This window comes from Furipterus horrens, unplaced genomic scaffold (assembly GCF_987537825.1).
Source record: "Furipterus horrens unplaced genomic scaffold, mFurHor1.1.pri manual_scaffold_8, whole genome shotgun sequence".
NCBI lineage: Eukaryota > Metazoa > Chordata > Mammalia > Chiroptera > Furipteridae > Furipterus > Furipterus horrens.
The window spans coordinates 84,369,820-84,441,908 of NW_028327178.1; the positions used below are offsets into that span (position 1 = coordinate 84,369,820).

Genomic DNA, 72,089 nt, shown 5'->3' on the forward strand with positions numbered 1-72,089 from the left:
TGCCTTTTGAACCAGCGACTCCACTACTAGGATTATACCTGAAGAATCTTGAAACACCAATTCAAAAGAACTTATGCACCCCTATGTTCATTGCAGCACTGTTTACAATAGCCAAGTGCTGGAAACAACCTAAGTGCCCATCTGTAGATGAGTGGATCAAAAAACTGTGGTACATCTACACAATGGAATACTATGTAGCAGAAAGAAAGAAGGAACTCCTTCCATTTGCAACAACATGGATGGAACTAGAAAGAATTTTGCTTAGTGAAATAAGCCAGGCAAAGAAAGAAAAATACCATATGATATCACCTAATACAGGAAACTAAAGAACAACACAAACAAAAGAACTAAATAGAACAAAGAGCAGAATAGCAGTCAATAGGGGGGAGGGGGGAGGGAGAGAAGGGGGATAAGTAAGGGAAGGGTTTAGTCAAAGAACCCGTATAAATGACTCATGGACATGGACAACGGGGAGGGATATGATTGCGGGAGAGTGGGTGGGTTGGGTGGGGGAGAGAAATTGGGAGAAAAGGGGACAACTGTAATTGAAAAACCAAAAATAAATAAAAATAATAAATAAATAAATAAATAAATAAATAAATAAAACCTTAAACCTTGATAGTAATTATGAATAGTGTCAGCATTGTAGTTTTTTAAATTTGTAACAAAAAATATACATGTATACATTATAAAAAATAATGTATTTTCACACTGAAAGTTTTTTGTATATCTGTTTCAAGTAGCTTAAATATCTATTTGGTGAAGAAATTCATTAACATAAAGCCCCTCCTTTCCCAATACTTTGTTTCCAGGTGAAGAAACTGGAATCAAGGCATTTTCACCTATTAGCACAAAAAGGCGCAGGTGAAGGCAGCTGCCATGACCATCCTTTTCCCAGTTCCCAATACTTATTCCGTTACACTTTGGCTACTCAGTGTACAGTCTGCAGAGCAACAGCAGCAGCCTGCCTTGGGAACTTGGAGATGCAGACTTTGAGAGCCCACCTCAGGACTAATAAGTCACAGGTCCCCCAGGGAATTCACAGGCTCACTCACTGAAGGCTGAGAAGCACTGCTGTAGGCTACACCCGCGATTTTCAACCTTTTCATCTCAGGACATACATAAAAGTTATAAAAATTCTGTGGCACACCAGAAAAAAAGGTATTTCTTGCCCATCTGACCAAAAAATAGGTATAGTTTTTATTCATTCACACCAGATGGCTTTTTTTGTTTTGTTTTGGTTTGGTTTTTTTTTTTTTTGACAATCTAAGGAAAAAGTGGTTGTTGCCCCTGACTAAATCTTAGGTATTGCATATTTTAAAAATTCTTGCAACACACTGGTTGAAAATCACTGGGCTACACCACTGCCTAATTGAATCATCACTTTTCCCCTAGAAATTGGAAGATAATGCAATCAGAATGTCTTATCTCTCTGAGTATGAATGTTACCAAAAAATCAAATTAATGCCAGAAGTCTAAGTTTGTACCACAATTCAATGTATCTCAGGTGCTGACTTTCAAACCTCACTCTCTGGAAGGTGAGACTATTATTTCTCTTAATCCTCATGAGCAAGAAATCATTGAACATAAGTTAATATCAGAGATGTTTTGTATTTAAACAGAAAGAAATAGACTAACAGACAAGCACACATAAACCTTCTCCATTCATTTCCCTTTTACCACTAGGCATATGTTAAGAGTACAGATGGTTTGGCTGTCCAGTTGTCTTTAATTTCTTCTTAGGTCTGGCTTAGTTGTTCTTTAATTTTTGCTTCAGTAAAGATTATTGCTATTTAAACACACATGTACATATTCTTGAGGAATAATGTAAGCAATTTTCAATGGCCATTTTTACCATTCTCTGTTTTTACTTTAAGTACAAACTTGAGGACCTTTCCCCCTGTAAGCTGTTATCACTTACATTTTTGGAAAATTATGTAAATACCTATTAGGTTCACCAGTGCTTTCCTAGTACATGTCTTGTCTTAGATGGATTTGTGTCACTGAGCAATAGTTTGGAGACATTTAAGCAATAATTAAACCTGGAGAGATGGTACTGATGCCGTATAACCTAGTCATATAATAGATGTGGTCAGAAAAATGAATATGAATGTTTAAATAGCTATTATCTGGGTTAGAGAGGAGGTAGAGATGTTGAAGAAGAAAGAAAAAAAGAAGAATGAGTGTGAGAAAGGAAATATCATTGGAATGTTGAAATTGCAAATGAAACCCACAGAAGTCAGGAAATGCAAGAGTTAAAGCTCCCACTGCTCCCTTAATTCTGCCCCTGGTGTTGGGCAAAAGCATTGTGTATATATCTTTCATTACCAGATCCCATAACACTTAGTAACAGAGGCCACTTAGGATGGTGATGAAGAAGCATATGGCTCCATATGAAATGAGCTTTAAATACATCGAAAGGTTAACAACTAATATAACAAGGTACTTTCTCCTATAAAAGTTTAATGTTAATTATAAAATCGGATAACATTGTTATGGCGTGAAATATGAAATACACAAGGCAGCACTCCCCTGGGGCATAGTTGATGTGCGCTGTGGTCAAAATGGAATTTTCCCACCTTCAGTGCATTACAGTGGAAGTAATTCTTTCTCCCTGAAAAATATATGGAAATTGCTAATGTAGTAAAATTTCAGCATCTCTACTTTGCTTTTCATAAGGAGAATAAATGTCAGAGACTTCAAGCTATAGTTAGGGTAACAATATATTAACAAACCAAACTGGAGTATGACATGGGGAATAACTAATGATTCTTCCCTTCCCTCTCCGGCCAACCCCCACCCCCCAGATCATTTCTGGATGATTTTGGAAAGCTGTGTATGGTATTAACTCCCTTCAGATTCATCTTCCTAATAATGTTCATTCTTGACAAAAGAATGCTTCTGAACATATTAAAGGTAAGAAAAAATTATCCCAGGAGTGTGTCCACTTGGAGATTTAAAACAAAGCAGATATAGAATAAAATTTTGCACAAATCATTGGAAAATGTGACCCCCCCCCCGAGGGTACAGTAAATAGTTAATGAATAGTTTAAAGTGAACTTTGTAGATAAGTCAATTTAGTGGTTATTAAGGCAACGCTGAAGCTTTTGAAGAGTAAATTAACCTTTCAAGCAGTGGCCATATAATTTGTGGGGCCCAATATAAAATGAAAATATGGGACACTTGTTAAAATACTATTAAGAATTTCAAGATGATGACACTAGAGCTTTAAGCCAAAGGCAAGGTCTTCTAAGCATGGGGCCCTATGTAAAGGCAGGAATTGCACACCCTGACTCCTTCTTCGATGAAACCAACTTCTCTACTCTACATTTCCCGTAGCACTTAACACTTCCTGTTATTCTTAGTCCTTGAAGTGTCATCCTTTATTCTCACTATCCTTTAAACTCCTCGTAGGCAGGAATTCTGAAAAGAACATGGGCTCTCAAATCAGACAAATCGGCCTTTAATTTCCAGCCTCCGCCACTTACTAGTTGTTAGGAACCTCAGTGCATTATTTAATTACTGAGGCTCAGTTTTCTCATATTTAAAATGGGGACAATAGTAATACCTTGTGAGGTATAAAGTATGATAATTCACAGTGTTTGGCCCATAGTAAATATTTTTAAATGGTGGCTATTCATATTACTGCATCATAAGGTTGTTGTAAGGATGACAATGAGAGGACAGAAAGAACTTCACAGTGTCTAATGATGGGGCCAGTTAAAAACAGTATGATAAATTCATACAATGGCATGCTGTGTTGCTGAGGTGGATCACACATTTGCCCAGAGATCACAGCACTAGCAGTACCGAAAGGATGCTGCACAAATTGCCAGCAACAGCAGCCCCTGAGAGCTGCTTAGAAATGTAAATTCTTAAGACTCGAACCCAGACCTGCTAAATCAGAAACTCTGAGGGTGGCACCTGGTCATCTGGAAGGAAGGGGACGGGGGTGGTACCAAGCCCTCCAGATGATTCTGCTATGTTTTTAAATTCAAGAACCACTGATCTACAATATGAGTTGGGTCTGTAAGCTGATAAAAGTGTTTTTAGCTATATTTTAATTAACTTACAAAGCAAGGTGTAGAAGAATTCCCAAACTGATTTCAAGCCCAGAGATTTCCAAAAGTGAGGTACATTTCTCCACCTTGGCAGACATTAATGAGGATGTCCCACTGGCCAATGCTAGAGGCATCGTGCTCACTTCTGAGACTGGTACTATTTTGTTTGGGGGAAGAGGAACTCACAGAGATTTTCCTTTTACCGCACATAAACATGCATATATACGATTTTATATATATTATTTTATATATATATGATTTTATGTACTCATATATATATATATAAATCTTGTCATGTTATTTTTTAAAAATACCCCACTTTATTTTTTCTTTTTCTTTTTTTTTACTTTTGTTTTGTATATTTTATTATGTTGTTACAATAGTTCCAATATTTTTCCTCCTTTGCTCCCCTCCATCCAGTACCCCCCTCACCCAGCAATCCCATCCCCCTTAGTTCTTATCCATGGGTTGTGTATATAAGTTCTTTGGCTTCACCTTTTCCTATATTCTTATTCTTTTTAAAAAATTAATTAATTTTTTATAACAATCCCCCCCCCTCAGACTTAAGACCCTTTATAATCTTATAAAGGACAATGGTCGAAGGTCTTGTGCTCCTCTAGTTGCTTCAAGCTGGACATGGTCATCATCTCACCTACCCTTGGATCCAGAAATCTCTAATAAGAGTGGGGGTGTGAATGACCCCAATTTACTTTTAATAAATACTTTAAAGTAAACACACACAACCTAAAAGTTAAAAAAAAAAAAAAAAGCAAAGCATGGCTCTGGTTTACCAGAATGAGGCCAATATAAAACATATTTGAAAGTCAGGCCAAGTAGTGAGGGCTGTTCTTCTAGGATCAGAGAACCCAGCCCTAATTTGTGGACTTCTAATCAATGATGCTGAGCGACCCTTCTTGTTTGGGGAAATCCTAGCAGCAGGGCCTCTCATTTGAAGAAATTATCAAGGGTGACCTCAAAAATTGATGGCAAGGAAATTACACAGAAGCCAGGGCACTTCACACAATTCTCTCTTTGGGTTTTCATCCTTTTAGTGTTGGTTTTCATGGAAATCTGCACCTGCCAGTTCCTGGGGTCTTAAGCCTGAGGACTTGGAGGAAACAGGGAGAAAGGTCTGGACAATGCCGATTGTATAGGCTTCTTTTATTTACTGTTTTTGCTTATGGTGGTCTCAGAAGCCTACTTGTGAGGCTACAGAGAAGTTGCTTTTGTAATACCCCCTTTATTTACCACATTCTAGCTTTCTGTAACCCTGAAACGTAAGATAGTAAGACATTAGTGCACAGTTATTTTGTGTATAGATATGAAATTGGGTCAAATGGCAGGAACAGCGTTGTCTTCAGAATGTTTTAGTGATGATAAGAATCCTTTATATTTACGGTGAGAAATCTGTAACTGAAGAACCCAGAACCCTTTAAATCTTTAAAATTTGCCTTGAGCCAGATAAATACAATAAGAGCACATATTTTTACTATTTTGAATCCAGAGTGTTAGAGTCACTAAGACAGGTGGTCACCAGCTGGGAAGCAGTGAGCTCAGCCAGGTGACCTCTGGAATAAGAATGTGTGACAATTGTAGCTACAGACTAGAATCATCTCTGTTGGCCCATATATGAAGTTCAGTCCAGATTAGCTACACAGCTCTGTGCCCTTCCTCTCCTCTCATAAGAATTGAGAAAGGATCGCATGAAGTCTTGTCCCCACTGGGAGGGGACAACAGTCTCTTGCAGGGATGTTAGTCAACACTGACTGAGCTCTGACTGTTTGTGGGTTCCTGGGAAGAACATAGGAAGGTGATAGAAAATAAATAGGAGAAACAGGTACCTAAAGAAGTTTTCAGCTGTTTAGGAATACATAGTGCATGATGCACCTAGCATTTTCAATGGGCAAGAAAAGTAAGTTAACTTTTACTCAACAAAATTAACCTTGTTTCTGGGACACTATCTGAACATTAACCCAGAGGTTCAAAGCAAAGCTGGCATCAAAAAAAATTTTTTTGGTATATTTTGATTTTTTGTTTTTTTATTTTGTTGTTGTTTTTGTTGTTTTTTTGTATTTGGTGTGCTTGCTTATTGTTTAGTCAATTTTATCTAGAGAATATTTTTAAATTTTTTAAGTTTTATTGTGGTGTAACCTATCATAAACTGCCTAAGTAACTCAACAAATTTTAGTGAATTTATAGAGGTATGCAACCATTACCACAATCCAGTGTTAGAACAGTTAATTACCCCAGAAAGATCCCTCAGATACATTTCAGTTTTTCTCTAATCTAGACAACCACTAATCTGCTCTCTGTCCCTACTGATTTCTCTTACTGAGCATTTCACATAAAAAGAATCATGCTATATATTGTCTTTGCCTCTGGCTTCTTGCATTTAGCAAACTATCTTAAAAATTCATCCACAATGTAGCATGTATCAATAGTTTATTTTATTGCTGAATAGTATTCCATTGCATGATTATACCATTTCATTAATCCATTTGATAGTTGATGAAAAATTTGTGTGGTTTCCACTTTTGGGCGATTATGCATAAATCTACATAAACATTCACATAAAAGTCTTATGAGAACATATATTTTAATTTCTCATGGGCAACTATTTCAGAGTGGAATTACTGCGCTGTAAAGTAAATTTATGTTTAACTTCCTAAGAAACTGTCAAATTGTTTTCCAAAATGTCTGCATCAGTTTACTTTCTCATCAGTATATATGAAGGTTCCAGTTTTTCCATTTCCTTGACAACATTTTCTGTAGTCCATTTTTATTATTATGCCCTTTCCACTGACATCTCATTATGGTTTTAATTTGAATTTTCCAAATAATTAATGACGATGAGTACCTCTTCATGTGTTTATTAGTTATTTATGTATCTTCTTGGTAAAATACTCAAATAATTGTTCATCTTTTAATTAGGCTGTTGCTCTTAGTATTGAATTGTAGAAGTCATACACACACACACACACACACACACACACACACACACACAGATCCTTTACCAGATATATGATTTGCAAATATTTCCAACCAGCTTGTGGCTTGTCTTTTAATTTTCTTAATGACATTTTGAAGTGCAAAAGTTTTTAATTTAAATGAAGTCCATTTTATGAAGTTTTTACTTCATGGATCATGATTTTGGTGTTATACCTAAGAACTCTTTACCAATCCCAAAGTAATGAAGATTAGATTTCTGTTATGTTTTCTTCTAGAAGTTGTAGTGTTTAAAATTTAGATGCCGTGTAATATTAATTGATTTTCACATATTAAACCAACTTTGCTTTCCTGAGACAAGTGACACTTGTTCATGGTGTATAATCCCCTATACCATTGCCAGATTTGGTTTGCTAATATTTTGAAGCTTTTCATCTATATTCTCAAGGGTTAGTCATTTATAGATTTCTGTGATTACTTTGCTTGGCTTTAGTATCAGGGTAATATTGACCTCATGGAATAAATTGAAAAGACTTCCCTTGTCTATTTTCTGGAAGAGTTTGTGAAGGATTGGTAATATTTGTTCTTTAAATATCTCATAGAATTCGCCAGTGAAGTCATCTGGGCCGGGATTTTTTATGCAGGAAGAATTTTAATTACTAATTATATTTCTCTGTTAGAGTGCTAATTTTTTATTGCTTTTTTTACTTTAAAATTTTTTATTGCTTCTTTTTTAAAATTTCATTTTTATTGTGTTTATTCCATTACCATTTAGTCCCCTTACACTACCTCCCCCCAGCAGTCACCACACTGCTGTCCCTGTCCGCGAGTCCTTTTTCCTTTTTGCTCAGTCCCTCCGCCCCTTAATCTCCCCACCCACCCGTCATCCTGCTCTCCATCTATGAGTCTGTCTCTATTTTCCTTGTTAGTTCAGGTTGTTCATTAGATTCCACACACGAGTGAGATCTTATGGTTCCTGTCTTTCTCTAACTGGCATGCTTCACTTAGTATAATATTCTCCAGGTCCATCCATACTGTTGCAAAGAGTAAAATTTTCTTCTTTTTTATTGCTTCCTGAGTTGGTTTTGGTAATTTTTGTCTTTCCAGGATTTATTTAATCTAAGTTGTCTGATTTATTGACCTAAAATTCTGCATAGTACTCCCTTATAAACCTTTTGTTTTCTTCATGGTTAATACTAATATCCCCTCTTTTGTTTCTGGTTTTGGTAAATAGTGTCCCTTCTCTCTTTTTTCTTAGTCACGCTAACAAAATAATTGTCAGTTTTGTTGATTTTCTTGACTTTTGGTTTCATTAAGATTCTCTATTGCTTTTTTGCTTTCTTTTCATTGATTTCTACATAAATGTATTGCTTGTATTATTCTGCTTACTTTGCATTTCGTTTGCTCTTCTTTATCTAGTCTCTTAAAATAGGATCCTAAGTTATTGAGATCAGCTCTTTCTCCATTTAAGCTATTCGCTTCTAATGTAGTTGGCTAAAGCTTCAGATTGCCCCTTAAGCTCTGCTGTGGTTGTATCCCACACATTTTGATATGTTGTGTTTTCTTTTCATTCAGTTTAAAATATTTTCTAATTTCCATGTGATTTCATTTTTTGACCCATGGATTATTTGCAAATGTGTTAATCCCTAACTTGGGGATTGGCTAATTTTTTTCCCATTGTTGATATCTAATTTAATTGTAATGTAGTCAAAGAACAATTTGTATGATTTCGGTCACTTTAAATTTAATGAGTCTTGTTTTATTGCCTAACATATACTCTACCCTAGAAAACATTCCATGTGTGCTATTGTCAGAGTATTCTACAGGTTGTTACTGCACATTGGTTGATAATGTTACTTAAGTAGGTGTTTGTTGATCTTCTGTCATCATAGAACACCATTTCATATATTGAGAGCAGAGTATTAGTTTCCAACTATTATTGTTCAGTAGTCCATTTCTCATTTCAATTCTTTCAATTTTTGCTTCATGTATTTTGGAGTTCTGTTATTTATTAAGTGTTTATATATTGATGAGCATTATATTTTCTTGAGGAATTGGTCCTTTTATGGTATAAAATGGCCTTCTTTGTCTCTAGCAACATATTTTGTCTTAAAGTCTATTTTTTTCTGATATAAATAGAGCAATTCCAACTTTCTTAAGGTTATTATTTATACTGACATGCTTGCAATTTTAACCTATTGGAATCAAAAGTGTGTCTCTTACAGAGAGCAGTTATTTGGAGCTCAAAGTTTTATCTAGTCTGATGATTTCTGCATTTGATTAGTTTTTAATCCATTCACATTTAATGTAGTTATTGATATTGGCTGATTTACATATGCCATTTTGCTTTTTGTTTTCTCTATTTTGAATCTCTTTTGTTTCTGTGTTCTTCCAGTACTACTTTATTTTGTGGTAAACAGATATTTTCTGGTAAAATATTTTAATTCTTTTGTTATTACTTCTTTTTAAATTGATTTTAGAGGGAGAGAAAGAGGGAGGGAGGGAGGGAGGGAGAGGAGACACTGATTTGTTGTTCTATTTATTCATGCATTTATTAGTTCATCCTTGTATGTGCCCTGACTGGAGATCAAACCTGCAACCGTGGTGAATCCAGACGCTGCTCTAACCAACTTAGCTACTTGGTCAGGGCCATTTGTTACTTACATATTTTAGGTGTTTTTTTTTTTTTGTGTGTGTGTGTGTGTGTGTGTGTGTTTGATTTAGGACTTGCATTACAGACCTTAGCTTAACACAACTTACTTCACACAAATATTAAATTCTTATAAAATATAGAAACATTCTAATATAGCTCTATTTCTTTGTCTCTCTTTTTTGCATATATACATGTGTGTGTGTGTATATATATGTACATATATATATATAACATCTTGACATGTCATGAGCTCAGTAATGCAGTTTGATATGTATTATTTTGAAATGTATTTAATTGTATACATTTTAAACTTATAAAGAGGAGACAAGAGAAAATATATATTTATACAGTTTATACACTTGTCTTTATATTTACCTTTTGTAATATTTCTTAGTTCTTCACATGAATTCTTGGTACCATCTAGTATAATTTCCTTTCAGTCTGAAGGAAATCCTTTAGTATTTGTTGTAAGACAGGTCGGCTAGCAACAAATTCACTCATTCTTTGTTTATCTGGCAATGTCTTTATTTTTGGAATGTCAATTTTAGAGTATAATTTTAATGGATTTAGAATTTTTTGTTAACACTTACATTCTTTCAGCATTTTGTCATCCCTCTGCCTTCTAGTCTTTGTTTTGAGTGCGAAGTTAGCTGTTAGTCATATTGTTGTTCCTCTGTATGTGATGAGTAGTCTTTCTCTTGTTCTTTTGAAGACTTCCTTTTTTGGCCCTGGCCAAGTAGCTCAGTTGGTTAGAGCATCATCCCAATACACCAACATTTCAGGTTCAATCCCCCGTCAATGCATATACAAGAATCAACCAATGAGTGGAACAACAAATCAATGTTTTTCTCTCTCTTTCTTCCTATCTCTCTTTCTCTCTAAAATCAATAAATAAAAATAAGGAACTCTCCTTTAAAAAAAAAAAAAACTTTCTTTGTCATTGGTTTTTCAAGAATTTGACTAAGATGTGTGTAGGTACAGCTCTCTTGTATTTATCCCATCTGGAAATTACTGAGTGTGTTGGATCTGTAGTTTGTTTTTAATCAAATTTGGAAAGTGTTTGGTCATTATTTCTTGAAATGTTTTTTTTTTCTGACCCTTTCCCTCCCTCTTTTCCTTCTAAGACTCTCAATATGTACATACTGGTATAATTGATAGTAACCCATGCAAGATCTCTGAGTCTCTTCTCATTTTTTTTTCTTTCAGTTCTCCATCTTGAATAATTTCTATTTTTCTATCTTCAGATTTTATGATTCTTTCTTCTTCGATCTCAAATCTTCTGTGAACCTTATAAGATTCTTCATTTCAGTTATTTTACTTTTCAATCACAGAATTCACCTCACTTAGTTATTTTGTATAATATACCTTCATTAATATTCTCCATTTGATTAATCATTGTTATCATACTGTTCTTAAATTCCTTGCAAGTGACATTTATTTGTTTGAATGTATTTATAATAGCTTCTTTGAAGAATTTGTCTGCTGAGTCCAACAACTGGACTCCTCAGAGATAACAGGTATTGACTTTCTTTTTTCCTTGAGGCTGGGTCACATTTTCCTACTTCTTTGTATGTCTTACAGTTTTGTTGTTAAAAAATGGACATTTTAGGTAATGTATTGTAGCAACCCAGGATTTCTCTTTTTCATTTCTGGGGGTTGTTGTGGTTGCTACTCAACGTTTGTTTCTTTATTTGTTTAGTAATTTACCTGAACTAATTCTGTGGAGTCTGCCTTCCTCATGTGGTGTGATCACTAAGGTCTTTGTTCAGATTTTTCTTATTCTTGCCTTTATTTGTTGATCCTGGCTTCATAGGGGTTGCCTTTGTGTTAGCATAGCTTAGTGGTCAGTCAGTGATTGGTCAGAGGTTGTACTCAAGCACCTTGAGTCATTCTACTATTTGAAAATAGAGCTGTGTAGGCTGGGAAATGAATTTAAAGTTCAGGTAGTTTACAAGACTGCCCTGACTTTTAACTTATATGTGTGCAAAGCCTCATGATCAGCCAAGATGAATATATGGCTAGGGACCTCCCCAGTCTCTCCTGAGTATATGTATAGCCTAACCATGCACACAGACTTCCAGATGACCAGAGATATCCTAGAGTTTATCAAGGTCAACTATGCCGAACTCATTCCTTGGCTCTTCCTGTTAAATTTCTTTCTCCGACCAGGATCACAACTTCAGGCTAATTACAATGTTGGCCTTCCTTGTTTGTTTGCCACCAAGTTCATACTATTTTCAGTAACACTTAGGGATGTGATATTTATTCACACTATGTTCCAAATCAAGTCATCCCCTCTAGCAATGAAGCTTCTGGTTTTCTTAGCTTGCCCCACCCTAACGGAACTTCTGCATTGACCAAAATGGGTCTTCTGGATGGCAGGAGTGGTAAGAGTCCCAGGCTACAATGCCATAGATTTTCACAGTTCTAATCCAAGACTCAGTAGATTGTTTAAAAGGTTAATACTTCTAAATTTATTGTTATATATTTGGTGGATTTATTTCAAAAGTTATAAAATGATTGTTTTTCAATATTTTGTTCAGGTTTGCCACTGCCTTTTGTGGAGCACATTTCCTGTCCTCCTCACTTCTTCCATCCTGAAGGCTTGCCGTCTAGAATAAAATTGTGTGTGTTTAGAACCACAGCAAGGGATTATTGAGGGGAAACAATCTAGAAAATATCACTGTAATACAAAAAAAGAAAAAAGAAAACCTTACAATTATCCTGCAGTTTGGAAAATATTCTTGAATAGCATGAAAAATAAATAATAATTTAAAAAAGGGTCATCTGGGAATTGAGATACTTGGGATCTGTTTCCGACTCTGCGGCTAATGAGCGGCTAACCCTAGTGCATTGCTTCATTCAGCTGAGCCTCAGATTTCTCGGCTGTCAAAAAAAAAACTACTGGAGTTAAATTCCCTATAAGGGCCTTCCTAAGACTCATATCTGCAGGAAAACATGCCTGAGAGATCCTTAAAGGATCATGGTAACAAAGTATAAGCGATTATACTGCACTGAAACACCTAGAGGCACTTTCTTGGTAAAAACTGGATGGTGTACATGGACTTGGCTAAGCACGCTCTCAGAGAATGTGAATGTGTCACTAGACCCAAGCACCCATAACTCGTTGGCATGTTCAATCATCAAAATGCACAAACAACGACCTGATTGAGAATATAAATAATAACTGGATAATCAAGGCCTAAGCACCACAGATAAGTAATATAACATGGCATTTGTCCATCTAAAGATGAGGTTTCCAGTCTCTGCTCCCCACTTGGTAATTGTTGGTAAGAATCCTTAACCATTCTAAGCCTCAAGTTCCTCAGTTGAAAAATTAGTATAAAATCAGTTCTTTCTTTGACATCTAAAGGGATTAAAACAGACATGGTGTTTCAAATTCACAGCACAGAACCTGGCACACAAATACTCCGTAGCTGGTGGTAGATATAATTATTTTGTATCTTCAGGGGTGGTTCTATATGTTGACAATGGCTGTATATGCATGAAGGTGAGAATCCACAGCCGATCTCTCTCCCCTTTACTAGATGAATGCTAGGGTAAGTCATATATATAAGAAAGACCTCCTTAAAACAAATATCAAAACCCATTAGAGCTGCACAACCCTATTATGTGGGATGGGATGAGGTAAGAGGGAAAGTAGGAAAGAGGAGAAAGAAGAAGGCACTGAACAGAAGAAGGCCACAGAGGGGCAGTGATTTGTTCTGGGAGGTGAAAAAACTAAGAGCAAGTAAGGGTGGCAAGAGGCAGGCAGGAAGCACTGAAGACAGATTCTGCCCCAGGCCACCTTGTAGAGCCCATTTCAGGAATCCAAGGGCTTCTCTCTTTCACAACAACCCCAAGCATCTTTATATCTCTATGACTCACCACTCTCTTCTCTATCAGCAAAATATGCAGTTTCACTCCTCCACCTTGCCTCCCAAGTTGGTCCCAAGCCCAGAGATTTCCCAAAACTGTGTCTCATTTATCCCCCTTGGCAGGCGGCACTAAGCGTGCTCCCCAGGCTGACATGTTGCTGGCCAGCTTTACCCACTCTGGTGTATGCTGTTTTTGACACATGGGTCTTTCCACCAAGGCTCTAAAATATAGTCTCTCCAAGTGGATCAGTTAGGGGCTATATTGGCTGCTGTAACTGACGAAGTCCAGGGGTAGGGTGTGGATCAGGTATGGCTCAATCAGCCTTTGCTGAATGTTCCTTTGATGCTCTTGCCTCTGCCTTTCCTCACCTCTAGTCTGACAATGAGCATCAGACTAGAATCATATCTGGACAGGATAGCAGACAGAAAGAGAAAGGGATTATTACTTCCTCTGGCTCTCTCTATAGAAAACAAACAAACAAACAAACAAAAACAACTTCCTTTACCAGCATCTCCTTGAATACATACCCATTTCTGGGCCAATTCCTGAAGTCAGAGAAATACCATATACTGATTGGCTATAGTCTGGGTTCTTAAACTGACTGCTGGCAAACTTCTCAGGATTTCATGTCCACATAAATACTCTCAGAATCTTGGTAAAATGCAGAATCTGGTTCAGGAGGTTTCGGGTGGAGTCTAAGACACTGCATTTCTAACATCCCAGATAACATTAATGGCCAGTATTCAAGTACAAAGGAACAGTGGCTATGCAGACTAGATGCAGAAGGGCTTGTAAGCTTGTATTCACCATTAAATCTCCAGGGTCTATAATACCACTCACTATGTAAAAGTTATCCTATAAATATTTGTTAATTTTGAAGAATATCTTCCCCCAAATTGGGAAATTGATGCATAGTCAGGTTAAAGATCTGTCTAACCCATCATCCCTCTCCAGGTTCAACTGTCAACTTTCAAACCTTTCCAATATTATTTAAAACACTTAATAGATTCTGAAAGTTACAAATGAGTAAGTGATATAGCACTTGTACTTTGCAACTGAAAAGTTACAGAAGTATTCTTTCTTTGATAAAAGTAATAAGAGATAAGCTTATTATTGAGACATTAATACTTAGACATAGGGACCTCCTTTCCAGGTGTACAAAGGTTTGAAATTAGAAGTATTACATGCAAAGCTTATTGAATGCTTGAGCCTAGAAGTAAACATTATTCTTTGCAAACTTTTAGCATGCCTCTCCTGTATGAAACAAGGTTAAGTGGCATGTTAAAAATGACACAAAGTATCCAAATTCAAACTGATATACAGAAATGAATGTTGAAATAAGATACTCTTGTTAACACACTGCCCTCTGATTCATTAGAAAATTTAAGAGCATGTGATTTAGGTTTAAAAGGACTTCTTATTTTTCTTCAAAGAAGTCTTTCTGAAATATTTTTACATTTTTTTAAAGTACTTCTTACTGTGTGAAGCCATCAGAAATAGCTCTGCGTTGTAGAGAGGAAGCAAAGACACTTGAACGGATACCTTCCTGAATTCCATACATTCACCCAGAATGATGGCTCTTGACAGAAACGGTGATCTCTAAATGAAAAACTTCGAATGGAAGATTGTTAAATATTAAAAAAGAACCCCTCAAATTTGTGACCCCTGGTGTTTGCCAATTCTGATATGCCAATAAAGCAACTTTTCTGGAGTTACAGAGAACAGCAGCCATCCTCACAGCAGTCAACACCAATGCAAACTCTTCAACTCTTCAAGGATCCTCATCTTATTTATCTGTTGGGAAGCAGGTCTCATATGACCGTCAGAGGCCTAGTCAGTTCCTGTGAGAGGCCTAATCCTCAGTTCGCATTTCCTCCATCCTTCCCTTATCAGGAGGAAATGCATTTATTCCTTTAAGCCTAATTTCTTGGGGTGACAATCAGCCTCATGTAAATGACTGCAAACTTATAACTAGTATTTCTCAGTCGCCTCTCGCCTGCCTCCTGCCAAGGTCATGGGATGGAAGATTCTTTTCTGTTTTAGCTGGGTAGTTTATATTTTGGGGGAGAGGGTTATCCTTTCTTTCAGGAGAGTAGGATATCTGGGAAGAAGAAAAGAGAAAGCAGGGAGAGATATCATCATCCATTCTTCCCTTCCCCACAAGCAGAAAGTGGACTAGGCGTCCAACAAAGGAAGTGTAGGGAGCAAGGCTCATTGTTTTCCCTAGCAGTAAAAGTAACAAAAGAGCTTCTTGAACACCTGAGACAACTTTGAAAGCATCAACACAGCCAGTTCTACAGCTGAGAGTCTGGAACATACCATGAACAACTTAGAAAAAGTCTCTGCAGCTGAAATCTTTACAAAAGCCTAGAAGTTGATGCCTTCGAAGAGACATTTTACCTGTCAAGTGGAAGAGACCAGGAGCCAGGATTGAAGACAGGGGCACTGCAGGAGATTCCAGAACAGTCAGTAGCTGAGGTGGAACCCAAATCCCTGGGTAAAGCCAAAATTGTTACAACTCTTGACTCTTCCTGGAAGCAAATGCAATTTTCCATAAGAATGACTATGGTACACTCTTACCTTTTTCTGCCCTGCCAATCACACTTTCCCATGCTCCCATATTCTTCTTTAGAACTCATGCTGTTTTGCCAACCCTCTTCTTTGTGCGATATATGCCAGATATGAACACATAATAACTGTAGGAACCAACATGGCCAGAAAAAGATCAAGTGGATAGGTCAATTGGTCCTAAAAGGTCTATCCATCACCCATCCCTTCTCGATTTTTTATCTCAGGAAGTTTTGAAGAGTGGCATTAGTGATCAAAATTAAAATAGAGAAAGAGGGTCAATGAATGCTGTATTAGAAAATATATTAGAATTAGGAGAATCTTCTTAGGGGAGTTAATTCTTTGAACTTATCATTACCTTTACAATATTGGAAACCATTTTAAAAAACCTCTAGATAACAGGCTTTAAGAGAGCCAGTTAAACTCTTTTGAAATACTAAACAATCTAGAGAATTTTTAGCACTAAAAGTGTTCAGATGAAAGTTGCACAAACCTTCATCACTACACAGTGAAGAAATGTTTTTCCCATCCTTCCCATTTCTATGCAAGTCTTAATAAATGAACTGGCAGTGATTATTTATTGTGTATCCTGTCACTTAAGTTTCAGGACACAGGATAAATAATTGAAGTCATTCATTTACAAGATGAGTCAAAAACGAGTAAATATGAAGATAATATAGTCAATTTGTGGAAACTGACATTTCAAAGTTCAATAAAACCCCCTTGAAAAGTCCTACTTTTATAATTTTAAACAGTTGCTACTTCTAAGCCAAACTAATCCTTTAGTTTTTCTCTTTGGTAACCAGCCCTTCCTCCCCCACCCCCACCACTCCTACTCCCCCTTTTTTTTTTCTTTCTAACAAACATAGAAAGGAAAAAGGAAAAGCAAAATAATAACTTTAAAATTCCAAGGTTTTGCTTCAAGCCAAGGCCACATTTCTAAGCAACTTTGATCAGGTAAATTACCTCTAAGTGTCTCAATTTTTCCCTCTGGAAAATTGAAATAATTTTATCACCTTTGATCTGCAAATTTGTAAGGGCATTTAGAGATTGAATGAAACCTACCTGCTGGCATTTCTGTTTCCAGAAAGATGGAGTAGACATACGTTTCCCTATTCCTCCTACTAAGTTCAATTACAAACCCTGGATGTTATATATAAAACAAACACAAGAAGATCTGAAAAGTGAAAAGAGGAAGGTAGGTTTGCTAAAAACCTATGATGAAGAACATAGGTAGTGAGTTCCCTAAGGTTTATTTTTGCTTCATATATTCCAGACTGGATACTGGAGAAGTGTTACCCAGTAATCAATCACCCACGGTCACAGACAACAACAACTGTGAAAAGCCTAAGGGAAAAGCTGCTCTCTCTGGCCAAAGGGCGATGAAAGGGGTAGTCTAGAAATTAAAAAAAAAAAAAAAACAAAAAAAACTTTTAGATAATAACCAGTCTACTCCAGCTCAACAACACAGAAAAAGAACTACAGCCCAAAACCCACTTCTGCCAGCAAAGGGCAAGGAAAGAGCCTAGACAGCCACCCTTGGCACGCTGGAAAAAAAGTGTACCAACCCCTTTCCCCCCTTTCCCAGGGTTTGTCAGAGGAAGCCTAATGCAGAGTCAGAATTTTCACCAGTATTCAGTGGTAACAAGAACACTCTAAACCATAGTGTCACTGGAAGCCATACAGGGACCCTGAAATCCCATCCCATCCAGCAATAGGAAGGAGCCCCTCATCCCCTCATTGTCAATGGAGGCAGAATGGAGACCCTGGACTCCCACCCCAACCTGGCAATAAAGAGGTAGAACCTTCCATCCCCACCATCACTTAGCAGAGCACTGAGAGAGGAAGCCTACTAAAACACATGATTTAAATAAGACCTGGAATTTTATAACATAATATCCGAACAGTCCAGGTTTCAACTTTTGAAAATCACTTGTTATGCCAAGAACCAGGAAGAATGCAAACTAAATGAGAAAAGACAAGCATCAGGTGCTGCCCCTACATGATACACGTTTGAATTATCGAACAATGATTTTAAAACAGCCGTCAGAAACCTGCTCTGATGAACAATTATAAACACAGCTGAAATAAATGAATAAATAGAAAGTCGTGACAAGGAAATAGAAGATATAAGGGAAAACCAAATGGAAATTTAGAACTAAAAAACAAAATAACTGATATAAAAAATTCAGTGGGTGAACTCAACAGCAGAACAAACAAAGCAGGTGGAAAAAAATCAGTGAAATTGACTAGAATAATAGAAACCATCCAATCTGCACAACAAAGATAAAATGGACTGAAAAAAATAAAGCAGAGTCTCAGAGATATGCATAACTATAACAAAAGATTATCTCATTGAAGTCTTATAAGGAAAGAAGAGGCTGAAAAAGTAACTAAAATAATAATGATTCAGGAAGCTGAACCAAGGTCAAACAGAAAAAAAGCCAAAGAAATCCATTCCAAGACACATTGTAGTCAAACGTCTGAAAACTAAAGACAACAGAAATCTTGAAAGCAGCCATATTGAAATGACACATTGTGATAGGGTAAAAATCAATTCAAACAACAGTGTATTTCTCACCAGAAACCAGAGGCCTGAAGGAAGTGGCACAATCTCGTTTAAGTGCTGAAAGAAAAAAACCTAACAACCCAGAACGCTATACCCAGTGAAAGAGTCCTTCGGAAATGAAGGAAAAACCAAGACAGTCTCAGGGGAAAATAAATAAATACAAAAACTCAGAGAATCTGTTGACAGCAAACCTACCTTAAAAGAACAGGTAGGGAAAAGCACAAGCTGTTCACCTTGACACAGGAAGAGCTGTCCAGCTGCCCGCTCTGTCTGTCAGGGAGTCCGGGCAAAGGCTGCTGTGGCCAGCCAGCTCTCCCACTTCTCTAGTGCCGCCCCCAGGTGCGCACACGCAACCAGCGGGCACCTTAGGAGACAAGAAAATGATAAAACGAGAGCTCTTGGAACATTGGTAAGAAAGAAAGTCCCCCAAAAGAATAAATACATGAGTTAAGCACCGTAGACATGTGTATATTTTAAATGTGCCTTTTAAAAGAAAGGGCTCATTCTTTCAAATGGCTCCATAATATTCCATTCTATGTAGATACCACCAAATATTGAATAATACCTCTATTCATATGTTTTTTTGTTGCTAGTTTCAGGTTTTGTGAGTACAATGCAGATTAAATACTTTTCAAAATCATCACTAAACATACGCATGGATATCTGTCAAATAAATTTGTCACAGTACAATTGTTGAGTTTAAGGGTTTATGCATTTGGAAATTTTATTGGTACATTCTATCAATGTAAGTCTCATGAGTATAGTAAGTGATAGTAGCCAGACACAAAAGAATACCTGTGTTCCCATTTTATGTATGTAATACTTTTTAAAAAATATATATTTTTATTATTTTATCTTATTTTTTATTTATTTGTTTTAAGAGAGAGGGGAAAGGAGAAAGAGAGGGAGAGAAACAGCAATGTGTGGTTGACTCTCACGTGTCCCCAAACTGGGGACCTAGTGTGCAACCTAGGCATGTACCCTGGCTGGGAACTGAACCAACAACACTTGGTTCGCAGGCCACTGAGCCACAGCAGCCAGGGCTTATTTATCTAATACTTAAAAGCAGAAAAACTTCTTACTTTGTCTGAAGACAGCATGATGATTAGTTTTAGGGAAGTCTGAAATGGCCAGTTTGGGAGAAGGCACAATGGGGACTTCCAGAAACTGGTAATGCTCTGTCTCTTGATCTGGGTGGCAAATAGGGTTGTTTCCTTGCTGATGCATCAAAATCACACTTAAAATTCTTTTATTTTACTTTATGCATACTATACTTAAAAATGTTTATTAACAATAAAGTTATAATGAGTCATATTAATTTAGTGAGACAAAATTCTTTGTATGTGCTTCCAAGCCATTTTATTTGTTTGTTTTATTGAGAATTGTATATCAATTTCCTTGGCTCGTGTCTCTGTTATTTCTAACTTGTCTACCAGTTTATGGTATTTATAAAATTTATTGAGGTATTATTTATATAATCTGTACGTATTTCAAATGTAAAGTGTGATAAGGCCTAAGAAATAGATACACCCATAAAAATTAGTTTTATGCCTTTCATATAGAGTACTTTGAGTTTTCTAAGTAGAAAGTCATATCATCTACAAAGACAAACAGTTCCATTATTTTCTACTCCAATTTTAAGCCTTCAAGGTGTTTTTCTTAGATTATTGCACTGGCTAGAACTTCCAGTACTGTGTTGAACTGTACTGGTGAGAGTGGGTATTATTTCATGTTATTGTTCTCAATCTTAAAGGGTAAAACATTAAATATGATGATAGGTGTAGTTGTATTATCTGATTTAAATACCTTTTGTCAGGTTAATATACTTTAACCCTACTTTGCAAATGTTTTATTTTCCTGTCTTTACTCTTTTTTATCATGAATGGATATTGAATTTTGTAAAAGGCTTTTTATGAACCTATTGGGATAATCATAGAGCTTTTCTTCTCTGTTCTGTTAATATGGTGAGTTATCAATATATTAATTTTTGAATGTTGAACAATCATTCTATTGTTGAAATAAACCCCACTTGTCATGAAAATAAATTAATGACCAAGTACAGATTATTCCAGTCATGCAAAGCTGGCTGACTATTTGAAAATCAATTCATGTAATCTACTACAGTAATAAACTACAAAGAGAAATCATACAATCACAGAAATTGAAGCATAAAATGCATTTTTATGTATGCTAAAAATTCTCACACAGGAATAGAGAGGAATTTCTTGATAAAGAAACACCTGTTTAAAAACTATCTACAGCCATTTTCATATATAGTGGTGAAAGGAATTCAAGATAAGAGAAACATTAAAATGACATAGGTTGCCCTGGCTGGGTCGCTCAGTTAGTTAGAGCATCATCCTGATCTACACCAAGGTTGTGGGTTCAATCCCTATTTAGGGCAACCAAAGAATTCATAACTAAATGGAACAACAAATCTCTCTCAAAAAAAATTGTAAAAATAAAATAAAAATAACACAGGCTTCCTGAAAGTTGGTCAACGTTAGTGAAACATCAGCTGAGATAGAGGAACAGGCAGGAGCCAGGAGGGAAAGAGTGGAAGAAATGCCTCCTCCTCCTCTTTTTTTTTTTTTTTTTTTTTTTAATGAAGCATCTTTTTCAGAGGGAGAAAGTGAATTCAACCCGATGAATATTTTAAGTTCCTAAAAAGTAAATAACATTTCAGCCTTTTAAATTCCACATGAAATTATCAGTGAGTCATGAGAAAAATATTAACGTCAAAATTAAAATCAAATGAATCACTGTTCCTGGTTGCAATGCAGAAGCACTTTGCTCTGTGCTTACACTCCGCTGAAGGCCAGTTGGCTGCCTGCTCCATCCCATCCCACCACACCCTCACCCTCCTGAGCAGCCCTTCTTACCAGCATCCCAGAGGCTGGGTTACAAGTGGGAGGAAGGCAATTTCTCACCCACCATGAGCCTTTTCCAAGAGGGAAGTTTGTGGAGTTACTCCTCTCTGAAAAATCAGTTCCATCGCCATGGAAAAGAAAAATCACAATAGCTCCAAGCTGGCATCTCAGAAGAGACCTGCAGCACAGCTTCGGCTGGGTTCAAGAACTCTCTCAACTTTGTGACAATATAACACCAAATCCCTCTCCCTTTGTATCAAACCAAATTGGCTTTTCTAGCTCCTTTCTCCCCAGCATCTTTCCTTATCTCCACAGAAAGTCCTGATACCCAGAGAAAGGGAAGGAGAAACAGAGAGAAGAGAGCTATTGTAATTGGTTCTCTTAGGACTGGGTGAGTGATGGGGACAAAATTAAAGGTAGCAATTTCTACTCCTTACATGCCACCGCTTAACCTACTACCTCATCGCTGGACAGCCCTGTGGGTCCTGGCTCCTTCGGGACCCAGAGGTCAAAACCCCACAGATTTACTAGGCAGATGCCTTCCAGATAGTTCAATTTGGGCAACAGCTACCATGAAGGAAGCTTCTTATTTTTACACCACTGGGGCTGATATGCCACCATCCCCCTGAACTTCCTAGAGATGGTACATAATAACATATGCTCCATCCAGAGAAGTTCCTTTATTAATCTCCCTAAGGGTAACAGCTATGTTGTAATTTCAATGTCCTATCTGGGAATGGGAGTTCTTTGAGACACTGCCTCCCATTCTGTGAGAACACATCTGACTATTTCAGAAATGCCTAGCGATACCCTCTCTGCGCCTTTATGCCCATCCTTAAAAGTACCTCAGTGAACTTGTGAGTACATCAAAGGCTGAAGTTAAACAGAGGCACAAAGGAAGTGTCCTTCAGACATCCGGGCCTCAACCCAGCTTCATCAGTTAAAGTGATAATCAGTGAAAGGCACTCAGAGAGAGAGAGGACCTGAAGCTCACTTCTGTGTGATCTAATATGACAAGCTTCCAGAGATGCATTTCCTCAAGGCAGAGATATATTTTCCTTAGGGTTGCTGTTATTGGTAAGAGGATTCTAGAATTCTTAGTCTTCAGCTCTCTTTTCAGCTGAGGCTCTTCTTTCTCCAGTTTAATAAAAAGGGAGCCATCAAAAGTAACTTCTGAGACCTTCTTTACGTAGGTAAAATGCTCTGCAGCACCACCAAGCAAGGAGTTATTATGTTAAGATAGTATTTAAAAATCACACTTTTGCTCATGAAAGCTGCATTGATAAGTGTGTGTGTGTGAAGATAGGTGGGTAGATAGATGGATGCTAAGATAGATAGACAGGTACGGTAGATAGACTTGTTTGTTTTTTAAGCAGAAACGACCCCTAATTTCTTCAATTCTCACCATCTTCTTTTATTCAGTCAAGCTATCTTCAGGCAGCAAACACACACACCAAATTCTACAAGACTAGAAAATATTTTCATGTTTTCTGGGCCTATTTTCCTATTTCTATTTGGCTCACCTATTGTCATGAGGTGTGCAATCTAATAAATTTCAGGGACCTGATGTGTAAGCATCGTTCTTGTTATAACTTATAATATTGCAGTACTAATGTGCTGATGAGGACTGTAGGCTTCCTGGTGACACCAAGGGACAGAGCAATTTTTAAGTCAGTGGTAAGGTTTCTTTTTAGGAGAACATTTTGTCAAATTTATATGGATAGACCAGACAGGCTTCAGAAAATCCTAATTTCCAAGACATTCTGTGATGAACAAACTTCAGGGCTCCCTGTTTGATCTCCATGCCAGGAAATCCTGCCTTGTAAGTGAATCAGTCAAGTCAGTAAAGTTTTCCATGGATGGGACTGAATTCCAGCATAGGAGCCCCAGGAAGAGGACAGGCAGGAAGGGGTAAGTGAGGGAAAAGGACGGACCTGGAGTGAGGAAAGCGCATCAGCTACAAATTGTGTACACACGCAAGATGAACTTGTGAACACATGTCCAATTTGGCAGATGTATAAAGATCATGTATTTATAACATGCTCTTGAAACATCTCACTGAAATGAGCAATTTAAATAACTTTGATTTAAAATGAGGCTTTTAAGAATTAAAAAAAACAAAACAAAAAATACTTCCAATACTATACCAAAAAAAAGCGAATGCAGCTTCCTGGAGACAGTGTTCTCCACAAACTGAAACTTTGTGTTTCTGAATGTTGCCTCAAAAAGCAATCTTTTCTCTCCTTTGCCTTGCAACAATTGCAGCAGCTGTGAGCTGGAGTTCAACTTTATTAGTGATTTAAAACACACCCTTGGAAACTAAGCTGGCTTTTTTTTTTTTTTTTTTGTCCATCCAGGTGGGACACATGTTTCAGCAAATGGGAACGACACTTTAGAAAGTTCTCAAACAGATAATGCCTTAAGAACTCGACATCAAAAAATCTCCTACCAGCACCTACCCAACAAAAGACCAGGGTAACCTGGTAAGAAAACTAAGCCTTCCATATAAAGACAAAGATAAAATATTCAGCTGCCAAGATTCAACATCTTTAAAAATGCCTTTTCAATCTTTAACTTCTGTCGGCTTGGTTGTCTAGCAACCGAGTGCTGAAAAGAAACTCCACCCAAAACAAAGTGAAACAATACAGACACTTAACTTCATGAGTGTGTGTGCGTATGTTAAGATCCTCAGTGTGCAAAGATAGAAACTCGCTTTCAGACAATTAAAACAGAAAAGTCCCCGAGTGTAGACGGCAGGAAAGGAAGTCGGGAGTGAGTAAAAAGCAACTTGAAAATGCGTAATGCGGGATGAGGGTATAGTTTCCACACACTGGGCTAAAGCAAGGTTTACACTCTTAAGTAATAAAAACAAACCATTAAGCTCGGCCCAGCACTGTCAGGAAGTATAAAACAGTTCTTGAAACTTTGCAGTTACTATACAAAAGCTTTTCATAAACTCTGTTTCCTGATCTTCATTAAACGTTCACATCAAGTTGCCATGGGGCAATTAGCTTGCCTCCTGAAATCAATAAAAAATCAACAATTTGGAAATAGTTGTACAGTAAAATAGTTCAATAATTATTCTCTCATAGTGTTGTGGCCAAGTGGTTCCAGTGTAAATGCAGTCCAGATGAGATCATGCTCCTTACGAGGGAAGCTTTAAGCAAATCGCTGGTTTGCAGAGAGATCTCATCAGAGCCAGCGGACGGCAAGGCAACAACAATGCACTCCTGGCACTGCCTTGGAGGGAGGCCCAGGGCGCAGGGCAAACCCAGGTGGAAGTGGTGTGCAGGTCAGTGTCTGGCATGCCGCTTAAGCACCTTGGAGGGACTCAACTCAGAACACAGAAACCTAAATGAAATGATAAGCCCAACAAATAAAAATGTAGGCACCCTATACTCCTCATTGGACTCTAGAAAGGAAGAAATCAACATTTTCTTTTGGGTGTGTGTGTGTATACATATATATTATATATGTAGATATTATATATAAAAGGTGTATTTGAAATTAGGCATTCATTCCAGCATTTCTTCAACAAATATTCAAATCTGTGCTGCTTGTAAAACATCTTCAAAAGTGACCCCCTAAAAAGTAAAATGAAGCTGCCAAACACCTGACCCTCATAAGACATTTAGCTAAAAAGAAGGTGCCAACACAAAGTTATTTCTTTGCTGACCCCCTTTGTAGAGGGAAAGCTTTCCTGGTGATTTTCTAACCTGAGCCCATTCACTTCAGCACCTTACTCGAAGCCAGTATCACAAATTCCAACCTCCATGAAGTCAAACCTCAAATACCAGCTTGGGCAGCTTTATATCACCCTCTAGGCTCAGTGGTGTTGTACAGTGAACTGTCTTAGAACTTAAAAAAAAAAAAAAAAAAAGTCAAGCATCATTTTTAGTATAAACAAATGCTTCAAATGCATGACATCTAGTTGCTGCCTTCAAAGGGAAAACTTTTAACTCAGACGCTTGGCACTAAGATCACACAGATCCACTCAGTGGACTGACTTAAGTGTTAAACTTTTTTAAAGTACGTTAAGGGCTTGCACCTGCTCCCCCATCCACATAGATGTACTGACACGTATTTGACTAAACTGACTACATACATGCCCAAGCAAGCAAGCGAAGCAGATTTTACAAGATAAGCAACCAAGTGTTTTCATGTCTGAGGGTAGCTAGTACACAAAATTGCCAGTCATCTTGTGGGAGAAAAGAATGCCTTTGAAAAAATATGTAGGGCATCATTTCAGGTATGGTGAAATGTATTCAAATGCCATCCTGTACACAGGTTTTGTTGTTGTTTGTTTTTGCCCTGTGTTACTTGTTAGAGGAGCCTAAACTTGGTCCAACTTTCTGCTGTTGTGATTAAGAAGATAATTATTAGTCTTGTTACCCAGGATAGTCCTTGGGACAGCGGTTAACATCTTCACCTGGGAGCACGTTAGAAATGCAGAATCTTGGGCCCCACCCAGACTCACTGAAACAGAACCTATATTAATAACATGATCCCAGTGGGGTCTGTATACACATTAATTTTGCATTGTCCCTGAGGCAGGACTGGTGATTCATGTGCACATTAAAATCTAACAAGTCTTACTTAGAGCCTTGGCCCCGCGAGTTAGGTAGGTAGAAGTTCACTTGGAAGTTTGGAGGGCAGGGAGATGGTCAGAAACTCTGCCCTGGAGAACACCAGAAGGCCGTAATTTATGTCAGCAGGGTGGAGGACAGATGAAAGCAGTTTACCCCAGAGAAGCGAACTTGTATTTCATCCCCCATCTCATCCTACCCCGCCCCTACAAAAAAATAAGAAAGGAATAGTGCCAGGGCATTCTTGCTGTTTTGGGATTTCCCACCCACGTCACACTTATTCGACACTTATTCTTTGCTGCAAGGCTATGTTCCTTGGGCGTTCTAACAGATTGGGGCAGGCCAGGGTGGGGGTGGCTGTGGCATCTAACATTCAGTGAATCAATATTTTAATATTAATATGGCTATAGAAGTATGCTATTTTTAAAAGCACTTTGAATGCACAAATGACTTTTCCACTTCCAGTAAAAAAACTGGGGGGGCGGGGGGTATGGAACTCTTGGAGTATCTAGTGATTATGTAGCTTGCTACATACATCAGATTTACAGATCATCTCTCCATGCTTGGCCTCTTGAGATACATGTCGAATAGAAACTGAAGTAAAAATTATGAAAAGATGGAAGCACAGATAAATGTGTAAACCATTCATCCTCCCCCTCCCCAATTTTGAAGTCAAAAAATGAACAGAGCATTCTGGACCCACCATGCAGGTTAAAACCACGCCAGGGAGGCCCATGACACAGCCCAGACAAGCACAAAAACAGATGACACAATTTAATCAACTTTGAAAGGCAATTCCCCCCAATTCAGAAACTACTACACTTTTTAAAACACCAACTCTAAAAGGAGTCAAAGAGTCCTACAGAATACTGACTAAGACTCGAGAGATTAAGTGTCATGAGGTTAACGGTGACATGTTTTTTTTTTCTCAGAATGAAGGATGTAGAATGTAGCAATACAGTAGTTTCTCAAATGAGCCACCAAAAAGGGTCAGTCCTCAACTAGTACAAAATTCCTGAAACTAAGCTGAAAATGCCATCATCTATACATATGTAATATAATTACATAATTCTGCATATGTGTATTTATACATATTACATATTTTATACATATATGCATATGTGTATGTGTGTGTGTATAAAAACATGCAAAAGAACACATTTGAGTTGATACCAATGAAAACCATTTTAACCAAGAAAATCAGAACCAAAGAAAAAGGGAACTCAAAAGTGGCCGCATCTGCCAAGTGGATGAAAACTCTTATGCTAGGCTCTCACTCTCTGTAGAGTATTTGGAGATGAGAAAACATGAACTATTTTTTAAGCTGTTAAAACTGTGCAGTCTGCCCTTCATTTCCATGGCAAGAGAAGGTGGAGAATGGCTGGAGGACAGAGCCTATCCTGCCCTGCAAAGTTGGATCTAATCCTAATGATCCTCACCTACAAAAGAGCAATAGGGACATGGATTTAAAACAAAAGAACAAAAACAAAAAAACGAAGATTGTTAAGACTAGAAGGAATAAAAGACAACTTATTAATTTTTAAACATGATCTACATCTCATATAATCTCAAGGCAAGTATTAAACCTATTGCAACCAAAATGTAACTACATTCATGGTCAATGCAAGTTTATTCCTGGGAAGAATTTGATTTTGATTTTAATGGTCTGTTCCATTACCAGCACACTATTTTTTCAGCCAGTTCCAAGGAAGGGCTAGGAAAAAGTATCAGAACTAGGCCTCAGCATTCGTAGTAGGATCAGAAATGACACAAAGTCCTAGAAACCGAACTAAAATACTTCCAGTAAAATAATGGGGAGTTCTGGGTTCCCTGGCTGTACCACCATGCCCACCCACCAAACCCTTCCCTGGGTCTGGTTTAAGCCCAGAGCACAGCAGCCCTGCCACTATAAGTGCTCATTCTGAGCAGCCTAATTTGACTTCATTCTGCTTGGGCTTCCGTCCAATTGGCAGATGTCCTTGTAGAAGCTGATCTCAGACACTTTCCCTTTCTAATTTTTTGGCATCGCTGCCTCTGCTGCATGGGATATCATCTCTGAAACTTTATCTTGGATTCCCCAGGTTTTGCCTGTTTTGTAGCTTTGGTTTTCTCTGAAATCTTTCTGCCCCATAGAAGTTCATGTGAAATACTAAGTCATTGTTGATTCCTTTGGTGCAAATAGGAATTATCAAATGACTTGCTTGTAAATTTCCAATTGTTGCTTGTCTCTTCCCCACCTCCCTCCAAAAGGGATAACTTCAGAAGCAAAAAATGGAAACCCAAGGTAATCACTGTGAATGCTGTACAAACACATCATTTTCTCTTCTTACAGGTTGGACGTTATAAATTGAAATACCAGAGCTTTGAAATTTATTATCTGAAATAGGTTTAACATTTGGAGAAATGTGTTCAAACACATAACCTTGGAAAGAAAAGCAAGCTGATCGAACAGAGAACGGGGTGGGCACAAAGCACGATGAGCGCAGTTTTGCTGCGTGTTGGGCAAAGTTAGAAAATTGGGTCCTTCTGAGCATAAAGAGCTCCCAGTTGAGGTAAAAGTTAACTGCAAATCAATTTCCAAGTCTTCATGAGGGCCACGAGATATTATGAATTTTAATTATACATGACCACAATATCAATAATGAAGAAATCTTATGTTTTATTTAATACTTTGCCCAGACCAGCCCCTTTGAAGGAACCACGAGTTCAGGAAAGCAGAACAACGAACATTCATTCACTTTCCTGCAGGTTCATCATTTTCCTAATTATTTCTATTGGTCCTGCTTTATACTCTTTCTGCAAATTAAGGGGTGGGGGGAGGGTTTCTATATTAGATCAGCATCGTCTGGTTCTTATCCAAATATTCCACCTAATAAGGACGTAAGTTCTCATGGACTGGACAACCACTCTGCAACATTCCTGAGAATTGAATAATATAATAATCTTGAAAGTCAGCAGAGTAGATTATCCACTTTTTTTTCTGGACTTGAACTTGTGACCTTAACAGTAGCACTGCAAAAAAGCAAATGTGCTAAGCACTTTGCCAGAGTAACCTTCCATGTAGACTTTTCATCTTAAATACACACAACTGAAAACAACTACAATTTTTGGAAAATTATGTACAAACCCAATACTTCTTTTGATTACATATAAATACAAATTAGCTATTTTTCCTAAAAAGTGGTTATAATAGTAAATAAATACAAAATAAATCTGACCATTATACTTCATGTGCTGGGGTTGAACCCATATAAAATGTACAACTAAATACATTTTAAAATCTTTAAGGAATAATTCTCTGATTAAAATATTTGTTTTCCCAACTTCTTTTCGTAGATATAAATATATTTTCAAAATAGCTGTGTTTTTTTCTCCATTTCATTCCATAAATAAAGTCTTCATTGGGAAATATTAAAGTGTCAACTTGGGTTTTTTTTTTTCTTTTTTTTCCTAAAATATATAATATATATATATATATATATTTATTTTATTTTGCTGTGCTAACGACACCCGCAACCCTCCACAACCATGTCCTGATAGTTCTTTAATACAACCTTTTCATTTTCGTCAAGGTACAGCATGGAGATAGCACTCAGTTCCGTTGGGACACAGCACGCCTTAGGGATCTTAGAGTTAACTGAGTTGACCAACGTCTGAACAATGGCGTGATTAGTGGAGTTCAGGTGATCCGCCAGGGGAAAGGGGCATTCGCCGTGGCAGTAAAAGGCATGATACCCTGGGGGGGCTACGATCCAGTCATTCCACCCCACATCACTGAAGTCCACGTACAAAGGGTGTCTCTTACAGCTGGACTTGAGGCGTTTGCGCTGTTTGTGTTTCACTTGACGCTTTTCTCTTTTGTGGAGAGGATGTCCTTTCCCATCGTGGCCAAAAGTTACTAGCAATGGTCTTATTTGTGACCAGCTGTGCTCGTCTTGGTGCAAAGACCTGCTAATCCTAACGTGTCTCTTGGAGACACCCTGGCTCTCCTCTAAGTGGGCCACTTCCACCACAAATCCGTGGTTGGCGAGTCCCTGTGCAGTCCACCTCATCACAGCAGGGGTGACGTCGAAACTCTCCCATCTGCTTGCGTTCTGATTCACCAACCTGGTGTCCAAAAGCCTGGTCACAGGAAACTTCGATTTCGTTGCTGCAGGTTTTATAATTTCATAAATATTAATTCGGTGATGAAAACTGCTATTGTTTTCCAAGGCTTCCTGCATCTGCTCCCGAAAAACCTGAAGTTCGGCTGAGGTGATAAACTCCTCGGTGGGAATGGAAGTTAAATTAAAGAAGAATCGCCGAGTTGTTTTTCCACTTGTTTCTGGCAGTTCTTCCAAAGATTCTAATTTGATATAAAAAGGTAGGGGAAGAAAAGAAGAAGAAAAATACTTGGGTAAGATAAGTAATGACAATCTGATTATATGTAAGAATTTGAAAATTTCATTCCAGGGTTTGATTTAACTCATATAAAAGTTTGCAGCCAGAGAATAAGTCCCCCCTTTAGATAAAAACAGTCTCCTTTTTCTATACATTTATGTCTATATGCATACCATGAAACACAATTTCATCGTTCGTTGTTATGTTTTTAATTCAATACATGAATACTGCTTCCAGGTGGCTGTAATAATGGGGGAAATGGTGGAGCATTTCTCTGGAATTCACGGACTTTAGGGCAAAAGAAAAAGTCAGCACTATAGTTAGTAGAGGTCTAATGACTGAGGATTTGAGGAAATTATTGCATTTCGTAAAAAGAAAAAGGCTTTAATGTCAATCCCTTAAGCAGTATTCTAAAACATTGCTCTGCAATTTAGATGATTTACAAATCTCGATATACAGATTTCAGTTTCCTAATTAAAGACTCTGAAACTCAGCATCAACGATGACATTTTGCAAAGCACACCCTACTATTTTACTCAAATATCTAGAGACAAAGGCATACACAGGAATCTACTGCTTTGAAACGTAAGGGTGGTACTGGGACACTGTAGTAATTAAGGCCAGACAATTTCATAAGAAATAACTTCCCACGTGTTGTCTGTCCTCTCACCTCTTTATGACCTCTAAAATCAAAATCTCATTTTAGATCTTTTAGAAGGAAAAAAAAAAAAAGACTCTCCTGTTTGTAATTCCTTTATCTTTTTAAAAAATAAGTCATGTTAAAAAGAAACACCTATCCAAGAATAGACACAAAACCAAAAAAAAAAGAGCCTGATAATAATCTATGAAATGCCATTATAATAATCATAACTTATAAAAGAGATTTCATCCTATTACAGAATAATCATTCTATATCTATTATCATTATTTCAAAACGGCCATAAGTGGACTATGCATAAAAGCTCTTTCTGATTTAAGATTCCTACATTTCAATATTAAGGAGTACTGTTTTCCAAGCAAATAAAAAATAGCATAGCACCTTGAATGCTGTAGTCTGCAAGTCTTCAAAGGTATACAATATTATTAACCTGATGGTACACAGCACTAGATTTTGATATATTTAGGCTAGCTTTACTACATACTGTCATTTGACTGTCAAAAAATGCATCTGCTTCATTTAGGATCCAATGTAAATGCTGACAGAATCTATTTGGCCATCGTTCCAGGCCTTCACTATAAGGGGATACAGTATTTTCATTACTTTTGTTGTATTTTTCCTAAATCAAACAGCCATAGGTTGTTCACAGAATCTAGGTGTCATAGCAAAGAGAACCACTTCAGATCACTAAAGGTTCTCCCTGTGTAAACCTTTATCATCAAAGCAACAGTCATCATTACTGTAAGCTAAGTGAAAGCACCGAGTTCAACAGAGGTAGTTCATACCAAATTACGGAGTACTGTTTTAATGTGAAGCTTCTCAAACTCTACCTTCATAAAAAACACCTAGGACACCTTAAATCTTCAAATGCAGGTTCTGATTCAGAGGGTCAGGGGTAGGGCCTGAGACTGTGCATCTCTAGCAAGCTCCCAGGTGCGGTGATGCTGCCTTGGAACCTAAAAGTTTTAAGGGATGCTTTTCACATTTAAGAACAAATTGCTGGGAGCGCATTTTAAAGTGTGACTTTGTTGAATAACATAAAAATGTTATGGGTTGGCCAAGGAATGAGTTAAGGCCCATGAAGTAGAAAGATCTCCTAAAACTCATCTACTTGGACATGGAGACTCTCAGGCCAAGAAGGGAGCCCTCCATGGTACCCTTGTGCCTCCTAATCTACACCTGTTGGGGGTACTTTTTGAGAGCCATCCATATTCTAACCCCCACTGTAAGTGACTAATACTTCAGACTAGGCCTTGTTTGAAAAATAACCCTCCCACCAATGGAACCAGGGCTCTCCTCAGTGGTTCCCAATAAGCATCAAGGACTGTATTTAGCTCCTTTCCTCTCCTCTTTGCAATTCAGGTGTTCTCTGATATTTTCTCTAAAGGCATTCGTTCAGCAGAGAAGCCAAGGGCTACCAGAGGAAACAGGATATCAGAGAAAAAACGACTTAAGTCAAAATCAGCCATGTTCCCCAGACACAGTGACCCAAAGCCAGACCTGCGCCTGACTTCTCCAAATGCCAGCCCACCTAAGAACACCTTCTTTTCCTTTAAAGAGGGGGAAGGAAAGGCAAATTATCCAAGGCATTTGCTGACCAGCTGTATTAAGAGAAATCACAATTGCAACAGAAATTATGAATCTAAATCCATAAATTTTAAAAATTATAAACACACAGACACATGGACACACACACAAAGAATAACAAGGGAGGAACAATCTCCAAGACAAGCACAAGAGAAAAGTAATTAAAGTAAAGAAGATGTATAAAGCAGGCAGAAAATAAAACAATAACCCTCCAAAGATAAATATAAAATCGAATCATAAAATTGCCATCATTTGACCAGATTTGACCTATAAAAACAGCAATCAATTACATGTGCTTCAAAATCTCACTGGTAATAAGTTGACAAAAAGAATAACCACTTAGTTATCTTAAGAAAAGGAAAAATTCACTGTTAAATAATATCAAGTAATGTGAAGATCTTTCTCTGACTTTATAGCTTCTTCTCAGTCAACCTGTTCCTTAAAGGAGTCCTCCTCCTCCTTAATACAAAAGCCTATGTGACAACTCTCCTGACTACAGACTCAGGCCAGAGAAGTGAGAAGTTCTCTGAGACCCCCAAACCCAGGAAAATAACTGCTCAAGATTAGGGTACCTACCGCCCTTTCCTTTAATCTGCAAGGGGGCAACATAAATTCTTTCTTCGGGGTTAAAAAAGGAAAACCTATGTGAAATAAAGTAAATTAAAGAAAAAAAAATAGACTTCTGCAACTTATCACAGCAAGCCTGGGAAGTCTGAAAATATAGATCATTTACCTAAGTAGGTAAAGCATGCTTTTTTGGAGGTTTATACAGTTGCTAATTCTCTGGAAATAACCCTTGTGGAATAATCTGAACCTGCCAAGGGATTTGAGGATCCCAGACTATCTCAGACCTGGATTCCTGAACCTAGTTCTTAACCAAATAAATGTTCTTCACATTTATCTCAAAGTTCTTAACCAAATAAATAGAGTTATGATTGCAAAAATGTGGGGAAGTAAAGAAAAATAGGCAATGTCATTCAACTTCTGCTCCCAAAGTGAAGAGCCAGCTATTCTCTGTCAATTATTCATCTACATCAAAATAATCTAAAAGATAAGGCTGGATTTCCTCAGCCAGCCTAGGTCTACTCTGGTCTCCCTTTTCCTCAATAAGGGGAGGATACGACATTAAGGAAAGAAGTTGTAGTAATAATGATATCCAAGCCTGGGACTGACAGCTTTATATGAATTATCTCACAACAAATTGATTAGAGAGAAACTTATTATCTCTATTTGTGAATGAAAGAGTTGGAGCTCAAGAGAGCTTATGTTACTTTCCTAAGGTCAGAGCGCTAGTACATGAAGATCAGAGCTATGAACTTGAGTCTACTGCAGTTTCCAAGATTCTGGCCACTAGACGGCACTACGTAACACAGGGATGAATCAAAAACTCAAGCAAAAGTCAGAACCATTAGGAGTACACTAATAATTAATACAATGATAACCACAGGGTGAGTTCTTTCCCAACTAAAGGGATAGAAACATACTACCCAAGTATGGTGAGGAGAGCACACAGAACTCAATGAGCAGAAGGATCAAGTGGCAGGGCCCACTGGGACATACAGATCTTGTCTGGAAGCACTAATGATATCTGGCTGCCTTTTTGTCCTATAGTATAGTGATGCTTAGCAAAAAGGTGAGTTATCATTATGTTTTGAGAATTTGCAACACTATCTGGACAAAATAATTCCATAAAGATAACAACAACAAAAACCCAGCGATGTTCTAGCCAATCAGTAAGAGTGGAAATGACTGTCCTAAAATAAAATGGAAATGGCTGAAAATAATAAACAAAATATCTAAAATACAGAATAATGGTTATAGAACTGAAATATCAAAGAAAAAATGATAAAACATAAAAGGTTAAAATGAATCAGTTTTTAAAAAGACAACAAAGGAGATGGCAGCTAAAGGAAAAGTATGATCATAATGGTCATAATCACTAACGCTGATTTGGTCTCTGCCCACCCTTAGCTCCAACACCTTTGGAATGATTTAGTGCCCTCTTATTGGACTCTCATTACTTAGTGAACAACACAAAGGGCAAGTCTAAAAGAAAAAACAAAACAAAACACAAAATAGCTTAATAAGAAGGGCACAAGAGATACTATAGAGGAACCACACACACACACACACACACACACACACACACAAAGTAGAACAGAAAATATTAGTGCAAGAACTACCATTGGGCACCAAAGCCTCAATCTCTATGAGCACTCCCAAACAGAATGTCTATTAAATGGGGTCTTTCATAATCACACTGAAATACCTGGGGACACTTGGGAAGCACACCAGGGAAGTATTGCTTTTGGGGGTGTCTAGTGTCCAAAGTCTTTCGTTGCACTGAGAATGTGATATAAATTCTCCTTCAAAAGGCTTGAACTTTCCTGTTGGATGGATATTGTCACAATAATTACACCTGTGGGAAAAGGGTTAATCTCTACCTCAAAACTTTTGTCATACAGCGTTGCCTCCTGAGACTCAACAGTTTGGCTGAACTAAATGGCTGGAACACAAGGACACCAGCCTACTAAACCAAGCACGCCGTTGTCCGGAGACAGCCAACTGACCTGGAGTCTGCACGATCCTTCCCCATGTGGGAAGGCCACCCTCCCCTCCACACCCCCACTATTAGGGATTTCTGGACCCAAGGGTAGGTAGGACGACGACCATGTCCAGCTTGAAGCAGCTAGAGGAGCTTGAGACCTTCGCCCATTGTCCTTTACAAGATTACAAAGGGTCTTAATATCTGAGAGGGAGGGATAGTTATTTTTTACGAACCATGGGTATGGACTTGGGGGGGGATTGCTGGGGGAGGGAGATATTGGGTGGAGGGGAGTAAAGGGGAGAAAATTGGAACTATTGTAACAATATAATCAATAAAGAAAAGCTGGGGGGGGAAAAAAAAAACTTTTGTCATAAAGGCAAATAATTCAGGTATTTCATGCAAAAAGATTGTCTTTCCGAGTCTGAAGAGCAATGTGTGGTCCAATCTAACAAAAAAGAGTCAAGACTTTTTGATCAACCAATGAAGTCAACCAATTTCAATATGTTTCTCACTATAGCAAAGCATAATACACTGCAGTTAGAGAAGTGATTTTCCTATCCTTGATGGTAGTTTGAAAGCTATGTGGCTGAAGCACTTCTCAATGATTAAAAAAAGAAAAATTTTTAGCACTTGGGTTTTCCTGAAAAAAAAAAAGCCATTGAAGAAAGAACAAGACAAAGTTTAAGAGGAGAAATGACAACTGATAATTTTGTCTCTGGATTGCCTTGTATGTGGTCTCATTATCTTCACACCTTGGTTGAAAGAATTCCATCATATCTCTTGTCTCCTAATTTCACCAAATCATCCAGATCCCACAGACAAATAAAACCAACAAGTAATTCTTGTAATCAGGTCCTTTACCAGATAAATGCCCACAAACAATATATGCACCAAATTCTTCTCTTAAGCCAGCAGTCTTAATCAACATGGCTTATTAAAAGATTTGTAGTGCCATACACGCCACAAGGATGTTTCTAAAAACCAAATCCTGGGTTACACAAAAATGAAATGGTCTTCAAATAGTGCAATCTGTGGCCTAAGGTTGACACATTAGTTGTAACAAGAAAAGAAATAGATTTGTTGCAATTTGGGGCAAAAATTACATAGCTTTTTCTCTATCATTAAGATCTGCAAATATTACTAAAAGCTGATTTTAAGCAGGTTGGTAACTTCTGTACTACTTCACACTTAACATTTACACTTTTAAATATATAGCTTCTGGCATATAAACTAAGCATGCTATTAAGGTTGAAATTACACTCTCAAATACTTTGCAGCCTATTCAGTTTTGATCAAGCCACTTCTAGAGGAGGAAATATGCAGACTTCACTGATGAAACCCTCATGCAACTGAGTGTTTTAGGTGTCAAATGTTTTAAATGATCTTCCTTTTATGTTATAAGAGACCCATAACATAGTACCTTCTTCGCCTTAAAAGTAAAGAATGGTTTCCATGCTACATTTCCAGGAGAGGTGGCTAAAGCAACCATTCTTTTCTACCCAGAAAAACTATTCTAACCAGCATCAACTGAAAATAATGAGCTGGCTCTCTAAACATCCCAAGGTTATGATGAAAACATTTCTATATTTGAGTGTAGATTCCACTTGAAATTTACCACCTCATCAGGACAAGGCAAGAAAAAGGGAACTTCACTCCCAACTCCCCAATGTCCTACAAGTGGTTGCCCTGTGACATGCAACTTTGTACTCTTCTCTAGAACTTGAAGGAACCGTGCCCTATTTACAATGTATTAAGCCAAAGGGACATTTAAAAGTGTAGAAAGAGAATTGAAGTGGAAAGCATTTTTGACTAATTGCTCTAAGAACCTACGTACAACAGATCTCAAGAGCTGCTCTAAGACATTTCGTATACACTAAATGCCATTCCGATGAAACAAGCAAAATATCCTATCTTAGAAAAAACCACATCCAGTATAATAAAGAAAAAAAAAATCCACATTTCAATGCACATGAAGGAAAACAGGCAGCTGCTGCAAAAGCTTTTATCTGAAGCTTCCCTTGTCTCTATTCCGAGTTCATCTCAGATTTAAGCACAAGACAAGAAAGTCATTGTGGAAACAATAAGATTGATTGTGGAATTGATCTCCCACGGTGATTAGATAGGGATTCGAAATTTTCCAAACCAGGCCCAGATCAACTGTAAATTATAAAGACTTTAGGCCCTGGGCTTTGATTTTTCAATACAATCTCTGAAAATTCTGCCCTTGGCTCTGTCTAGCCTGAAACCCCGGTTTAAGCAGGAGAGGCAGATTTATAGAGTGAAGGCTTCCAAACAGAAAGAGTTCCCAATCTGCCCCCCTCCTTCTCTTCTTTCCCTCTGGAATTCTTGCACGTTTAGCTGACTAGGGGCATGCCTTTTGCCCTCATCTTTCCCATCACTTGATTTCTCTCAGTTCCTGGAGGAGGAGTCGCTCTCCTGGCTGCAAGCCAGGAAAAGGGTGCGGATTTACCAATGGGGAATCCCTGCCTCCCCCACCACACAGGACTGCGTTACAGCCAGGTACTTACGGAGACCAGACTGGAAACCCCTCACGTGCCCTGGCCAAGCTGCCCTTCCAGGGATGCCTGCAGTCTGCCCACAGTGGGGCACTTTGCGGGATGGGTCCCCGCCCCCCTGCCCGCCCCCACTCCCCTGCTCCATGCCTCACCTTCATGGTGGAAGCTTCGCACCGTGTTGGCGAGGCTGGCTGCCCTCTCCAACCGGTGGTCCGGGGCGGGCGCGCCGAGCTGGCCCGAATGCCTGCGGTACAGTTCCAACATGTAGGGGGGCACCACGGCGTCCCTGCTGGGGGTGGGTCTCTGCTTCAGGCCGAACATGCTGAGCAGCCGCAACTCAAACTCACTCAGGACGTCGTCCGAGGGCTGGGACGAGGAGCGGCCAGTTGACGCCGCGAACTTCCTCCGGCCCAGCTCGGGAATGAGGCCGGCCGTGCCGCCCAGGAAGACCTGGTGAAGCAGCAACGCTAGAAGACAGCGGGTCCCGGCCACCATGGTCGACCTGCAGACAGGGCCGACGTGAGTCACCGAGGTCCCCGCCCAACCCTCCCCCCTTCCGCCCCCGCGGCCCCGGCTCCCGCTTGGTCCGCTGCCTCCTCCTCCAGGGTGCCCACCTAGATTGCAACACTCGTGGAGATACTTCAGAGTGGTGGAAGCTTGAACGTTACGGAGAATGAAAGGGCCCTAGCTCCCGAGCCATAAGGCTTTCCCCTTCCCATCCCACTCTTAATTCCTCTGACATGATTTGCACTCCCCAACTCCCCACTCCCAGCGTCAATGACTGTCACCTTTTTTTGTCTGTGACACACGCTCTGACAGCCAGTCCAGGAAACCGGGGAAAGTCATTACTGGGTCTGATACTCCTGTCTGTCCCCTAAACAAATCAAACTGCTCAGCGCTCAACGCTCGCTTGCATATAAACACGCACGAATGGTGCATGTGACTTCCTTAGAAGCACTATATAGAACTTCCTGATATACACAAAAAGTCTGTAACTTCCAGACCCAGTCAGCTCAAGGCCACAACTTCCCAAGCCACTTGCAACTGGTGGCCCACTCCTCTAACCTCAAAGGTGTCGAAACAGGCCACTCCAATCCCGCACCCCACCTCCCTCCCCAATCAGTCAAGATACACAGGTATCTTCCTGAGGTTACATAAATAGCTAATATCTATTAATTCACGTGTCAGTACAAGGTGGCACTGAAGTACTGCCCCTCGAATTCCTGGAAACAAACAGGGGGAACCCCAACATTTAGTAATGTCCCAAATGGGACGTGGCTCTAAGTAGAGATAGCAAGTCTCCCGGAGAAACTTAAAGGAGAGAGAAGGGATGGCCATGGCAGGGCATACAGGTTAGCAGCTAACGGGTGAAATCCACCCTCTCGAGGGGATTTCTTTGACTTAAAAAAAAAAAAATCATCTAAGTGTTAACAGCCCTAATAAAATACCGTAAAGAGAGGAAGGAGGAGGGGCGAAAGAAAGCGAGCCAGGAGGGCGAGGCTGACGGTCGCCGGTGGCGGTAGGATGGGGGCATCCCTGCAGGGGTTCAGCTGCACGTGGACTTGAAGCGGGTCTGTTTACATCCGGCCATGCAGGACCCCGAGGGGCTCGGCCGCAGCGGCCGTCCGGGCTCCGCTCCCCACTCCCACCCCCAGTGCTAGCGCCCGTCCCCTGTCCTCTACCTTTAGGAGACCGCAGACTGTCTAAGAAGCACGCGGGGACACGTCCATTGAAAGAGCCTCCACATGGAAAAAGCTCTGGCCGAAGGACCTGGCGCAGGGAGCGAGTTCCCGTCCTCTGCCTCCTCCTTCTCCTCCCGGTTGCCGGCAGGGCAGTCCCTATCCACACGCAGGGAACGGCGTCTCGGGGTAGGGCCCAGCGAAGGAGTGGAGGGCCGGCGGGGTTTGGAGGCGGTGCGGCTGCGTCCACGGGGGCAAAGGCACCGGCACCAAGTGGGGAGCACAAGTTATTCTCCCTGCGAGTTCAAGAAGTCTCCAGCCAAGTGCTGACACACAGCAACTGCGAGCAGGGGGAGGAGTGCGGGGCAGGGAGGGGAAGGGAGAAAGGAAAGGCTAGTGCTGTCGTCCTTAGGAACCAGCGCCCGCGGGACGCGTGGCCCCGCGCGGGACCGGCTCCGGGTCTCGGGAGGCGAGGGTAGGGCGCTCCGCGCTAGCTCCGCTGCGGCCCATGGTTCAGGGCAGCCATCCTGGGCGACGCCGGGTCCGGGGAAGGGCGCAGCGGCGATCTTGGGGCCGGGCGAGTTGCCCCCCCGCATCACTCTGCCTTACTCCAGCGCACCCCCATTAGCGCTTGCCAATAGAAACCACCGCGGCTCAGGCGCTCCGCCGTCTTCGGGCTCATTCTCCGGCGAGTCGAGCCGAGTCCCGGGCCGCCGAGGCGGGTGGCCGCTCTCTCCCCTCGCTGTCCTAGCCACCGGGCCAAGATGCGGTGCGCTCTGTGGCTAGCCTGGAGTCCGATCACACCGCGGCCGGCGCGTCTCGGGCCCCCGAGCTCCTGCAGGAGGTGGTGGGCATCGCGGCGCTCCGGCTGGGCTCCTCGGTGCTCTGCGCTCTGGGAAGACACTCTGGCGCGGCCCGGCCAGCAGAGGCCACGGCGCAGTGGCGCGCACGGCCGGGCGCTCCAGCCGGAGCGGGGTCTGCGGCGTGCGGTTGCCTCGGAGACCCCAGTAATCCGGGAGGCGCTCGTCCGAGGTCGTTCGGGGTGGCGGCAGAGCCTGTGGCGGCTGATGTCCGGCGGTAGCTGACAATCCCCGGCTGGGTATGGGAAGCGGGGCGGCGGGCTCAGCGCGAGCCGGGCGCAGCGCAGCGCGATGGGGCGAGGACTCCGGCGGCAGCGGCGGCGGCGGCGGCGGCGCCGTGGCGCGGCGCTCGCGGCTTTTAAAGGGGACGCCGCCTGCTGTCTCCCTCCCGGCCGAGGCCGAACACCTCCCCCTTGGTGGCGCGGCTCGCCGGGGATCCCCGAGCGGGCGGGAGCAGCGCGCAGGGGTGTGGACCGCGCTCTGGGGCAGCCGCGGCGGGGTGGGGCCGAGGGCGGGGACCCGCGGCCGCCGACGGGGGCGCTCGCGCTTCTAGCCCCTGTTGTCAGAGGGGAGATCTGCTGAGGTCCCGGAACCTCGCTAGCCCTCCGGGTACGCAATCCCTCACAAATACCAGGTTAAGTCTTTATTTCCCTACCCGGCCCGTTATTCAACTTTCAGTTTGAAGTTTTTCGGTAATAGACTATTAAAAAAAAAGACGAACAAAATAAAACCCAACCAAATTACGAGGCATCTTGGCGTAGAATTGGGGTAGACACTTCTGTTTCCCCAAGTGGAAGGAGAATTAAAAGAAAAACGAGTTTGAACACTGGGCGTTGTTTAAACTTTAACAATACAGATATTTACATATGTAAATGTATGTATATGCTCTTATATTTGTATAAATACATGTGTACATTTATACTTAAATATGCGTAGTTTATTCAGATAAGTATGTAATACACAAATATGCGTGTGTATGTCTATATAAATGTATCTATACATGTAAATATATGCTAATGAAAACAGCTCTATAAATATGTCTGTATATGTCAAATAGATGTCATTCTGCTATACATGACACGTGCAGCTTGAACGCTGTGCCTGTGTCATCGACAACAGAGGATGAGAGGGATTTATTTCTTTTTATGGTAGCAATCACTTCATGCCTGGTGATATTTATCTCGCCCAGCTCAGAAGCAGTCGATTAGCAGCTCAGAGGAAGGTAAAATAATGCACATGTGAGGCAAGCCTACCACACGATTCTGGATTGAGACCTTAGAACCGCCTGTCCCAACCCCTTCCACCCAGCCACAGCAGCAGGTCTGTGGCATGTGGTCAGTCACTTGTCTTTCTCAGCTGAAATATCCCCCAAATCTGCTGCACCATGAATTTCTAGGCTTTCTGTCCCTCCCAGGATTCCAGGATCCTCCATATAGAGTGCAAGCAAGTTGTCCAAATGATCCCAGAAGCCAAAGGCAGAAAATTTTTTTGGAAAAGGTCAGATGGCAAAATCAAGTTTGCCTGCACAAAACCATCAAGCCTGCAAAGCAGAAAGGGAAAATTCTGAAGTGGGAACGCATAACAATCTATTGCCCGTGTTACTATTTTTTCAGTTTGGAAGCTAAAATAATTCAAGATTCTGCTCCTGTAAATCGGATTAGCAACCCACAGAGGGGAATTAGACACTCACTGTTTCTGAAAGTATGAAGGTCAAATAAGGTATTTCAGAGGAAGCCTACCTACTAGGAAAATAAATGTGGGTCTGGGGTTGACAAAAATATTCAGGAAAATGCTACTTTTTTTTTTTTTTTTGCCTGAAAATAAAGTGCTATGAAAGTTGACTGTCACTCTGAATCACTGGATACCAAATAAGTTGGTGATAGAACATATTCTACTCATAGACACAAGTCAAAGTGTTTATTGTGCTACCAAAACTATTTCCTTCCCTATCAAGTTTAATAGAGAAGTTAACAATTGTTTCTGTCATCAGCGAGATTTAGAAAACAAAACAAAACTTCTGAGACCTAAATCAATAGGTAACTTTTAAAGAGGAGGAGAAAGTTGATAGCTGTTGGATGGTCTTCAAGTAAAGATGAAAAAAAGTGTCTGGTGATGACATCAAGGATGTCTTGCAGGCTTTAGGCCTTCCTAACTTGAGAAAGGGAAACCTTGTTAACTTATGAAATAATCTTCCATAGTCATGAGTCTGAGGGAAAACTGGCATTTCTGGACACTCTGTTCTATTTCAGTGTTTCCCATCACAGAATTTCTGTTATGGGTGATTATGTGATTTCTGAGGGACTGTCGAATGAATGCCTTTCCTAAGTACAACTTTCTTAAAGTTTGTTTGGCTCTTCAGAGCCAGGCTCGCTGGTTGTTTTTTAGAGATGGCTGCCCTCTTGTGGTGGAAATGAGTTCAAACGCTTGGGAAAAGGAAGTCCCTAAAATAAGTAAATAAATAATTTCCAGAGACTGGTTTGGGATACAAAGTACAGGATGATCATGCCTATACAATTTCTAGGCAATAAATAGTAAAAATTTGAATGGAGATGACCTCTTACTATTCTCTTTGTTAATACCTACCTTCAACCTGCAACTCAGGATGCAGGATTATTACTTTGAGGTGACAGTGTTTGCCTTGAAAATATTACCAGCTGCTAGACATGGTCAACGCTACCTCTCCAAAGGTTCAGTGAAAGTTTTTCAGCTCATAGGTAAGATTTATTCTTCCTTGGTGTATCAAATTTGGTGTAATTATCAGATGTGGAGCGTGGCAAAAGTGGTGGTGGGAAGTTGTTTAGAGGAGGGGTGAAAATATTATAGTTGCAAATTTAGCCACCTCAGAAAGGGCAGCAAGTTATGTAAGTTAAAAAAAAAAAAAAAAGCAACGTCTACCAGGTAAAGGTTCTGTATAGAGGAGGCTGCTGCTATTCCCTTTCAGTCATCTCTTGCCAGTTTTGGAAGACATACCAGAAATCCGTACTTAATTGTGTGTGGACATGATCTGGGATGAAGTAAAGTGCTTAAAGAGTCACACTTTGGCAACTTTTCCTTTAGCAGTTCAGCCCAGATAATGTTTTATTGCATCCTGCAGCTATTAGCCTTCACCATTGTTCTTGCTAGGCCAACCATTATGCAAATTAACCTTAAAATAATGATCCTTACTGTTGTAAAGGTCATAGCAGTCATTAAATGATCCATCTACCTTGTAATTGTCATTCCACTGAAACCTGTGGCAACTCCCCATTGAAACCTCTTAGCTTTTTAACATAATATCTTGCTTTGTTATTAGTGTGACACCCAGCACCGATTCTACCTGGATAAGGTTCTGCCACAGAAACAGCAACATTTACAGTCAAACTTTTACCTATTTGATGTGTATTTAAATATGGTAGGAAGAATGGGTGGAGTAATTTATTTGCAAAACTAAGCCTAGTAGGTCAAGTTCCAGTTATTGCTTTCAGGCAAGAAGTGACTTCACCCTAAAAATTAAGAAAGAATGAGTTTTGTGACTCGACTAGATTGTATTTTATGGTGCACACAGTAGGCATTCTACAAATATGTTGATCAAAGCCTAAGACTTAGTTGGGTGACGTAGATTCTAATTCTGTGGTTCAGTTATGGGTGGCTGGATTTAAAATGGTCATCTCTTGGCCTCATCTGTGAATCAGGATAAATAAATATGTGTTCTGCCTGCCTCAGATGGCATGATGAAAGTCAAATGCATAACATGTGTGATTTTGGAGAATTTAACAATGCCTACATACACAAGATCCTGATAGCTACCTACTCTTATATATCTTTAAATGTATTTTCAGCTTTCTGCCTGAAATATCTGTTATGGTCTGATTTTGAGAGACAAGACTTTGTATGCCTTTTTTTGTTTGTTTGTTTCTAATAGTTTTTATCATATTGCTAAACTGAGTATTTCATCAGAAAGGTCATCACTTGGGTCAATCTAAGGCAATAACAAAATCTCATAGTCTCAGTGCCTTTATGAATAATAATATGTAGCTGATCTCCTCACAGAGCTGTTGTTAAAAAATAAATGCAAAGATATGTGTCAAGACAAACAAAGTTGCAAAATTTGAATTACTATATACATGTAAATTAAGGACATTGGTTCTTAGAAGGATGAATATTTTGTTTCCTTTTGTACCTGGGAGACCCCAAAAATGAATGCTAAATAAACACATCTAAAAATAATTGGTCTTTCATTAGGTTGTTTTAGATATCCACTAAAAATTATTTTATTACCAAATTCAATATATTTATCTAACTTGTCAATTATATTAAAACATTTGATCTGTGTCAATTAGATTGTGAAGTCAATGATAGTATTTCTCTTTACATATCCTTGACTCCAAATATTTATTGAGCAGCTATTGTGCCCATAGCACTATTCACTTCTGTCTCAGGAAAAACCAAGATACATAATCTCTGCCTATAATGCAGAGTTTAGAATTCAGCAGAAAGGATGGAACATGTTTGCTGGTAAGTATAAATAAGAACTTTAAGAGAAGTGAAAGAAAAAAGTGCTGCAGGTTTAATGTGGAGGACATTTGAGAGGAACATTCACAATGAGCAGAATTTCTGTAGCATCAGTGTCTTTATGAATATCAGCATTAGCAGCAGTAGATTTTCAACACCAACACCATTAGTTACTGGCTTTGTGGAGTATTTCACCGAATGCTTGCAAGAACCTTGCTCAATGGGTATTATTACCCCCATTCTACAGGTGAAGAAACTGTGCCTAGATAGATTAAGCCATTTCCCAAGGTCATACAGCAAGTAACACAGCCAGTATTCCAGAACTAATATTTTTGTTTGTTTGGAATCCGCCACCCCCTGCCCATCCACACCATGCTAATGGTCTCTTGATTCCAGATAGTAAGAGCAACCCAAAGTCAAGATATCTGAGAAGAAAACGTAGGGCCGTTGGAGTGTCACCCTGTACACTATAAAGTTTGGGTTCAATTCCTGGTCAGGGCACATACCTAGGTTGTGGGTTCACTCCCTGGTCAGGGTGCATACAAGAGGCAGCCAAGGGATGTTTCTCTCTCACATCGATGTTTCTTTCTTTCTCCCCGCCCCCACTTCTCTCTCTCTAAAAATCAGTGAATGTATCCTCAATGAGGATGTTTTTTTAAAAAAGAAAGGAAAGAAAAGAAAATGTGGGGTTGTTTTGAGGACCAAGGGTGGTAGTTCATATTTGGAGGTGGGTTTGAATAAGGATAAGGCAATAAATACTAGAGGCAAGTCCATTCTTCAGGTAGGGTCCCAGCAGAAAACTGATGCACTTTTTTTTTTTTTTTTTTTAATTTATGTATTTTCAGAGAGAGGGGAAGGGAGGGAAAAAGAGAGGGAGAGAAACATTAATGTGAGAGACAAACACCGATCAGTTGCCTCTTTCATGTGCCCAGACAGAGGACCGAACCCATAACCCAGGCCTGGAATCCAACTGGCAGGACACTGCTTTGCATGACAACACCCAGCCACATGAGCCACATCGGTCAGGGCAGATGGCACATTCCTTAACAAAGAATTTAATAAAGTTTACCAGGAGGACATTGCACAAAACTGTGGGCAGAGTTGAAGAAAAATGACAGGGACTAGTGAAGTACTCTGGCCTGCATTAGAAAGCTAAACAGGAGGCTTTACAACCCTTAAGTCTGCAGGGGCACAGGATGAACAGGTACAGCCTAGAAAAAGCTGCCGCTGTGAAAGAGCCATTGGCAGAAGTAGGAGGACCTCTGATTGAGGGTTGCTTGGGAAGAAGCAGGCATGGAGATCAAATAGCTCAACCTTTCTTTTCTCCTACTCTCTGAAAATTTGTTAATATCCACTGGCTTTATTTGACCAAGACAAGTGTATTAGTCATCTGTTGCTGTGTAACAAATTACCACGAAGTGGCTTAATGCCCCTTTCTCTCCCAGTTTCTGTGAGTCAGGAATCTACTCAGGGTCTCACCAGGCTGCAGTCAAGGTGTTGGTTTCATTAAAGGCTCCTGGTACTCTTCCTAATTCATGGGGCTGTTGGCAGAATTCGCTTTCTTACCGCTTAAAATTCACTCATGATTGCTTATTTCATCCAGCCAGAGAACTTCTCTTTATTAGACTCTCTTCTAAAAGACTCACCTGATATATAAGGCCCACCCAGGATAATCTCACTTTTTTTTTTTTCCTTTTTTTTTTTTTTTAAAGTATATTTTATTGATTATGCTGTTACAGTAGTTCCAATTTTTTCCCCTTTACTCCCCTCCACCCAGTATCTCCCTCCCCCAGCATCCCCCCCCAAGTCCATACCCATGGTTCGTAAAAAATAACTATCCCTCCCTCTCAGATATTAAGACCCTTTGTAATCTTGTAAAGGACAATGGGCGAAGGTCTCAAGCTCCTCTAGCTGCTTCAAGCTGGACATGGTCGTCGTCCTACCTACCCTTGGGTCCAGAAATCCCTAATAAGAGTGGGGGTGTGGAGGGGAGGGTGGCCTTCCCACATGGGGAAGGATCATGCAGACTCCAGGTCAGTTGGCTGTCTCCGGACAACGGCGTGCTTGGTTTAGCAGGCTGGCATCCTTGTTGTGTTCTGGGGGCAACAGATTTGGCAAAAAGGGTTAAAAAGCATCATTCAATCCATAACTACTAGGTGGCAAAAGATAATCTCACTTTTGATGAACTCAAGTTCAATTGATTAAGACCCTTAGTTATATCTATAAAAATCCTATCACCTATTGCCATATTACATAATCTAATAAGGGGAGTCATATACCATCATATACATAGATCCAGATCATACTCAAGGGGAAGGTATTAAGTCAAAGCAGGAAATCTCAGTATAGGTAGCCAGAGAGATCAATTTCTCAGGCACAGAGCAAGGTAAAGAGTAAATCTGTGGTGCAAAGAGAAAATACCCAACATAGTAAGTTTTGAAAGGTAAGCAGACTTCAGGACCTGAGATTCTTGGCTGGTAGTCTAAGAAGTCTGGACTCTATTCTGTATAAATGGATCACTGTGAAATAATTTTACCAGAGAAATGGCATGTTTGAAGATACATGTTAGGAGAACAAATCTCATGAGTGGTAGAGTGTAGTGGTGGGGAAAGGAGAGAATAGAGAGACTGGAGGTAAAGGGACCAGATAGTAGTTTCTGTAATTATTCACAGAAGTGGTAATGGGGGCCTAGAGTCCACATTAAAGATAATCCAATATAAAAACCACAAAGGAGATCAGATTGGTAGGTGTGGCATAGAGATGGATAGAGTATCTATAGGGTTTCCAGCTTGGGTCTTGGGTGAGAAACAATTAGTGGTGCTATCAAGATTGAGGGGTGTGAACAGAAATTGATGGGAGATGCAAGAGTCATTCTTTTTGGAAGCACCTATGAGAATCTGGTTAAATATCCTCATGGAAATATACAGCCAGTATTAGACACTGGCCAGCAATTCAGGAAAAGGATTAGAAGATTGTGTTGCACATTTCTGAGCTAAGGCTTAACCATTTGGAGAGGAAAAGATTATCAAGGAAGGTGCAGAAGATGTTGCAGAAAAAGTTTTAAAGGAGTGAAAATCAGACAATAGTAACTTGTCTTAGTATTCTAAGAGAGGAGTTTTCAGAAGAGGATGGTCCACAGTCTTCAGTGCTGGTGAGGCCTGGAGAACAGATAGACTAGGAGTCAACAGCAGCTCCTTGGTGCTGTTTCAAGATCACAGGTATAGAAGAAGAACGGAAGAATGAAGTGAGAAGGAGATGACATGGAACTGAAGGAGTGGGGTGAGGTATTTGAATAAATAAGAGAAAGAACATAAGGAGAAGGAAATATCTGTATTTGAAAAGTATCTCCAAATAGTTCATGAAATCGCTGAAGTTATCTAGAGGCCTTTAGCAAAATCAACACTGGGTTTGCATAATGGCTTTGTTGAAAATTTCCTGTATGGTCATTTCCTTTTTACAAAAACAAATCTTCCAGGAGAATAGTATATTTCTGAGTTCTAATTAGTACTCGGGGATTCTTCATCTACTGCTTATAATTTTATTTGCATGTTTCTGCACCTTTCACAGTTTGTTGGGCCACACAAAGCTCAGTAAGTCTGGCATAGTTACCTCTAGAGTGTGACGTTCCTCTCTCCAGGGGACCAATGTGGGACCAATGGCAAATTCTTTCATCTCGGTTACCTAATAATTTAGTAAGAGAATTTTGCAAAGACAAAAGGGGTTTGAGGACAGCAAAGTTAAAATTATGATAAGAATAGATTGAACAATAGCAATTCAAGAGAATCACATTGACCCATGAGTCTTAATGGATGTTCTCATGCAGCGAATATTTCACAAATTGCCTTAATGGGAAACGAAAGGGTCTTGCTTTGTGTCCTAAATAAATGAATGGCTGGTTGGGCAAATAATGCAAGGTATATGTGACTTGAGAGATTTCAAAAAACATATTTCATCCTCTAGTATTTACAATGACCACTCAAGGGCGCTGAAGACCAGGTGTAGCCCACACATCGGTGGCTACTGCAGCTCCTCAGCCCAGACCACTCCAGGACACACCTGACTGCCAGCTAAGTGCATTCGCCTTGTGGTGAAGTTTGCTCTGTCCATACGTGTGGCTGGCCAGGCACACTAGGGAATTAATACCTCCCAGGAACAGCATTCAACTAATCACCTGCCTCATACCTCTGGGTCAGGTAGCTCTGAGGTGCATGATTTAAGCTGACTCCCACAGTTCCCGTCACCCACAGTGATAACTGGCTTGATAATGCCTCCTTTATTGGCTGCTTTCCCTTCTCTGCCTCGCTTCTCCACATTCCTCGTTGTGTTTTCTCCACCCCTCCATAACCAGCTGTGCTCCAATCCCTGTCTTAGAGTAAGCTTCTGGGGGAACTCAAAATAAACACTGGATATTCTACTGATTTGAGATAGCACCTATCTGAAGTGCCCCACATTTAAGCCATACTCTGCCAAGACTGAAATAAAATTGTTGGCTTTGGAAACCTATTTCCTGCACTTTGTTCATTTGTTCATTCAATGACTTCTGCTTTTCCAGGCTCTGCTACGTTTCTGAGGCTACCAAGATGAATAGGGTGATTTACACAAATCGATCAAATAGAAGTTTACACAAGGTACAGAAATTGAACCAAGAACAGAGTGACCACCTTCCCTTGGAGGTCACAGGAGGTTTCCTGGGGGGGAACAGAATACTTGAGTTGAATCATGAAAACTGAGCAGGTGTTGGGCAGATAGGCAAGGGGGAAGGGAGTTGCAGGCAGGAGGAGCAGCAGGGGTAAAGGCAGAAAAGCATGAAACATCAAGATGCATTAAAGAAACAGTCTGCAATTTAGTGTGACCGGACAGAAGAGGCGAGAGGGGTGCCAGCATTTTGCTGGGCAAAGGAATTTGGACTTTTCCCCATAGGATCTGCTTTGAGGAAAATCTCTTTCGTAGAAGTGAGCATGATGGCTTGGAGTAGCGCCAGATTGGAGGCAGAAGGACAAATTAAAAGGATGTTGTAATTATTTAAGCAAGAGATGGGGAGTCCTTGAACTCAGCAAAAGCATGAGGTGAAGGAGAAGGCTACAGAAGACTAAAAAGATAAGATCGGATGGCACTTAGCCCACGGAGAATGAAAAAAGAGTTGGAATGACATTAACCGGTGTAGAAAGTGCAGAAAAGGGAACATGTTCAATTTACAAGTATGTAGAGGCTGAGAAAAATCCTTGAAAAGGTTCGTGTGGCTTCCAGAATCCAAAATTTCAATTCCCAACTATCAATGATTATGTTCTTAAGATTATTCCCTCAAGGTCGTTCATGCCAATATGCGTATAACCAAGAATAAATGAAGTCTACTTACAATGGAAAACTGATCATTTTAAGCTATTAGGGTGCTATTTTGTGTTTGAGTGATTAATAAAAGGCCCGTTTGCATGCATAAAGTAGCTAATAGATGGGCAATATTTGGTCTAGTCCCAGAGTATACAAATTTATAAGATAGTTAAGGAAAACAGCTATTACATTAAATGTCTTGAAAATTAATGTTACCATCAGATCTCCTGCATTTGTAACAATTAAGTTTTGCTGACTTAGTACTGACTCAGCATGTTACTGTTTCATCATCTTATTAGACAAGTAAACTACCATGTGTACAGAAAAGATGGGGACTTAGGGGAGTTAGTTATTCTAATATGCCGATGAATATAACTATAATGTCTAACATTTCAAAAATGAAATTAAAAAGCAACTTCACATTTTACTTATTTATACATTACATAAAGTTATAAGAAAATGTCACTAAACACAATTTATCTACTTTTGATTATCTTAAGTTTGGTAAGGTTTTTATAATGAAAACCTCCAGCCATGTTAATATAGATATAATGACCAAGTACTATCCTGTACTAGCTGTTAATCAAAAAATATATATAGAGAGAAATTATAACATATTTGTTTTGACCATTTGAGACACTAAGGGGTGGTTGTTGAAAAAAAAAAGGGAAGGAAGGAAAGAAGGAAGGGAGGGAAGGTGGGAGGGAAATAATTAGTTCCACTTGTTATTTATTCATTTGTCATAAAAGTAGTATAAGGAATAAAGATGTCTGGTTATTTAGCTGTTCTTGTTTGAATTCAGAGTAAGTTTAAGGTTGCTTCACTTTAGCTAGAGATTAATACAGTATCTCAAAATGCCAAACATATCATCAGACAGAACCAGAACTATTTGACTATTTTCAGTCTAAGTGCACTTGCGAAACATTTTCGTTAATACATTTTAAGTGATTTTCATCATGGAACTACTGAGAGATGTCTGAATTGCATGTCTTCCTTCATTTTCAGCAAAAAACAAAAAAACACTCTTAGATAGGTAGTAATTTTCAGATCGGTGACTCTTGTTTCATGTTCTACATTGGTAATTAAACTTAATATTAATTAGTTGGTGCTTCCTCCATTTGGTTAATTTGGCTTCTACCTTCAATTAAGCTATAAAAGAAACTGAATGATAACAGTTCTTCTCTAGCTGTCTTTTCTTTTTGAAATAACTTGAGTGAGTTGGACTGACCTTAAAATTAAACACTTTCAGAATTATATCCTAAGTTACTTTTCTTTTTGTGTGTCATATTGTTTTTGAGCTCTACAGTCTCTACTCCAAGTCCACTTAACAGAGATGTCTACAAAGATGGCGATGGGGAAGAAGACCCTGTGGAAGAAGCCATTGTCTTGCCATATGAACCCACTGCCATCAGGGGAGAAACAATGCAAATGGCAAATGCTAGCCTTGCTTAGCCCCCTAAAATTGCACAATAGTAAACTAAAAGTATTGCTCCCAGTTTACAAAATATCTGGATACTTATAAAATTCACTTTTATTTTAACATAAGAAAAATTTATAAACTATTAAAAATTGAATAATGATATCACATTTTCTTTTAAATAGTACTTTAAAGTATTTTAATAGAGAAAAGTAAAGAAAGAAAATTATGATTCAGGATTCTGTTACCCAGATAACCTCTGTTAATTTAAATAATCCACATGTATGTTAAAAAATTTAAATGGTACCAAAACATATAAAATGAAAATAAAATTTTCCCTTCTTCTTTTCTACCAGAAATGACTTTTTTAAAGGTAATTAGGGTTATAAATATTTCTCTATCTTTGATTGGCTTATGACTTTATGATGCATTTAAATATCTTCATAGATATTTAAATATTTTTGGATTAAGTGTATTAATTTTTAATTTCCATGCTATATGTCTTACCTCAAAAGGACTTTTTATACTCCATATATTCACCAATGCTTCCTTGTAATATTTTAGTGGGTTTCATTATTTATTTTAAAACTTTGACTCATCTAGAATTTATTTGGGCTTGCCAGTTTCCCATCAATGTATTAAATTATCCATCTATTATTACTGGTTTGAAATGTAATTTTCCATTTATATTTGGGACTCTTTCATTGATCTATATTTTTTTTCTTATCTAATTGCATGGGTTAGTATCCTTCTGCTAGAATACAAAGTATAAAGGAGCAAGGATCTTATATATCTTGTTTGTAATTAAATCTATACCATTTAGAATAGTGGGTGATATATAGTAGACCTGAAAAATACTAGTTGAACACATGAATAATAGGAAGCTCTATTTCTTGATTTATCAACTTTAGATATAATCTATTGATTCTCCATATAAAAATAGGGAAATCAACAATTGACACATTTCCTCAGCTCAACTCTTCACCTCATGATTCCTATTGTTTTATTATTATTTATAAATGTCCAATAATGAGAATATAAACTTTGTGAAATCGTATTTCCCACACTGATTTAATTTTAGTTTTATGTATAAATGGGTTCGGTGCATCCTCCAGTAGTCTTGTAAGGGCTTCTCCTAAGGAAAGTTTTATTAAGAAGAGTTTATGGGTTTCATGAGAGTAATTTTATTCTTATTTAATGAATTAACTAACATTTACAGACTGCTTTCTACATGTCAGGCATTATTCTAAGTGCTTTACAAATACTAGGTAATTTAATCATGAAAAACTTATACTTCTTGAATTTTTGCAGATAATTCAATTGCATTAAATTTATATGCCCTCTTGGCTTAGTTTAGGATTTTTATGTCAATTACCCTTTATACAACTTCTTTCCCAAATAGCTTGACATTACTCCATTGTTTCTGACAATAGATACTACTGTGGAGAAGTCCAAGGCTAGCTTGATTTTTACCCTTATTCTCAACTTGTATTTCTGAAGAAAATCCCCTTGACCTCTGAAGTTGAAATTTTAGCAGGATGTATCTGTGTTTGTCATTATTTATTAGTTTATTTTAGAACACATTATATAACACATTTGGCTTGTTTATTGAAATCATCTTCATTCCAGTAACATGTTCTCATATTATATATTTTAATACTCTTTTCTTCCATGTGTTAGGATTGTCACATTCTTTTTTTAATAAAATATTTTATTGAGGTAAAATTAACATGACATTACATTAGTTTCAGATATACTACATAATGACTTGATATTTGTATATGTAGCAAAATGATCACCACAATAACTCCAGTTAACATTTGTTACCACACATAGTTATAATTTTTTTTCTTGTGATGAGCACCTTAAACATCTACTCTGTTAGCAACTTTCAAACTTGTAACACAGTACTATTAACTATGCTCACCATGCTTTATATTATAGCCCCATGACTTCTTTATGAGAAGTTTTCTTCACATTTTCCCTGGGCCTCCCCGATACCCTCTGAATACATATGTCTTCAGATCAGAGATATTGTAGGTGTACACCCACAGTCTTTTCTCCATCTGTTTGAGGTAGGGTAGAAATGAGGGTTGCATTTGGGAGGAAAATGGGAAGGGAGGGATGCCAGAATCTCTAGTTCCTCTCTGTCACATTTTAAAAGCATTGAGTTGGGTAGTGTGCCCTTTCCTTTATTGGATCCCTAGTGGTGTATTTTATTTCTTTCCCTATCTTTTCTAATTATTTTCCTTTTTAAAAAACTTGTTCTGTTTCACTTTACCATTTACTTTGGGTGATATGTATCAACTATTTATTTACTAGGTGTTATTTTATGTGTTTTAGCTACCTTGGTTTAAAAGCAGATGACACCATGCAAGAATAGCCTTATAATATCACAAGGTTCATTGACAATAAATGGCTTCCCCAAGGCCACTAGATGATTATGCTGAAGCTAGGACTTATCTTACTTGCACTGTTGTGGTGACTAGAGAAGTTATGTTGATGAATTGGTAAGAATATTAGAAGCAGATACTGTGCCAGTCACTCTTCTAAATACTGAGCATCAATTAACTCATTTGATTCTCACAACCACATTATGAAATAATTTTCCCCAATTTTATAGAGGGAAAATCAAAGTACAGGATGGTAAATGAATTTGTCCAAAGCCACCAAACTCCAAATAGTAAAAATAGAACTCAAATCTTGGAGGTCCAATCAATCGCAGAAGTGGTGGTCTTGACTCTTACCTTATACTGCCCAAACCACAATCCAAGTCACATTAAGCTTTCTTTATTGCACATATGGACTTTAAAAGAACTTTGGTCATCCTAAGAAGGCTGAGATACTTTCTAATTAAGACAATTCTGTCAGCTCTACCCATTCATTAAGATACTCCATGTACCTTAATACTCTTGATGATTGAGTTTATTCAAGTTCTTGTTCAATTGATTAGGTGATTTGATTTCATACTGACTCAACCTTAATCAATAAACATAATTTCATTAATATCTCTTTAACATTTTTGTCTGCACAGTTTGAGGCTGTCACAGAAAATGTAACAGTGAACCCTTACGTGGTAGTGGGTTGTCATTTTTCTTCTTATGCCTTGGTGAGAGAGAAAAAAACAAATTTGGCAGCCAGCCATGTAATTAGCATTAACCTTGGCCATGAAGGCAGGACAGATGAAACAGCCTGATCACTCCAATATTTGCTGTGGAATTCCTGTCTTAGACCATGGCACAGAAGGAAATGTTCCTTTTTTGAAATTTTTCTCTGTATACCCATCAAATTGTTCCCTTAGGACACATCATTAAAAAATATCATTGAATACTCTAATTGTGGTATTCAGCAGAGCTTTTTTTTAAAGAGCAACATTGGTCACAAACACAGATTTTAATCAAAAACAGAATTCTGGTGAGTTGAGTGGTTTTTCCAATATTTTTCAGCTAAATTTTTTTGATAGTCACTGGTCTCATAAATTGAACCTGTTTTGAAAAGATTTGAGCTAAATTAGTTCAGCGTTTTACAGCTAAGTTAAAATAGAAAACCTGCATTTTTCTCTGAGGACAGCACACATACTCAACACAACCACATACACCCCCACACACACAACATCACCTTACCAAAATACTTTTGTTCCTCTCCGCTGAGTACTACTCAAAAGTATCTGAAAGTTTAAAATTCAAACTTGGCAGTTGTATAATCCTCCCAGGGGAGGAAATTCAGGAGAATTTAAAGAAAATTGGCTTAGCAATGTGTTTTGAATATAGTCAACAGAACATTTTCTATTTGGGTACAACTACATCAATGAAACTTGAGTCAGTGGAAGTCCTGTCCGAAGCCATTTAGAAGGTTGTCAGAGCTAAGGGAGGCGTTAGAAGAATACCGGTTGGAACAGAAAACTGCCTTAAGGAAAGACTCTATTTCCTTCCATTTCCTGCTGTAGATAAATGAGGACCAAATATAGGAAACCATAAGGTCATTTCAGCAAATAAAAACCAACCCACCATTCTGGGTATCATATATTGTGGTTACTGCTTCTGGTACTTTGTTCACTGTGATGGCTTCAAAGTGTGACTGCAAATACTTAGTTCCACACTTTTGATACTCCTCCCGCATTCCTGGATCAAGTGGGCTTGTCACTGCTTCAAACAAGAGATTACAGAGGAAGTTACACTAAGTGACTTTTGAGGCCAAATCATAAAAGGCCAGGTAGCTTCCCCCTTATTCACTGAAATGCTCACTCCCAGAACCCTGAATTGCCAAGCAATAACTCTGCCTGCCCTGACACTGCCCCACTGAAGAGGATGGCAGATCTTACTAGTTAAGAATACAGATGCTGGAGCCAGAGTGCTTGGGTTCAAATCCTGGATCTACCAACTAGGAGCTGTTTAACATCAGAACAGTTAATTAACCTCTCTGTGCCTCCATTTTTTCATTTATAAAATGGGGAGAAATAATAGAATGGTGCACGCCACCTGTCCTCTGACTGTACAGTTGTTTAGAAGCAAATGTGTTAATAGCTTAGAATAGTGCTAGCAAATAATAGACAAAAATTGAAGTATTAGTGAAGTAAATCATGCATGTGCTTTTTTAGCTGCGCCTTCCAGGTTTAGAAGCAGATCACAGTTCAAAAGCAAATTATTCTGCATTTTGGATTTCGGAGGACAGATCCCATGGCAGCAAGTGAAAAGGTTGTTTAAAGCTCTTATGAACTTAAGCAAGTCAGACTGAAGAAAATGCTGAGGTGCTTCTGAAAAAGCTTGTATTTTCCTTCTTACATTCTAGACTGATGTTTGCTGTGTTCACATCATTGAACCAGGCATATCCCCCTTTGTGTTCTAGCATTAAGTTAGATACCTGAACTTACAAAATTTACAAGTCTAAAATAGTTACCAGCGTGTACTCTCCGACTCAGCAGCTTGCCTCACCCTGTGAGGGTTTAAGTTCTAAAAATGAATAAATCATCATTCCTATTTACTGGATAATCCCAAAGCTAAAATTTAAAAAAAAAAGGAGCAGGGAGACAGCAAAGAACATTTATGGAGAAATGAAGACGTGCGGGTAGAGAGAGACCCAACTAGATGTCTTGCAGAGTAAATTACTGGCAAATGCATCACAGCCTGATCATTTGTGGTTTTTCTCCATTCATTTTTTAAGTGAAAATTACTGAAAAGGTGAACTAAACGTTGCTCATCAAAGTTCACTTAAAATATAGTTCAATTAGCTAATGTAAATATACAAATATACATGTCTTCAGAGATACCAAAAGTGCTATTCCTGAGCCAGTCTGCAATATTCCCCACATTCTTCCCTGGAAGCTCCATTTCCCAGGCTCTCTTGAATTCTGACTTCCTGGTAGATTCAGCCAAAAGGTGACTCTGATGAGAGACTGGAGAAGAAAGATGGGAGAAGCCAGGATTTCTCCTCTACTCTTTCTGCTTCAGACTACAGAATCTTCTCTATGATTTCAACTTTTCCTGAAAGATTCGCCATTGTTGTGGCTTCCAATAGATGCATCCAGTTTCTGGTCCTGATAATCATATTTCCTTCTGCTTGGTATCTGCCTCTCGCTATTACTAATCTCTGGATTGCCTCATTTTCACTGGTAGTGCTTTGTACTTCCTCCTCATCATGACCCTCTATTAAATCCCTTCTGTTTGAAACTCCTAGTGATTCCAGTTTTCCTAATTGGACCCTTGCAGATACTTATACAAAGTCAAAAAAAAATTAATTCTGATCTAAAATACACAGGAGTAGTGTTGTTTCACTGACATCATGTTTTGTAGACATATTGTACCAGTTACCTATATTAACAATATTATGACACACATGTTAATTTTTACTTTCTCCCAAGCTAACTGAGCTATGTTTGTGATATATATGTGTGTGTGTGATATACATGTGTGTGTGTATACACACACACATATGTATATGTATATATGTATATGCTTATATATATATATATGTAATTCTAGTTTGCTGGTTTAGCAGACATGAGAATTGAGTTGCTTAAGGGAATGAATTATCTACTGAGATGCAATTACATTCCCTCTAATTCACCTTCCTATGGGCTCCTCACTACATTCTGTTTTTGTCATACCACTGTGCCATGTATCAAACTCATACATGGTACATGATACATAAAAATTCATTATCCATTAGAAAAAGCTCCTCTCAGTGCCACAATTTAACATAATTAATCTTCAACACTGATGACTGTTTTCCTCAATTATCATTTTATTGACCTCAGGACCACCGAGACATGGTAGGAATCCTTCCCCATAAACCATTTTATTGGCTTTTGTGTTATCAGTCTGGGGGCCTGGATATAGAATTTGGATGCTGGGCTCCCTCAGGTAATAGAATTTGGGTGCTGGACTGTATCAGGTAATGTCAGTGCACCTTCAGGGAAGTGAGCCTCTGAAGAGAAGCCAGGATCTGCAGTCAGAGCTCACTGTTTGCACAGAGACTTTATTGCAGCTGCAGACTTAGCACATATGAAAAGGTTTTCTGTGCTCAGTTTCTGGATGAGGCAGATTGCATCACCAGGAATTCCTGTCCTCTAACACATAGTGACCAACACACCTTAATAAGTATTTGCCTTTTTATTTTCAGGTTAATAACGTCATGCTTTCTGTTCATTATGAAACCATTAAAATTTTTTTAAACTAGAGGGAAAGACAAAAAATAACAATTCCGATGCTGTGACTCTGGTGTGCCCTGGGCACAAGTAGTCAGCCAACGTAACTCAGTGCAAACGATGGGCAATGTTCAGGTTTATGTAAGGCAGGGTTTCCAAGTCACAGCATCTGGCAAGAATGGTTGTTGTCAGAGGAAGGAGCTTGTGGATCCTTCCATGAGGTAGATACTCTTGGAGGGGTGGGAAGTTGGCCCCATGCTGTCAAGGACAGCATCCTTTTAGCAAAGGAGTCATGGGTTCAATGTTAATGAACTTGAGTTGGAAACACTGACAGCAGAACCTGAGGAAAGCAGATGCAGCAAACAGGATGCAGACCATCTCAGAAAGCCAGAGGATGTGAGCCCAACCAGCAGGTCAACATCAGAACCATAATTGCCCCAATCAGACAGGGCAGAGGTAGAGGGAGGACACAGAGAGGTAGCAGACTGGCTTGTGGGCTATACATGGGCTGGGTGAAGAGGAAGCTAAGCTTGGAGGAAGCCTGCCTTTAAAGGGATGTCCTTCTTCCCTGTGCCCTGGCCTAGTTCAGAGTTATCCCATTTTCTTTAGGCACTCAATACCATGAGACTGTGACATATCCGTCCTAGGGGCAGGAGCCATCGAGTCGTTCTGAAATGCCTTAAAGCACTGAAGGGTGTCCTGTGGCATACCCAAGTCCAATTCCTTGTTCGAGGAGACTTTATTCACACATCAGTGAGCAATCATTTAGATAGATTTTTCTCACCAGATCAGTGAACTGTGCAATCCTAACATTTTCCATAGTGTTCAGCACACATTATACTGTTCTCAATGAGATCTAGGTAAGTGCTTACAAATCAGCAATCAACTTAAACTGCTAGTGAAGAAGCACCTAGGAAATGCTTCCAAAGATCATATGAGCCAGAGATTTTCGATGGCAGTGCCTAGATGACATTGAATTAAGGCTGAATAAGAGTTGGGTGAACTGCTAATATAGATACAGAGATATTTTCATACTCCAAAAGCACAATGCACAAGATGGGAGTTAAATGATCTAAACACAGAATGGATACCAAGGAAGGTCATTTTTAGATAAGCATGCACAACGAGTGAGCGAGTGAGTGACTGAGCGTGTGTGCATGTGTGTAAGAGTGGGGGTGTCTGTGAGTGGGTTTGATGAGGAAGAGGTGACTCTGACGCTTACAAAGAAGTCGATCAGAAGCCAGGATTGCCCCCAAAAGTAGCTGAGTACCTTCTTAGTGGCTTCTAGAACATGCCAGTTTCTTTACTCTTATCACTGTCAAAGGAAATTGGAGCAATATCCCTCCTCTCTTCACTCCATGGAAAACTCTGCCCATTGGCCTTTTATTCAAGGGGTCATTGAGTCCAGCAGCTGCTAACTGGTGGCTCATTCGTTATTTATAGCTTAAAGCATGTTAGATTTGACCTATAAGTACTTTTTAACTTTTTCAAATTTGTTACCGATATCTAAAATTTGGAAAATTTCTCTTAAAAACCTAGAATTCCTGCTTTTTGAAAGAGAGAGAAGATTTGACAACACTAGGTTTTCTTCATTGCCACGTAATATCAGTGTGCTAAGTCAAAGCAGTTAGGGTGACCTTCCAGATGGGATACATGTTTTCCAGTTTCCCACAGGCCCTACCACACCCTATGGTCTCCTTAATCTCTGTTGCCATTTATCATTACACTCACAGTAATGTTTTTCTTAATAGAATAAGTAAAATATATCTTGTATGAACATCTCTTTCAAGTGTGGGAAACAGAGATGGATCTAAAGTATCTATGCATGCCAGGGAATGTTTTCTTACACCTGTCTTACTTCACTCATGTGCATTACCTGCCTGGCTACTGTAGGCATTTGAGTTTGAGAGCCTAAATTAGTCTTATTTATTATAGAAGGGTGTAAATCACAGTGAGTTTGACAGTGGTCAATTTGAGGTATAAACATGATAATTAGGAGAGTATCATTATTTCTCTCCTTGTTCTGTAGATAGCCATGTGGATATAAACATTAAAAATGTAAGAGAAGACCAGGCTCAAGACTCTATCAGCTCAGACCATTAGAATTTATCTGAACCAGCAAATCCTTTTTCACATTTTTTGGTAAGAAATGATCCCCGGAAATAGCTTTCAAGTGCTAAATGAGACTATCCTTACTGAACTGTGTGAAGACCACAGGATTTTGTATAAACAGTGCATTGAGGAAAAAGTAAATCACTTCTTAGAATGTGACATGCTAAGAGGGACTCAGGTGCGAGGAAAAGCTGTTCCTGTCAGTTAAAGCTTCTCAGCACCCAGGGGCATGAGCTGCCTCAGATAAGATTTTTTAAGTGATCCTCCCAGAACTATAAAATGTCTCCTTTAAAAAAAAAACAGATGGAAATATTATATGGGGGAACTCTAACATTTTAGGCCCTGAAGATTTTTTTAATAGACTACAGAGATAGTTCAAAGGGGGAGGAAAATGCTAGTAGAACGGAACAATTAAAGAACCCTAAAATATAAAACACACACATGCATAGACAAAAGAAATGACATCTACCAAGAGACAAAGAGAAACAAAAAAAGAGTGAAAGCAAACATTGGATAAGACCAATGAATAGGATAATATAAATCAATCAGGTAACATGGGACCTTTCTCTTTGGAGGGTTTGGGGGAACTTTAAAATGACAGAATAATAGGCATTTTTCCAATTCCAGGTCTGGATAGTTTTTTCAGTGCATCACATCAAATTTAAAGCATAATTAAGTCACTGTCTCCCCCAAGAGTAACCACTATTTTAAATTCTAATACCACAGATATTTTCATCTTTTTTTGAAATTTCTATAAATGAAACCATATAGAATGTATTCTTTTGTGTGTATATTACTTTACTCATATTATGGTTGAGATTCATCCTTGTATTTGTGTATAGTTGTAGACTGTTCAATCTTTATTATTAATATGCCATTGCATGAGAATACCAAAAATTATATATCTATTCTACTGTTGATGGGTAGCCAGGCAATTTTCAATCGAGTTACTGTGAGTAGTGATGCTATAAACATTCTAGTACATATCTTTTTGTGGACATATGCCCACATCTTTGCTGGTCTTATTTCTAGAAGAGGAATTGCTCTCTATATAGGGTGTGTATGTGATTGGTTTTAGTAGAAACTGAACAGTTTACCAAAATGGCTGTAACCAATTGACAATCCCACCAGCAATGTACAAGAGTTTCAGTTTCTCCACATCTTTGTTACTATTTGATATTTCCAGCGTTTATTTTAGTTCTTCTGGAGGGCATGTAGTAATATTACATTGTAATTTTACTTTGCATATCCTCCACTCATTAATTTCTAATGATTGCTTCACCTAAGAAGAGCCAACCTGACCATCAAGCCTTCCCTCTACGACGATGACATTTCCTGTACTGGTATCCTCACATCACCTCCTCTACCCCCGCACGTTGACTTTTTCTTTTGTTGAGCTCTTGTTGAACTTACACATGGAGACATCCCATTTATACTCAATTAATCAGTGGGCAGTGTTATGCTCTAAGTGTTTCTCCTGTGTTATTCTGTCTTCCCAACTGCATACGGAGTCCCCTGAGGGCAGAGTCCAGCTCAGCAGGCCATGTGTACCTGCACAATCCCACCAGCTGAATTAAGATGGACCTGAGCTCTGTCCTGATTGGACTGGACTTTGCACTTCTTGCCTGATCATTATGATTCAAGAGCTTTAACTTAGATGCCTGATATTGATTAAAATCACTGAAGACTCACAGAGTTAAATAAGTCAGGAAGTTGAATAATGTGGTTTAAAAAAAAAAAGAACAAAAGAAAGGTTCTTGGAGTTTGGTTTTTTGCCATCGTAAAAAGTTTTTTTATGATTCTGGGTCTCAATTTCCACATATACAGAAAGAGAAGAACAAAGTTATAGTGAGGATCCCACAAGAAAACATAGCAAAGTGTCTGGCACTTTGTAGGTGCTGACAAGCTCATTTCTTTCTCCCTGCCTTTCTTATTTGGAAAGGACTCAGTCTCTCAGTCTTAAAGAGGATAAAACTCAAACAACTTTGTAGCTCTTTAGGTTGGTCTGGAATTGACCAATCCCTTTTTGTCTGCCTCTCTGAAATCAAACATTACCCTAAATTAGGTGATGACTTTTAAAATAAATTTAATAATTTTTTCAAAAAAAAAAATAAGTCTTTTGAAATAAAGTTGAGGAGAAGGTCTTTTCTGACATCTAACTAGGCCCCTTTATAGCAAAATCTTCTTTGAGGCAAGGCTGGTTTACAGCTTTCTGGGAAACCTCTATCTTTCTGTTTGCTCAGCCCACAACAACTAAAGGGAGGCACCTTAAGTGCAAATGATGCAGATGGCAATCATCTCTGCTCTTACATATGTGACTCAAGTTCAGACATCTCTACTTCCAGAGGGCTCTTAGAAAAGTGGGTAAGAAAGGGATTTGTCGTAGAGCTTGCTTCCTCTTCTCTGAAGGTTTTTGGCAGCCTATTTCAATGGGCTAATAAGTTCTAGAGTCACATACTGATTTTGCTCCTTAAAGTGACTCAGGACTTGGAATGGTGGCCTCTATTTTTTTTCTTCTTGAACATTTTACTGTGCTGTGCCAGGGTGGGTTGGTGTGTCCAAAACCAATTTGGCAGGTCATTTGTTTGTTTCCTCTGATAATGCTACACTGGAGGCAGGGTTACAAAACACATTCCAGCTGGCGGGACTTCTGATGCGAGTATCTCAAAAAGGTTCCATGGCTTCTAGTTGGATTTAGTGGTCAAGATTCCAGTAGACTTCTCTTTCTCTTTTCTTTTCACTTTCCAGCCAATTTCAGAAGAACTACATTATAATACAGATATATGTGTGCATGTGTATATATATATATATATATATATATATATATATATATATATATATATATTCCCACAGGTCAAACCATGAAGTAGAAATCTTGAATCTTTGATGTTAACCCTATAACCAAATTTGCTTATAAAGTGATTTGCTTTTTGCCCCCAGTAAGTGAGAAATGAATGGAAATGTTAGAGGAAGAGACTTATAAAATGCATTTAATCATGTACCAAGCGGAAGAAGTATTATCACCATTTTCCAGAGATGAGATAACAAAGGATCAGAGTGGTTTAAGATCTTGTTTAAGGTCACATAGTCCTTTGAAGTTTGGATCAGAATCTTGAGTTTATTAGTTCCAGAGCCTGAACTCTTTCTTCTCTCCTCTCCCACCTAGAATCCACATAACCCTGACACAGATCTTTCAATATTAGAGTTAGACATGATCTAAGAGGTCAACTTAGGTCCTATCAAGTACAGAATTCCCTCTAGAAGATCCATAGCAGCTTATTGAGCTTCTGGTGACCTACAAAAATGAATACCTCATTCCTTCACAGGGCAACTGATGGCCATTTTGAATAACTCTCCTACTTATTTTGACAAAATCCATTTCCTTGAGACTTCTACCCATAACAAGTCCATACCTACTCACACCAGTTCGAGAGCTGACTGTGCACACCTGTTCCTAACTCCACACTTAGTAACCTCAAGTTAACACCTTAAAATCAAGATGGTGGTTGTGTCTCTATCACAGAAACTACCAAAAGCTACACATCAGGCCTTCCTTTTCAGCCTCCACAATTTTATTATCAGAATGATCATTATTATTGATCATAATGCCAAAAACATTTAAAGAGTTACTAAGAACCTTTAGCAAATGAAATTACACCTGCTAGGGTTTTAGCAGGGGCAGGTAGCCCATATAAAGGATTTTATTTCAGAGAGTTAAATCCCAGACGATGTGCAGAAGAATAAAGACAGTTGGGTAATTAAGGGACATAGTACAGGTTGAGATGCCCAGGATACACCAATAGGAAAGAATTCTTACCACCCCAGTTCTGAAGGTGAAAGGAAAGAAAGCAGTATTGCCAAGTGGCCCAGCAGGAAGGAGTATTCTATCCGTAGCACCTTATGAAACACAAAGCAAGACAGAGTAGAGAAATGTGGATTGGGAGATGGGGTGGGGTTGGGTAGATGTAGAAACAAACAGAAATAACCAACCAGCATTTGCATTTTCAATCTTATGTTCAATCTATTGAATTAACCTCTGGCCTCTTTTTTTCTATAGAAGAAAAACATTTAAAATAGTGGTTACTCTTGGGGAGATAGTGACTGGGTCAGTGACTGGGATATGAGGAGAGTTCCAGGATGCTATTGATGGTTCATTTTGTAATCTGGATGCTTCACACAACTGTATTCAGTTTCTGAAAATTTACCAAACTGTACAGTTAACAATAAGTACAATTCTTCCTATGTAGATGATATGTCAATAAAAGGTTAAAAATTAATATATGTGTAGATGACAATTTAGACTAGAATGGATTTCTTTCTAATCCTCAACAGTGTCTAGTTGCTCCTGTTAAATGGTAAGAGAAGCTGGAGAAAGATGTTCTCTAGCTTTGCAATCCCCACCGCTATGATGATGTTCATGGTGGGTTACTGAAAATCTAGCAATTCCTCCAGATAAATTGTATATGCATATATAAAAAGAAAAGTCTCTTCCTTTTCTACTCCCCCTCACCTTCGTCCTCCCACATTTCCACCCCCAATCAGCCTCCTGCTAAGTATTAGTTAACCTCCTAAACCAATACATCTTGATCTAAAACTAATAGGAAGGAATGTTTGCTTTTGTATCTGGGTTCAAAGTACAGACTACAGTAGTTGGCTTTTAAGTTTATGTTATAGGCTTAATTTTCTTGCTCAAAATGAAATGAGGAATACATTAAGGCTGTGAAAGGAAAAAAATGATTGATGAACTGGCTTATATGACTACAGTTCCTTTAGCAACAAAAATATTTGGTTCCCTTATTATTGAGATCAAGCAAAGTGCCTGGATGTAAATGACAGAAAAATGGTTTGAATTAGAGTCAAATAATTGCCATTCTGAGTGAACATAAACTTTTTTTGAGGGGGGTGGTGAATGGGGATAAAAAAATAACTAGTAAACTCTGAAGCAAAGCTCACATCTGAGACTTAAGCTCTAACGCTCTTAAAAAGGAGGCTTTTTCCCCCTTAATAGAAAGGGTGAGATGCACACAGCAGGAGGAGTGGTTTTCCCAAGCTGATTTTTCTTATGGGGTGACCCAGCCTGGGTCGGAATGTTACCATGTGATCAGCCCAGACCGTGGCAGCAACACAGTCTCAGCACAGAAGTTAGGAGTTTCTGCAGCATCATTAAAATAATTGGGAGAGGGAAAAAAAAAGTTAAGCTCCAGAAGCTTGAATCACAAGCCTCTTGGAAAGGTTAATAAGCTTGCTGCTCCCCTCTCTTCAATGCCCGGCCACCCCCACCCTTCCCACTTACAGCGACAGACTGGTTATCAGTTGGGAAAGGAAGATTCAGAATAAAGCCTTCGTGTTGAACAGCTGAATAGTCCCCCATTCCACAAGTGATGTTGTGGGTTCTTGTTTATGACTGCTACGGAGATTCAAAAGGGAGTCTCTGCTTTTGTCTCAAAGCTGGGAACTACCAAGCTAGCAGATCCTTGGGGTCCAAAAGGAAATCAGTCCCACAGTATGAAGGCGTATCTGACCAAGGAAAGGAGAGAAACAGGGTGAGCAGAGTGGGAGAAACACACAGGCCAAGGTTGAACTCTGTTAATGAGAGATGAGACGCATAGATCCAGCAAGGGAAAACAGGAACCTTTCAGACCTGGGAGGTGGAAGCAATTGCAGTGAAGCTTGCAGGAAAAGTGTCGGAGCATGGAGTCAATTCAGCTCCTGTAGGTGGTGCATGGGCTGGAGGCTGGCAGCCACTGGATAAGTGGATTTGTGTCATGAGAGAAAGAGAAGGGGGAGGAGGGAAGAGAGAGAGAGAGAGAGAGGACTGCAAGGAATTGAGCTTTCTTCTCCCTCACTGTTATGTGGCCTTGTAATGCCCTGCTGCAGTCAAGGTGGACTTCTTATAGCAGAGTCCTCTGGCCCAGACTACCATCAGCCCCTCTGCCCCACCAAAGTCTCAATCTTGAGACTAGGTTCAAGGTTAGCAATGAGGAAACAGCTTCCTGCTCCTCCTTCTCACCAGTGAGCCTAAGTATAGTTGGTGCCAAGGCTGGTTAGTAATGGAGGCCAAGGGGGCAGTGTGCCTTTCCCAGGGAGACAATGAATTTTCAAATTTGGTTGGAACTGGTTGATTTGAGTGAGCAAAACCCCTAAAGAAAAGAGAGAAAAGCTTAGTCCTTAAGAAAGTTATTTCAGAAACCATGTCCAGGCGAGCAATGGACCCAAAAGGAAATTCTTTCCTGTGTTGAATGAAAGCTCTCCTTAATGAGTGAAAGTTGAAATGTGACAACTGTTTGGATTTGGGGTTCATTCTTCACAAAGGCCACACTCCTTGACAGTTGTAGTTAGCTTCTTATTGAACTCAGTCTTCTCAGCTGAGCGTAATATCATGCCATCCCAGGGGGGCATATTGGGACCTCTCCAGCTGGAGTCTTTGCTTAGTTGATTAGCTTTTTATGCTTTGCTCCATTTCATATCCCAATTCCAATGTCTGCTCTGCCATCAGGCCCTTTCTGGGACAATTGTTCTCTTACAATCCTGCAGGACAGACAAACTTTGTTAACTGATATAAAAACAACCCCCAAAATGTTAATCCTTAATTGCTCATTTGTTACTCACAGGAAGCCTTCCACACAACCGTCAGTAAGCCAGGCTCTTCCCGTCTGTGGCTCTGTCTTTTTTTAGGGATCTCAGAGCCTTCATCATTTAAGTACTCACTGGGAAAATAGACAGCAGAAAAGGGACCAGTGTCTTAACCCCTATGGAGAAACAGAAAAGCAAAATAAAAGGGAGTCCCACTCATGGTACAGCACAGGGAGAGATATCTACAAAGTCCTGCTGATGAACACTTTTCCAGATCTAACACTTGCAAGACTTGCCTTTGTTGAAGTCACATGGTCAGAAAAGAATGGAGCCACATTGAAACTCAGATCTCTCCCTGGCTCTAAAGCCTGATTAAAAACAAAAACAAAAAAACTTGTTATATGCCTTTCCTACTCAATCTTTTAAACAGAACTTAATAGTATTTTTGGTAAATTGGTTTATTGTTCTCAACTCCCATGCCCTTCTGCTTTAGAATTATATATTCATACCCTTTGCCACGTAACTGCATTTCATTACTCAATTTCTCTATCCATCAATAGTGGAATTGATCATATAACTAACTTTAATCGGTGAAACATTGGTGGAAATGATTGTGTGCCAGTTCCCAGAAAAGGCTGTTTCAGTCATCCCCTTCTACTCCTAGGTAACAACAATCTCATCAGCCTGAGCCCCAAATAGTGACATGTGGAGCAGATATAAACCCAACACAAAGCCCAGACCAAGCATAGTCAACCCCCATTCTGAAGCAGAACAATTTCAGCTGACCTATAGACCCACGAGATGAGAAACATAAATGCTGTTGTCATGAGACCCTGAGATTAGGAGTGGTTTTGTTATGCAGCATTCTTGTGGCAAGAGCTGACTAATACAGTGCTGAAAGGCAAATGTCTTCCTATTTAGCATAATTGTATACTTCTGCATTTTTAAGCACCTATTGTGAACATTTAACATAACATTATTTTGACCTCATGTAAGTAAATACCATATTTTTTGCACTATAAGATGCACCTAGGTTTAGAGGAGGAAAACAAGAAAAAAAATTCTGAACCAAATGATGTACTAAAATGTTTAATAAAATACAGAAGAATAATATTTCAACCATGTAAAGTGAACAGCAGTCAACGGCAGTATTAAGAACGATCATCACTGTCATTAACAAATGAGGAAAGTCTTTAAAAATCAAGTATTCTTGCCAAATCTGTTGCCCCCAGAATACAACAAGGATGCCAGCCTGTTAAACCAAGCACACCGTTGTCCAGGGACGGCCAACTGACCTGGAGTCTGCACGATCCTTCCCCATGTGGGAAGGGCACCCTCCCCTCCACACCCCCACTCTTATTAGGGATTTCTGGACACAAGAGTAGGTAGGATGACGACCATGTCCAGCTTGAAGCAGCTAGAGGAGCTCGAGACCTTCGCCCATTGTCCTTTATAAGATTATAAAGGGTCTTAAGTCTGAGAGGGAGGGATTGTTATTTTTTATTGTTACAATAATTAATTAATCATTTATTTATTTAAAAAAAAGAAGAATATATGAAACGGTGAAGCGGGAGAGCTTGTATGTACGACCCATTGGCATGGACTTGGGGGGGAATTGCTGGGGGGGTGTTGGGTGGGGGGGAGCAAAAGGGGAAAAATTGGAACTACTGTAACAATATAATCAATAAAATATACTTAAAATAAATAAATAAATAAATAAATAAATATATGCATGAAAAAAAATCAAGTATTCTTCTAGTTTTCTGGGAACCCCAAGAACTCATCATCACTAGTTTCAGATTTTATGGGGGCCTTTAAAAACAGGAATTGAGGAAGTTAAGAGGTATCACTACTTGTAAATCACTGAGAGTATCACTACCCTGGCGGACTACCCTCAGTGCCTGTTATGGCTAGTGATACCCCACAATCCACTCAGTGCCTGTGTTACTGCTAGAATAGTGACCCCACCATAACTCCCTTTATATACTACAAACTTCAGCACTTATGACTGCTCACCCAGTTACTGCTGGCTTCCTCACAGAAATCTGGTGTGCACTGGAAACAGTATAGAGGTAGACAAGACAGCTGTAGCATCTAACAGAGCCAGTAGCCAGCTGAGAACATGTTACTTCAGCTCCACCCATCTGCCTCTCATGATTGTCAGAGCTTAAGACACAGTGATTGGTGATTGGAGGTGGTTCTACTGACACAGACCCCACCCAGTGTCAAAGACAATTGGCAATTGGCACTGTGCCTCATACCGGTTATTAGCCTCAGCTGATTTGACAGGTCAGTGGTTGTAGCTGGGAGTGTCAGGGGGCTCTCTGTACTCTCCCAGGTCCTGGGTGATGGGCAGAAAGTGGACACAATTGACCAGACACCCTGAGATTCAGCAGTAAAGTGGGACATTTATGTGTCCCGAGGGGTTTCACAAGGGCCTGCCACTTCCTCTTCTAATAGCTGTTGCCACCGTTGACAGGTCAGGTAATACCCAACACGATCCGTGATGCAATATTTACTCCATAAGACACACAGACATTTCCTCCCACTTTTTGGGGAAAAAAAAGGTGCATCTTATGAAGCGAAAAATACGGTAATTTCCCCTTTAGCCCAGAGTATAATCTATATCCTCAACAATGAGCAAAATTGAGGTTCTTATCACATATGAGAAAAAAGGTAGGGTTTAACACTAAAAACACTTCAATTAATTTTTTCAGACCAATGACCACATTTATTAAAGTTTAAATATCATACTTAAGACTTGTCCACAGACTTTCCATACAGGTCATGCACTAATGGCTTATACATTGCAAAGAGGGTCCACTGTTTCTCTTTTGACTTGCTAATTAGACTTTGTCAGTCCTAGCTAGGACCAAAGATCTCTTTGCTCAATTCTCTGTAAGTTCTCTAGGTAAACAAGAGAAACAAAGTAATAGCTGAAAAAAAAATGACACCATCATTTCCTCATTTAAATGCCTCTCCTCTGAACACCAGTCACACAACTTCTGTTTGAAACACACAAGGGACATGGAACTAAAATGAATGCCGAAGGGAGTGGAAGGGTAGATAGTACGTTTAATATGTTTATGTTAAAGGGACTTGCAATTCCTGATGCAGATGGTAAGTGTGCTTCCATTGTGTATGCCGTAAACTAGAAGACAGTCTTCAAGTCCTTTTTTCTGTGTCAGAGTAAAAATAGAATTGCATAGATGAGGAATCTTTGAGTCAGAACTACCCTGGGATGTATTTTGATATAGCTACACACTCAGAATGAAATGCTCAGGTCTCTATTCAATTTAATCAGTTACTACAGAACTCCACTTAACATATAATAGTTGCATGAAGGAATATTTTGCCAAGACCCGAAATGGCAAATACATAATGTCTGTGCTTACACTCCACTGTCCATCTCCTTCCCTACTCACCACAAGGCACTGTCATAACGGACATTACTAATCACCTCCTGGCCCTCTTTCCTGCTCAGCCCAGAAGTGGCCTCAGTTCCTTCTTAGTACGAGACTGCCAGCAGTTGCTACTAATCAATGAAGTTGAGACCTGGCATGACAACTCATTACCTTGCTTTACCTAGATATTTTGTGCATTTCTGTTATCATTTGTTCTCTGCTCATTCTGCCTTCCATCAACTTATCAAGCCACTTTTAAAATAAAATCAATGCAATCATAAAAGGACAAACTAGAAAACAGATACTACTCTAAATTCACATTCCAGTTTTTTGATCTGATACTGTCTAAGATGGTAATAGAAAATGATAAACGAACGGTCAGAGAGAATCAAAATTATTGCTTAAAGAGAACCAAAATATTAATAGGGCATAGATCTCCTTGAGTCTGTTAGAAAAATTCCTAAACAAGTACTTTCACTGAAGTTTCACAGAAAGCAGTGGAAAGGCCTAACTGTGGCAGAAATGCTCTCCCTGATTTAGCTACACATTGAGGGAAACTAGTCCAAAAAAAAAGTGTTCTTTAGGCAGGAAAACAAATTTAGTGTTGTGATTGTGAGATTACTCATAGTAGACACAGTATAGTTTCAGACCAACTGGGGAAAATGTGTTAAAGAGAACACACATATTAGCATAACTGACTCATCAGTGTTTTCAGACTAAAATATAAAAACCTGAATTTATCAGTTCAGGGCTCCTTGTGCTTTCTTTCCCCTCTCCCCCTGCAGGCACCCCCTCCAATGTTCCCTTTTCTCTTATTCTGAATGCATCAGTGTCCTGGAAATTCTGGCAGCCCTCCTAGGCCAGCTGCTGCCTCTGACCTGGATAGTCCCAGCCTTCTATAAGGTCACAGGACATGCTGTATTCTGGGATTCCTCTAATGGAAGATGGGAAGGGTTTGAGACTATGTGTCCCCACTGACCTCATGACCTTGTGAGTGTCTGGCTGGTGGGTCCAGTTTACAAATGCAAACTTGACTTCCAGCCCAGCAGTCAAGGCTCTATGGATTTGAATTAAATATAATCCCTAATTGATAAATTCAGTATTTGACTCAGTTCCTTCACTGACAAAAGGGCTCATGGAATAAAAACACTCCTATTTCCTAAGGAAGAAAAATGTAGACAGGAATCCTTGATAGAAGTACTTGAATATAGATATAATGAAGTTAATGGCTTATTCTTGTATTCTAGGAATGGAAATTGTTGCCTCAAATGACGAGTGTGCACAGAGCTTTCACAGCTTCTTAAAGCTCCCTCTTCAGCTTTCCTATAGCCTTGACTACTTAGTGCAGAGGACATTATTGCTAGAGTGATGTTGGCATGCATGTCAATTATAACTATTGGCCTTCTGAAAGGCCTCGTATTTACTCTACCACAAATTCACTGGGCACCTCCAAAAGTGTGGTGGGCACACAATGAATGTCCAGTCATTCTTTTCTGGCAACATCAATAATTGGGGCCTGATTACACTTCAACAGAGAATATCAACAGAGAGAGATGACATGTTAGCCCCATGAGAGATCAGCTGGGAACTCATGCTCCCTGTCCCATCTGCTTCCCTTTCTTCTTTTTGGAGTTCAAAGTAGGTAAAGGGTTGGAGAGTATGCCCAGGCCAGTAAGGAGGAACCAAATTAAGACAAAAACAAAAAAGGAAAGAAAGAAAGAAGGGGAAATAGAGGAGATTTGGTATTGTTCAAAAAGAGCA

General features: G+C 39.3%; 1 protein-coding gene across 1 annotated transcript; it reads right to left on the reverse strand.

The window, feature by feature from the left end:
• Nucleotides 1–28,465: 28,465 nt before the first annotated feature.
• On the reverse strand, nt 28,466–40,651 carry BMP2 (bone morphogenetic protein 2). Its single transcript, XM_090286061.1, has 3 exons — nt 39,504–40,651; nt 37,974–38,323; nt 28,466–30,477 (listed from the first exon to the last, which is right to left on the reverse strand). The coding sequence occupies exons 2-3, from the start codon at nt 38,314–38,316 to the stop codon at nt 29,633–29,635; spliced, it is 1,188 nt and encodes a 395-aa protein (XP_090142187.1). The 5' UTR covers nt 38,317–38,323; nt 39,504–40,651; the 3' UTR covers nt 28,466–29,632.
• Between the last annotated feature and the right edge of the window lie 31,438 nt (nt 40,652–72,089).

Excerpts from the sequence above, each read along its gene's own strand:
- BMP2 (XM_090286061.1), bottom strand. The coding sequence starts at position 38,316 with ATGGTGGCCGGGACCCGCTGTCTTCTAGCGTTGCTGCTTCACCAGGTC. Across the intron at positions 30,478-37,973 it reads GCGAAGCTTCCACCATGAAG|AATCTTTGGAAGAACTGCCA; the intron begins GTGAGGCATGGA and ends ATATCAAATTAG.